Source organism: Meles meles, chromosome 19 (assembly GCF_922984935.1).
Source record: "Meles meles chromosome 19, mMelMel3.1 paternal haplotype, whole genome shotgun sequence".
Lineage (NCBI taxonomy): Eukaryota > Metazoa > Chordata > Mammalia > Carnivora > Mustelidae > Meles > Meles meles.
In genome coordinates, this window is record NC_060084.1 from 47,442,761 (window position 1) to 47,503,708 (window position 60,948).

A 60,948-nucleotide genomic window follows, 5' to 3' on the forward strand; every position below is an offset into this window, starting at 1 on the left:
AAAGTGTTGTATTGTATATGTGAAAGTTGCTAAGAGAGCAAATTCCTTTTTTTTTTTTTTTTTTAGTTTTATTTAAGTAACTAATCTCTACACCCAATGTGGGGCTCGAATTCACAACCCTGACCTCAAGAGTCACACACTCTTCTGAGCACACCAGGCACCCCTTTTTTCTTTTTTTAATTGAAGCATAATTAACACAGAGTGTTATGTGAGTTTCAGGTATATAATATAGTGATTCGACACATCTATACACACTCTGTGCTCATGGACACAAGTGAGCTCCTCTGACCCATCTCCTATTTCACCCACCCCCCACCCACCTCCCCTCTGGAAACCACCAGTTTGTTCTTTATATGTAAGAGTCTGGTTTTTTGTTTGTCAAAGACAGTAAATTTTTTTAAAGATTTATTTATTCATTTATTTTACACAGAGAGAGAGAGAGAGAGAAAGGGAGGGAAAATGCATGAACTCCAGGGAAGGGGGAGGGGCGGGGGTGAACAAGAGCAGCAGACTCCATGCCAAGCACAGAGCCCTACATGGGGCCAATGCAACAACCCTGAGAACACGACCTGAGCTGAAATCAAAACTCGATGCTTAACCAACTGAGCCACCCAGGTGCCCCACAGAAAGAATAAATCTTAAGTGTTCTCACCACACATACAGACAATCGTTAACTATGTGGGGTGACAGATGTGTTAATGAGCTTGAATGTGGTACATTTCACAATGCACACATGTCTCAAATCATCATTTTGTGCACCTTAAGTTCATACAAGTTTTAGTCATCAATTATACCTAAATAATTCTGGGAAAACTAGCCAGGTAGCTGTTGGACCAAAAACGGGTCTTTAGTACCGCATGGAATAGGAGTGAAAATTCGTGCACCAGCACATGTCTACACCAGCACCATTCCAAGAGAAACAGAATGCGAGCCACGTGTCCTTCTAAATCTTCTGGTAACCATGTTAGAAAAAGCAAAGAAACAGCTGAGATTAATCACATTTTAACACAACACATCCAATATATTATTGTAGAATGGGGTCCACACAGACATTACTAACGAGGTATTTTACATTCTTCTACTTTTCCTGCTAAGTCTTCAAACGCAGCGCTTCTCCATTGGGACCAGCCACATTTTGAGTGCCCGGTAGCCCCACGTGGCTTTAGCACCGCAGATCTGGACAAACTAGCCAATTACTGTGCCTTCACAAGAGCCCGGCAAAGCAGGTACTGCTTCTGTTTTATAGATAAAGAAACTGAGGCACAGGAAAATGAAGGGACTTTCCCCAAGTCACCAACTGGGGGAGAAGCCGGGCTGTGGACCCAGGCAATGGCGCCCCATGCATGCAGAGCCTATGTGGGCTCCTATACAGGCCCCATATGAGGCCGGGGGAGTGAGCATATGTGGGGGCCCCTCCTACGCTCACCGGAGGTTTCCGCAGAAGATGAGGATGATTCTGGAGAATCCCGAAGAAACCCGCACTGGTTCCAGGCAGGCGGATGTGGGTGAGCATGAAAAAGCATGGGAAAGGAATGGGTCATGGCCTCTCACTTGCCACAGACTGCCAAGGCTTTAGGAAGATCCCCTGTGCATCTGGCTGCAGGCCACGGGCCAAGAAGCCATGGACTCTGGTGGGCTGCAGTAGAGAGCTGGGGTGAGTCCCTGGGAAGGCCCAGACCCAGGAGGGCTGGGGTGGCAAGGCCTCTCTTCAGTGGCCCATCTGGTGTCCAGCTCTACACTGAGAACCCCAGTATCTTGCGTAATGACCCTCCCTTTCCAAATGGAGAAACCGAGGCTCAGAGAACCCGTGACTTGTCCAAGATCACACGGAAAGAACGGAAAGGATGGATCAGGGAGGACAAAAAAGTCCCCCCTTGCCCCCATCCCATGGCCACCCAATTTCCTTTCCAGAGGTACGGGTACTGACCGCCTTGCAGTACTTCCTCAACTATTTTAGGCTATACAAGCATTCACACCGGTAATCATTTTTTTAAAAGATTTTATTTATTTATTTAAGAGAGAGAGGGGGAGAATCTGAAGCACACTACTCCACGCTGAGTCCAGAGCCTGATGCAGGGCTCGATCCTACAACCTTGAGATCAGGACCTAAGCCGAAATCCAGCGTCGGCCATGCCACGGACAGAGCCACCCAGGGTCTCTCTGCATGTATATATTTTAACACAGAAGTGGAACAGTGTTCTGAATCTTACTTTTACTTTTCCCTTAACAATATTATCTTCGTGACTCTCCAGATTAACACATATGGATGTGCCTCGTTTTTGTTTTTGTTTTAAATGCCCAGAGACATTAAACTCTCTGAATGCAGCATAATGAGCTTAACCAGGCTCCTCTTCGGGAACGTCTGGGTTATTCCTCGTTTTCTGCCATTACAAACATGCCTGGAATTAGTATCGCGTGGGCAGACCTCCTGCCAACCACAGGAGGCCAGGCCTGTAGGGTAAGTTCCCTGGAGGAAAACGGCCGAGTCAAAGTGATGTGCGTTTGTCGCTCTGAAAAACATTTCCACGCTGCGCTCCAAGTTCCCACCTCCGCTCCCGGTTGACCGCCCATCCCTCCAAAGGGCTCCCGGCTCTCTCCATGTTGTTTAAAGGTTTTGCAGGGAGACGGTCTTCACGTAGTAGTTATGTAATTACAATTAAATAAGGCCTTCGTTAAAAACACAAACCTGGGGAGGAGAGAAACCAGCAGGGCCAGTTTAGGCCCTGCCGGATGGTGTCCCCTGTCACACCCGCCAGGTCCCCAGTGAGACCTGTGTGCTGCTGAAATCCATCTCTCAAGCATAAACATGGGCCTCAAAGGCCTTGGGGGAAAAGGCAGGGATGAGCTGAGGTCATTTTGCCTCTGTTGCTTTTCATCGGAACTGAACTCTCCTGCTCTCCGCTTTCTCCTTCCTTCTCCTCCCTCTTCTCTCTCAAACTTCTGTTTCCCTGAGCACCGGTGCTGAGCACGTCTCTAACTAATGCCCAGTTCAGTGATGGAATCCTGAAGTTATGCAGAATCTGGCATTTTTCTTTTATTTTTTTTAAAAAAGTTTTTATTTATTTATTTTTGTGAGAGAGTGAGAGAGAGAGTAGGGGAAGGGGCAGAGGCAGAAGCAGGCTCCCCACTGAACAGGGAGCCCCACACAGGGCTTGATCCCAGGACCCTGGCATCATGACCGGAGCCAAAGGCAGATGCTTAACTGACTGAGCCTCCCAGGTACCCCAAATCTGGCATTTTTCATAAGAAAAGAGGAAAGGGAGAGCAGAGCTATGAGTTTAGAACTAGAAACTGGAAAAGCAAAACAATATTCTATTTTAAATACATTCTTCTGGGCCACCTGGGTGGACAGAAAAAGACCCACATCACCTCTGTGACGCTCCTGCCAAAGACGCCTGGTCAGACGCGGATTCTAAGAAGATACCAGACATGTGCATGTTTATGGATGTCCACCCCCAAACCGGCCTGTCATTTCTGCAAGAGTCATGAAGTTCAAGGAAAGAATGAAGAATGTTTCCAGACTAAAGGAGGACACGGAGACATGCAAGGTCACGCAATGCAAGAATCCAGGCTGGAACCTTTACTGGGACTATACAGAAGCCATAACTGGGAGAGCCGGCGACAACTGGATGGAGTGTAAGGACTGGGGGCAGTAACTGATCGATGCTAATACTACTCATCTGGGAGGCTCTACAGGAAGAGGACCTTGTTCATGGAAACACACACGGAATATCCACAGGTGACCGGCACGCTACTGGCAACTCACTCTCGGACCGTTTTGGAAAGAGAATTTCTTTGTACCATACTCACAACTTCTCTGTAATCTTGAGATGCCGCCAGTTAAAAAAAAATATTCAGGCAGTGCTTTTAAAAACTTGTTTGCACACACGGCAGGTTGGGGGGCGGTGAGAAACACATCTGACATCAAGACCAGCGTGAAACCCATTTGCAAAACAGAAATGAAAATGTCACCGAACGAAACATAACTTTGCTTCAAAAGGGAAGAGCAAATATGGGTTTATAAATTGTTACTATAACACAGGAAAATAACTTCCAAGAGCAGCAGTAAAGACCCAAGCCTGAGAAACACTGCAGGAGACTCAGTGGATTCCATGACCTACAATTTTTGTCCAGTCCTTTGGCAAGGACGTTATGATAAGGACAAACACATGCCGAGATTGTAGCACGCCCTGGGTGCCACAGATACTGCTTAATCCTTGCAATCATCTTATGAGGAAGGTCATCTTAATTCCCAACTTAAAGTCGATGCATCTGAGGCTGGAAAGGTGACATAACCTGACCGAGGCCACCCAGCTAGGAATGGGTGGAGGTGGCATGGAGTTTTAGCCTGATTGTCACGACACCCTGGGGAAGGGACATCGTTATCCCCCACTTGACAGATTGGGTAACGAACTTCAGAGAAACTAAAGGGCCGGCCCACGGCCATGCTGATTTTGGAAAACCCCAGACGGGTTCCCAAGAACAGTCCGGCACAGTCGGGGAGACTTCCTGTCAATGCTGAATCCTGAATTAGGAACCTTGGGCTGTCCATGGAGAGCTTTGCTACCCAATGTGGTAGCCACTAGCCATATATGGCTGTTTAATTCAAATTCATTAAAATTACAACTCTGTGATGTCTCATACTTTTTTTTTTTTTTAAGTGAACTCTACACTCAACATGTGGTTTGAACTCACAACCCCGAGATCAAGAGTCACGTGCTCTACCAGACCGAGCCAGGCGGGTGCCCCTCACCATTTTCAGCACATGCTCATGGCTACCACATTGGCCATCACAGACTACAGGACATCTCCATCATCATCACCGGAAGTTCTATTAGGGCAGAAACTAGAGATTGCTTTGCAAGGCTCAACCATCAATCGACCAACCGACCAACCTTCCTTCCTTCCTTCCAAGGACTCAATGATCGACCTTCCTTCCTTCCCTCTCTCCCTCCGTCTCTTTTTTTTATTTATTTATTTGAGAGAGAGAGCACAAGCAGGGGGAGCAGCAGAGGGAGATGGAGAGGGAAAGCAGACTCCCCACTGAGCAGGGACCTGGATTGGGGACTTGATACCAGGACCATGGGATCATGACGCGAGCCAAAGGCAGACACCCGAACAACTGAACCACCCAGGTGCCCCAGTTATTCTTTCTAAAGGGGGAACTGGAATAATCCAGATAGTCTTTAATTAAATGACAAATGCATGAGCACCTCCTATCAGACTGTTGGTTAACAAGCACATTTCACTGTGTTTTCTCTGAAGTGGTACAGCCCGATTTTTCACATAAACCAGTAAGTCACGAAAAATAGCCCACTGGCCCCAAACCCCAAGTGGGTTTCAGTCCATGGTCATGACACCTGATGGTACGGGGACAATCTACCTTGTAGATTTCTAATCCACTGGGTGGAAACCCCAGATCTTGCTTTGGTATTTGGCATTCTCAAAGAAAGACACGTGGGAGAAAACAGGAAGCAAACAAAACGTCTGCCAATAATAGCAGCTACTGATAAGTGAACACTCTTCCTGGTGAGGGCGGTCTGCGGACCTCATCTTCATCATTCTCACGCTCTCCCGGGTAAGCACTCATGATTTCGCCCATTTCTACAAATAAGCCACAGCAGCTCACAGAATCGAAGTCCCAGACCAGATCCACACAGGCCAGAACCACGGGAGTATGAACGTGGATATCGAGCTGCATGGGCAGCTTCTTCCGGGAACGGATTTACTGCGTGTAAAGCCAGCCAGGAGGGATGCGGACTCCAGCCTCCCAGCAGTCCTGACTCGGCCCCACTGCCAAGCTCATCCAGACAACTGTCAGAGCTAATAGGGTCACAGGACACGAACTACTGAATCCCAGCTAGGGACAGACAGGTCAGAGGCAGAGTGGAGACAAGGACAGAGGACAGGCTTGAAGAGGAGGAACGGAAGAGAGGTTTAAAAAGATTACAGAGTGAGGGGTGGGAGTGTCCAGGGGGCTGAACTTCTCCGCGGCTGTGGCTGTATTCTCCAAGCGGGGGCCAGGGCTCTCTGCCACCGCCGCCACCACAGAGACTGAAATCAGAGGTTTCTGATTTCTTTTCTAGCTGCCCCCCTGGAGTGCAGTGCAGCAATAAGAGAAATTTTGATTTCCACACCATCCACCCAGCACCCCCATGTAGCCACCTAACATCTGAGCGCTTGAAAGGCGACTGAGGAACAGAATTTTAAATTTTAATTCATTTTAATGAACTCAGACTGAAATGTATATGCAACCCACGGTTAGCAGCTACCATACTGAACACCACCGTACTACACGGTGAGCTACAGAAGGTGAGGGCAGGGCCTCCCCAGCTGTGTCCCCCAACTTCCAATAGGGGAACTAGCTGTTCTGGGGCCCCCTCAGGGGTCAAGCTCCCTGGGTCCAAATCCTGGCTGTGGGAGACCTTGAGGAAGTGGCATAATCTTGTTTGTACCTCAGTGTTCGCCTCTGTAAAATGGAGCATCACGAAGTGGGCCTGGAAAAGTGTTGGAAGTTATCGAATCTACGTGCAGAACAAATGAATGTGCATTGCGTGATCTTTCCAACTTGTCTGCTTGAGATTTTTTTTTAATAATAAATGTTGGAGGGGCACCTGGGTGTCTCAGTGGATTAAGCCTCTGCCTTCAGCTCAGGTCATTGTCTCAGGGTCCTGGGATCGAGCCCCGCATCGGGCTCTCTGCTCAGCGGGGAGCCTGCTTCCTCCTCTCTCTCTCTCTGCCTGCCTCTCGGCCTACTTGTAATCTCTGTCTGTCAAATAAATAAATAAATTCTTTTTAAAAATAAAAATAAAACAATAATAATAATAATAAACATTGGAAAAGCAAATGTTTATCCTACTCCATAAGACGGCTCTGAGCGTTCCGTGGGGCCCGTAAAGAACTTATCTCAGGGCCCAGCACCTGGAAACAATGGAGACCGTCAGACATGAGCACGCATTTATCTGGCAAACATCTCCTCTCTGTCACGTGCCAGAGACATAAAGACAGAAGAAACAGTAACACAGAGTGAGCACCTTCTACATGCCAGGTACTGCCCTAACCATCTACATGTATTAACTCATTTTAATCCCCACAACCCTCTGAGGCGGGCACGTTACTATTATTTACTTTAGGATGGTATTATTGTTGCCTCTTGTTTTTTTTATTTTTTAAATGTTTGACATTCCTTTGTTTGACACTAACTTTCTCTTCTATGAGCAGAGTATATTTGTCGAAATCGGGCAATTAACATTGGACATAAGTTATTGAATTTGTGAGCTTTCTTGAGATTTTTTTTTCCCCAGTTGCTTAAATCATGTCTCTTGTAGCAAAAGAAAATTCTGGCTCATGCATGCATTCTGTGGTCAGGCCTCTTTATTCCCCTCTCATGTGGAACAAGGTCTCTGTCATCCTTTGTCTCCTGACATGGGTGTTTCTGAGGAGCAGAGGTCAGCTGCTTTGTGGACGGTTGCTCAGTTTGGGTGTGTCTGACGGCCCCCTCGGTTAGATTCAGAACATGGTGCCCAGTACCACGGAAACAACACTGTGTCCTTTCTCGGACATTGGACATCATATCAGGAGGCCCACGATGTGTGTCTGTCCCATTACTAGTGATGTTAACTAACCCTGATCACACAGTTAACTGGTGCTTCCAGGTTGTCTGTCTGTCCATCCTTCCTTCCTTCCTCTCTCTCTTCTTTTTTTCCTTCCTTTCCTTTCTTTCTTTTAAAGGACTTTATTTTTGGGCACCTGGGCGGCTCAGTTGGTTAAGCAACTGCCTTCGGCTCAGGTCATGATCCCGGAGTCCTGGGATGGAGACCCACATCGGGCTCCCAGCTCCATGGGGAGTCTGCTTCTCCCTCTGACCTTCTCCCTTCTCATGCTCTCTCTCACTGTCTCTCTCTCAAATAAATAAATTTTTAAAAAATAAATAAAATAAGTAAATAAAGGACTTTATTTTTAAGTAATCTCTATGCCCCACATGGGGCTTGAACTCAGTATCCTGAGATCCAGAGTCATATGCTGCTTGGACTGAGCTAGCCTGAGATCCAGAGTCATATGCTGCTTGGACTGAGCTAGCCAAGCACAGGGGTAGGGAGAGTGGGGAGTCTCTTTATGTTAATATTATAACAATATTAAAATATTATAAATATTCAATATAAATATTAAAATATTAATCATATAAAATAATTTTATCTTAATATTCCTTCCTATGAAATGAAGTAGCTGATGGGGAGATCATTTGTGACCATGTAAATAGCTTACTCCTTAAACTTAAGCCCACTAGTTTCAGCATCTACGAAGTTTTTTCCAACACCACCAAGCAATTTCTCATTTCTGACAACGCAATGTCCTTGATTCAGGCGCTTCCCACCAAGTGTGGAGGTTCCCACAACCCCCTCCTTGCCGGAGTGGCTCACAGGACTCAGAAATATTTTACTTACTACATCACTGGTTTATTGTAAAAAGATATAACTCAGAACAGCCAGATGGAAGAGACACATAGGGCGAGGTATGGGGGAGCCTCCATGCTCTCCGAGTGTAACTAGCCCCCAATCTCCCGGAGATCACCGACTGGGTAGGTCTTCAAACCCCATCCTTTCAGGTTTTTACGGAGGATCTCACTGCATAGGTAAGACTGATTGGATCCCCTGCCCCTCTCCCTTCCCACGCGCTCAGACTTGGTGGGAATGTAAGTTCCAACCCTCTAATCACCTGACCGGTTCCCCAGGCAACCAGTCCCCACCCCTCGGCCCTTTCCAAAAGTCGCCTCCTTACCATAAAATCAGGTGTGATGGAAAGGGGTTTGTTATGAATATGAAGACACTTTGATTGCTCTTATCATTCAGGAAATTTCACAGGTTTTAGGAGCTCTGTGCCAGAAACCCGGCCAAAGACCACATATATATTTCTTATCATAAATCAAACTATCACAGTATCTATTAATTGGCTCATGCCTGAATCATTTATTCTCATGAAGGTTCCCAAATGGTGACGTTCTGATTCCGCCATGCCCTCCATGGTCACGAGTTGACCTGCGACTGCAAGAAAGAGTCTTCACGGGGCACCTGGGTGGCTCAGTGGGTTAAAGCCTCTGCCTTCGGCTCAGGTCATGATCCTGGGGTCCTGGGGGCTCTCTGCTCAGCGGGGAGCCTGCTTCCACCCCCACCCTCCTATGCCTGCCTCTCCACCTACTTGTGATCTCTGTCAAATAAATAAAATCTTAAAAAAAAAAGAAAGAGCTTTCACTTATTTACTTATTTATTGACTTACACCCTTTTTTAAAAAAAAGATTTTATTTATTTATTTTGAGAGAGAGAGCGCATGCGAGCAGGGGGGCAGGGTGGGGAAGCAGAGGGAGAGGGAGAAGCAGACTGCGCTGAGCACGGATCTGGACACGGGGCTCGATCTCACAACCCTGAGATCATGACTTGAGCTGAAATCAACAGTCCGACACATAACCAACTGAGCCACCCAGGTGCCCCAACTTACTCACACCCTTAATATCTCTATATAGTCATGGATTCCTGCTTATTCAATGGGTTATGATCCTTTACTATCATTTAGCTCGGTGCTCAACTTGCCCCAGATTTGGTCACAGACAGCCCCTTTCAGATGTGTCCTTTTTACACAGCCCCACCATTCCTGGACTATTTTCTTACTTTGTAGGTCACGTCTGTTTTAAAGATGAAGAAACTGAGGCACAGAGGACTGGAATAACTTGCCACCTCAGACTGATGGTGCCACAGGACCAAGATTTGAAGGTCAGCGCTGTGGATCCAGAAACTAAGCTCTTACCAACTCAACCACAGTGCGTCTTCACCGGGGCCCAACCCATCATTTCTTGTTCACGGCTGGATCCCCACCACTCAGCATGATGCTTGACCCATAGAACTCGTTAAATAAAAATTATGAAGGGGTGAGTCTGCTTGTCTCCCTTGCCCTCTGCCCCTCCCCTGCCCACGTGCATGCACTCTCTTTCTCTCTCAAGTAAGTAATTCTTTTCAAAAAATGTATGAAATGAGGGCACCTGGGTGGCTCAATGGGCTAAGCCTCTGCCTTTGGCTCAGGTCATGATACCAGGGTCCTGGAATTGAGTCCCCCATAGGACTCTCTGCTCGGCAGGGGGCCTGCTTCCCCCCCTCTCTCTGCCTGCCTCTCTGGCTACTTGTGATCTCTATCTGTCAAATAAATAAATAAGATCTTTTTAAAAAATGTATGAAATGAATAACTGAATGAATGAATGACCCATCTGTCATATCCCTCAGGTCCTAATTTCCCTCCTTTCTGACCCTAAATCCATTCTGAATAGAGTCTCTCTTGCATGCACGCTTGAGGCCCCAGCTTTGTCCTATTGACAAGGCAATCTGGCAACATCCCCCCTTTCCACCTGCTCACTGCCTAAACCTGTGCAAGTAACCAAAGCTGGAGAAAAATCACACAACCCTGCTGGAAAGTCTTTTTTTAAATTTATGACTTATAACCTCCAGTGGGCCCTTGATTCTGCCTAGAAGTCAGCCTACACAGTCAAGTCCATTCCCTTGTCTGTGCTCTGATTTCACACCTTCTCAGCTCCCCACAAAGCAACTCCTGTTATCCCCTAACATCAAACAAGTGGGGAACAACTCAACATGACTAGTCTTCAGGGATGATGCACTCCAAGATGCACCACGAGATACTACAACCCATCTACAGATGGGCTAACTTTTAGAAGACCTCTGGATGACACCAGAGGCAGACGAGAATGTGGAATGACAGGAATTCTTCATTAGCAGGACTGCGACAGTGCAACCCGTTTTGAAGAGGGTCTGGTAGTTTCTTCCGAAGCTAACCACACACCCATCCTCTGACACAGCGGTTCTCCTGCTGAGAGTTGGCACACGAGCCATGAAAGCTTATGTCCATAAAAGCAAGTGGACAAGAATATTCATAGCGGACTTTACCCATAATAGCCCCGAGCTGGAAACAGCACAGGTGTCCGTCAGTAAAAGAATAAACAACCAACCACGATATTCCACATTCTGCGGAGTGAAAGAAGACTTACACAAATGAGGAAATGCTGTATATTTCTGCTTATGCAAATTTCTTTTAAGATTTTATTTGTTTATTTGACAGACAGAGATCACAAATAGGCAGAGAGGAAGGCAGAGAGGAAGAAACAGGCTCCCTGCTCCCTGCTGAGCAGAAAGCCAGATTCGGGCTCCATCCCAGGACCCTGGGATCATGTCCTGAGCCGAAGGCAGAGGTTTTAACCCACTGAGCCACCCAGGCGCCCCATCTGCTTATGCAAATTTCTAAAGATTTAGATGTTGAGTACTTGAAACGTAGCTAGTGTGAGCTGAAATGTGATATAAGCATAAAATACACAAGGGATTCCAGAGATGAGAACAAAACCCCCATAAAATAGCTCATTAATAATGGTTTTACATAGATTACTTTTTAAATGATAATGTTTGTATATATGAAGTTAAAATACATTATTAAAATTAACCACACCCATGGGACGCCTGGCTGGCATGCAACTTTTGTTTTTTTCCTGAAGATTTAATTTATTTGAGAGAGAAAGCATGCACAAAAGAGCACAAGCAGGGGGAGAAGCAGAGGGAGAAGTAGAAGCAGGCTCCTGACTGAGCAGGGAGCCCAATGTGGGGCTCGATCCCAGGACCCCAGGGCCCCCCTGAGCTGAAGGCAGATGCTTAACCGACTGAGGCACCCAGGCACCCCAGAGCGTGCAACTCTTGATCTGAGATTCAGGCCCTATATTGGACATGGAACCTACTTTATAAAAAAAAAAAAAACATTTTGGGGAGGCGCCTGGGTGGCTCAGTGGGTTAAAGCCTCTGCCTTCGGCTCAGGTCATGATCTTGGGGTCCTAGGATCGAGCCCCGCATCGGGCTCTCTGATGGGCGGGGAGCCTGCTTCCTCTCTCTTTGCCGGCTTCTCTGCCTACTTGTTATCTCTGTCTGTCAAATAAATAAATAAAGTCTTTAAAAACATTTTTTTAACTTTATAAATAAGACTAAAGCAAAACCCCCTCATGTTTCTAACATCTTACTGGAGCACTGTCTAACTGCTAGAACCACTCAAGTTTTATCTGATTCCCAGGGGGAATGTAGCTTTGTATATCCTGCTATTTATTATTGATTGGAGGCCCGATTCTATAAGGTTTAGATTTAACTTTGCAAATGATAAGAAGGTTGATAAACTGCAAATGATTCTTCTCTGGGAAGATACAAATGATTTCAGATGTGCATGGTTTCTTCCCAGTAGACAACAGAACCCCAACAACACTGGACCTGACGACATCAGGGGTGCCGGAGGGGCTCTGGAGAGGCCAGTACTCCTGCTGACCTCAACTCAGCCTAAACGAAGAGCAGTGGAGTTTTAAAAAGATGGGGCGAGGTAAAGATCTTAGGTCATCTGTGTTTACTAATTGGCTTTCCCCAAATGAAAAGAAAACTTGCTTGCATCTCCGTGATAGGAGGCCGTTTAACAACTTGGAAGAAGGTGCCCGCAGCCGTGAGGCTGGCATCCTGCTGGGGAACCTGGGAGGCAGGGGTGAGAGGTCCTTTGATATGTACATTTCCAAGAGCTGGCTCCCAGGTCCTAGAGAGAGGCATTTTCTGGGCTCTAAAACTAGCAGGAGGCTTTTAAGGACAGTTATATACATCTCAAAGGACCAGAGAAAGAATTTATAATGACAAGTTTTCCAAAGTGAATGCTCTAAGAAAAGCGAGGTCTGGGGCTTCTGTGGTTAGGCCATCTGAATTCTGGAAGGGCCCAGGGTGAGAGGGAGGTCAGGGGTTCAAAAGCAGAGAGAAGTCTATCCCAAGCTTAGTTAAGCTGAGGGAAAAGTTACGGCCATCTTGGTCACGCTCTGTAAAGGCAGTCCGCTGGGGCTCAAATCTGGGTTCCCGTGCTTATTAGCTGGGTGACCTGGGGCAAGTTTCCCAAGTTTCTCTGGTTTCTTCATCTTATAAAATGCAGATGATTAATACTTACCTCATAGGATGGTTGTATAAATTAAGTACATTAATCCAGGTACAGTACACAAAACAGAACCCGATACACGGATTACTTGCTGTGGATAAACTACTTTACCGTTCTGAGCCTCAGTTTCCCCAATCATCCCATCTGAGAACGTATATGGAAAATTAAATGAGACTCCGGCTGCAAACACCCTCAGTACAGGCCTGGTACGTGGTAAGACTTTTAAAAGTGATTAACACAGGGTGCCTGGGTGGCTCAGTTGGTTGAGCGTTTGCCTTTGGCTCAGGTCAGATCCCAGAGTCATGGGATGGAGCCCCGCATTGGGCTCCCAGCTCTGTGGGGAGCCTGCTTCTCCCTCTTGTGTTCTCCCTGCTTATACACACTCACTCTCTCTCTCTGCCAAATAAATAAAACCTTTAAAAATAATAACTAGCATTCACAGATTAACCTAGGCCTGTAATGGTAATCAGACCATTAAAAAGAAAAAAGCAGCAGGACACCTGGGTGGCTCAGTGGATTAAGCCTCTGCCTTCGGCTCAGGTCATCATCTCAGGGTCCTGGGATCGAGCCCCGCATCAGGCTCTCTGCTTGGCAGGGAGCCTGCTTCCGCCTCCCTCTCTCTCACTCTCTCTGCCTGCCTCTCTGCCTACTTGTGATCTTTCTCTGTCAAATAAATAAAGAAAATCTTAAAAAAAAAAAAAAAGCAGCAGCCGCCAAACAGATGACAAGGTGAGTGGGAGCTGGGGATGGTGTACAAGCCATGAAACAAAGCCCCCCTCTGCTCCCAAATGTTGCTAAGAGCCCCATTCACCCTCATCACCACTTAGTGGTTTCATGGGGCAGCCCCCTCACCAGTGGGATTGCCCACAAGCTGGCTAAACCCCAGGAGATGAAAGCAGTTCAAACCTCAACTTCCCCCAGGGCTGTGGTTCTAGATCTCAGCTTCTCTGTTAAAGTCTTGGCATTCCCGCCCTAGCTCAGCTATGAGGTTACACTGAGAGGTTAGCGTAAGAAATGAGTCCTTCAAAACACTATACAAAGGAACCAAACTTTTATTGAGACCTTTCTGTGCCAGAAGCTGATCACACAGAGGCATAAGGCACGGTCCCTGCCCTTGAGGAGCTCACAGTCTAGTAAGGAAGTCAGATGGCCAAACGATTGCCACAGAGAAGGGGGGCAGGGGCAGCAGCCAAGCAGAGGAAGGCATGAATACTCCGCCCCACCCCCCATATTCCAGATTGGCTATAAGAAGGCAAAGAGGAAGCTTATCATTGTTTCTCCCATTTTCCCTATGACAGCCCTGACTTTTCTCAGTCCGAGGCACCATGAGGACAGGAAAGAGATGAGGGAGATGCATTTGCTGCCTTCAAAAAGCTGCAACACCCTGGCAGGATATAGACAACGGTAACTTGATTTCCCAAAGCCGCAAACCAGTGCAGCAGAAGCTGGGGAGAGTGGGGAGGATTGGAAGAACGGGGGCTGGGCCAGCCCAGTCCAGTCCGGGAAAGGGAAGTAGTGGGAAGAGAGGGCGCCCAGGGCCAGGGAATAGGGCAAGATGGTTTCTAGATAGAAAAACTCAGAGTAAGTTGCCAGCAGCCACAGCCAACAGAGGGGCCACCAGCCCAATGAAAGGAGTCACAGAGCCTTTACTATAGGCCGCATCTTTTGTATTACTTCGGTCCTGGTGGCCAGGAGCGCCTCCAGCCAAGCTAGATTCCTCTTTCCAGGAGGTCTCTGGATGTACTTCATGTGGAGAAGTCTGGCTGGCTGGGGCTGAGGTGGGTTTGCTGGTAGAGATGAGTGTGGTTGGGGCTGGGGTAGAAGTAGTGACGGAGGTGGTTGGGGCCAGAGTGGTGGGCTTAGGAGCGGGCAGCAGAACAAGGGGTGGGATTCGAGGAGAGAAAAAGGTCTTGTTGTGGAGGTCCGAGTTACAGCGGGAGCCCTGGCAGCAGGAGCCACTGAGTGTGAACCCTGGGCCTGTCACCACATCCCGGGTGCAGAACTCGTCCTGGACACAGCCCCGAACAGGCAAGGATACAGTCACATTCGCTGCAGGAGGGAGACAGTGGTGGGTCGGTGGTGGGAGGGTTGCAGAGCCAGAAGGATATTTTGGGGCAAGACAAGGGCAAGAACCCCTAAAACGGGGGACAGAACGGCTCTGCATCCATTAATCCAAAGTCTCAACTCAGGCCCTACTTCCAGAAACTCTGTCCCACTGTCTCTGGCACATGGTGAACCCCGTTTCCCGCTTTTGAGAGGAAAAGTGCATAGGATGAACTACAAGTACCACAATACCTTGGGAGAAAAGCTAGGAAAGTATGGACCCGGATACACCTCTCATAAAACCAAAGAAGCCAACAAACTTTCCCTACATCCCTCTCTTCATTTTTTTCCGACTCTCTCCCTTCCACCCCCACCCCTGCCAAAATCAGTCTTAAGAGTTCAGAACAATATCTCCCATAATGCACCTGGCAGAAGACGCGTTCCCTCAGGGTTCCCTGAGGCAGAGGCCAGGAGGATGAACTACCTCTCTTCTAAGTGGTTAGGTGGGACGCCCTAACCTAAACCCAGGCGTCTTAAGGAGCCAGAGCTAGAGTCCCTGCAATCTAGAAGCTTGGAGGCTTATATTTCCCACAGCGCATTGTCCCATTCTGCACCTGGCAGGCCTCTACGGAGATGTAAAGACTCTAGGACAAAAGCATCCGTACCCCCACACGTCGGGGATAGAGCTGCATTTCTCCTGCCGCTCTAGGCTAAGGCGAGAACTTGGGCCTACAGTTTCCAGAACGTGCTGGAGGTGGGGGAACTCTCTGGGGAAAGGGCTACCCACAGCCCGTGAGGCCTCAGAGAGGCTACCACAACTCCCGCTGACCCCGTGCTCCCCACTCGCTCACCTGCCGTCAGGGTGACGTTACCGTCGAAGCAGCCCTTGTAGACGCGGTCGCTGGCGTTGTAGCAGCTCACGACGGGCGGCGCCGTACCCCGGCACGCCTCGCGGCTCAGCCCCACGCAGCTGTAGCACTCGGCACCGTTGGGCTGGTACGCACTCTCATTGCCTGCGAGGGGAGCCGGTTGGAGAGAAGGGGTCCAGAAGGCTCCGGAAGCCCAGCTCAGCCCGAGGGTCCCTGCAGCCTAGGTCTCCAACCCTAGCCCCGCCCAGGGCGTGGCACGTCCCCACCTGTCGCCCCTCTCCTCCCGCATGCCCCACCCCTAGCGTCCCACCCTACGCGGCCTCCAGCGACGAAGCCCCGCCTGCCGCCGCGTGACCCCGCCCCCAGCACGTGCCGAGTTCTCCCGCCTCCAGGTTGGGGTCACCCTAGTGGCTCCGCCGCGGTGTGGCTCCGCCCCCGAGCCTAGGGCCCCGCCCCCACCGACCTGCGGGGTTCAGCGCTCGAGACGTGAGGTTGAGTTTGGTGTTGCAGCGGTCCTGGGAGCACTGCTGCAGCTGGATGAAGGCCAGAAGCCCGTGAAGGTCCAGGCCGCGGTCATTCTTGCCCGGGAGTCCCGAACCGCAGCCCCGCACTGCCACCGAGAACTGCCCGTGGACTGAGGAGAGGGGAGGGGGCGGGGCCAGGGGCGGGGTCAGGGGCGGGGCCTCGAGTGGACCCCACCACCACCACCACCACCACGAGAAAAGAGCCGAGACAGGGTCGAAGGGCCGGGGCCTCAGAAAGCCGATCGCAGGGGAAAGAACGACAGACGGAGGGGCAGGTCCTCAAAGAGCTGAGTCCGGAGGGAACAGACAGGCGGACGGACAAAACCGAGGGGGAAGGGCCAAGAGTGCAGTAGGACGGGGCGGGCGATAGAGGGACGGAACCGCACAAAGAATCCTGAGAAGGAACTGGGAGACTGACAGAAAGGGCACAGGAGCAGAGACAAGTGGGGCCTCCCAGGAGCTGTAGCCTCAGATGGGGGCGGGGGATTCCTCTCGGGGATGGGTTAGTGGGGGGCAGCCTCAGTCTAGGGAACCTAGGAGACCTGGAGAGGGGTCTGCATCGTCACGGGCCTACCGGGATAGAGGATTCTGGCAGGGACAGGGTGAGTAGGGAAGTCTCGGGGAGGGGGGGGCAAGCGGAAATGGATAGGGTGTGCCCTCGAAGGGGACTGATCCCAAATCCGGGCTCTCCCAGCTCACCCCACTCAGGTAGCACCTGTCAGCCCTGCGCCCTAACGGCGTCATTGTGTTGAAGGGCTCCAGCCAGGCTGAAAGGGATGCATGGAGGGCGTTGAATGGATGCGGACAAATTCAGAAGGGGAGGGACAAAAGGAGGCGGGGCCTGGCTTGGGGAGCTGGAAGGGGTACGAATGGACCAGAGGGCCCCACTCACTGGTCTCCACCGCCCCCACGGCCTCTGTGCAGACGTCCACGCCCGGCGCGCACTTCACTGTCTTGGTCTTCTGCGGAGAGCATCCGTCATCTGCTTTCTGCACGCAGCTGTAGCACTCCAGGGCCTGCGCTCCTGGGGATGCCGGGCCGAGTAGAACTACTGAAGTCTCCTCCCAGAAAGGAGAAATAGTCCTTCCCATGCCCTCTGTCCCGGGGACGGGACAATGCTGTTGCCCACCGTTTTCCAGGACAGGAGTGAGGAAAACCTCCCCACCAATCTGGTGCCCCTCTCCTTCAAAGTCCCCTATGCCTGCAGTGGGAACATCCTTCCCACAGCCCCTTATGCTCCAAATGGGGGATCCCTGCTATGGATGGGAGGGACACCTTCCCACAGTTCTCCGTTCATGGTAGCAGAACTCTCCCACAGTACAGGCGGCTCAGCGAGGGATCCCTTTCCACTGCCCCTTCTGCCCAGGGCAGGGGGTCTTTCCCACAGCCCCCATCTGCTCAGGATGGAAGAACTTCCCCCCAGGCAGGAATCCTCCCCATAGTCCCTCTGCCCAAAGTAGGGGATCTCTCCTACAACCCCTTCTGCTCAGGATGGAAGATTGTCCCCACAGCGCTCCCTGTAGGAGAAAGCTCCTTCCTAGGGCCCCTACTGTACCCCCTCCGTCCCCTCCAGCAGACCCACCTCCTCCAAGAAGGAGCATCAACAGGACCAGCCAGCCTGTAGTCCGGATCACTGCCTGGGCGCCTGCTTTCCTGGCAGGGTCCATGGCTCCGTCCTGCTCCCTCAGCGTTCCCCCTGGGTGTGCCGCCTCCCAACCGGGGCCCTCTTACCTGAGCCCGGGATGAGTAACCTCCCCCCAGGCAACCCTGGCCTTGCCCAACCAGGCCAAATCCGCGTCCGCAGTGGGGCGGGGCGCCCGCCCCTGGGTGCGTCACCCACAGCTGCTGAAGAGGGAAAGGGCGGGAGTCAAGGTTCCCTGACAGTTCCCAGGAGAAAGTCTGTGTTTGGGGGGGTGACGGGAGAGGGGAAAGCACTGAAGCTCAGAATGGGGAAAGGGTCTACTCGACACGCAGAGCTCCAGAAATACGTAATGAGTACTTAACCGCGGGCAAGCTTTGGTTTGGGCGACTATTGGAGGTTAAGACCGAACCTGTGCCTGTCCTCATGGAGCTCACTGTCTGACGGGGGATACAGATATTAAGTAATCACACAAACTGTTATATGCAACTGGAACAATGAAGGGAGAAGTGTAGGGAGCTCCGAGGAGGTATGGAGTCTAGGGGTGGGGGCTGGTTGGTTAGTGAAGCTTGTCGGAATGTGTCGTTTAAGCTGTGGTTCAAAGGTGGGGGGGGGGGGGTGGAGAGCTCCCTTACAAAGCAGAGGGAACTCAGAGGACAAAGAAGAGGAAGGTAGACACTGAGGCCAAAAAGCCAGGCAGGGGCTAGAAAAGCCACATCATTACAGGCCCTATGAAGAGACTTCAGTGAATTCTGAGAAGAGTGGATAAATGTTAAGAGGGTCTCAATCTCCCGGGACAGGGAGAGGATACAATCAGACTTACTTTTTAATATGATCAAAACCTGGAAACGAATGCAAATATCCATCAAGAAGGGAACGGAAAAAGAACGAGTGAGTCACTGGCCCCATTGGATATCACCCAGCAGTGAGAAAACAAGCCCACCACTGGTGTCTGCAGCCCCATGGATGAATCTCGAAAACTTTATGTAGAGCTCGAGAAGCCTTACACAAATAAAACATAGTGTGTAACTCCGCTGACATGAAGTTCTAGAACAGAACAGGGATTCCATCGTCCCAAAGGAGCAATGGTGATGAGCCCCACTCTCTTCCTCCAGGCAGTAGTTACACGTGTGTGCAAATCTGTAAAGAATTACCCAGCTGGGGACACCTGGGCCTGGGCGGCTCTGTCGGTTAAGCAGCTGCCTTTGGCTCAGATCATGATCCCACGGTCCTGGGATCAAGTCCCACATCTGGCTCCTTGCTCAACAGGAAGCCTGCTTCTCCCCCTGCTTGTGCTCATGCATGCTCGCTCTCTCTCTCTGATAAATAAATAAATAAAACCTTAAAAAAAAAGAATTACCCAGCTGTATACTTATATACTAAATGTACATTATACTTTAAAAAAAAAAAAGGAAAGAGAGAGAGAGTAAAAAAAAGAAAAGATGTCACTGTGTCCTCTGTGCAAGGAGCGAGAAAGCCAGGAGACCAGTGAGGGAGCTGGGCAGTCTTCCAGGTAAAGAAGAAAAGCAGCCCCTGACATCAGAGAGTTGGTGAGGCACCCACACTGAGGCCATGGGGTTCTGTTACACACCAACACCAACACAGAACACCCGCCCTCAGAGCCACACTGCGATGTGCTGGAGGGGGACACACCAAGGACCACTGCAGGACCACATCTGAATTCAGAAGCAAGAACATCATGCAAACCGCAAAATGACTAAGCATCCCCATATCCAGGCTCATATAAGTGACTGCCTATGTTACGTTATGCCATGTTATATTATAGTATTTATACAGACTATGTTTATTATATAACATTTATATTATTATACTATATTATTTCATTATGTAAGTTACATCTCTAACGTTCCTCTGTTTCTCCTGGTTCATAGATAAGGTTTATCTATGCCGGGGAAAAAAGAGTGGCTGTGTTCATAAAGATATTATCTACTCCCCAGACCCCGTTGGGCACCCCGATTCCCAATAATGAGTAGCACCTCAGTCATATAGGTGACGTCACCTGGCATCATGCTGAGACTCCCAGAGAGAAAGTGAATGACTACTTGTGAAGTCATCCGGCACTGGCCCCTGCCTTCCAGCCTTCCAGCCTTGAAATCCCAGCCCCACTTAGGGTTTTCTGTGTGACCCCGAGGAAGTTTCTTCACCTCTCTGAGCCTCTGAGAGATCTGTTTTATAATAAAGGAAGGAGTGGCAAAGCATCAACTCTGAAATCGGACAGACTGAAATTTTAATCCTGCCTTTGCCCTCCTCTTGCTGTGTGACCTCAAGCAAGTGGGACTCCCTCTCTGAACTTCAGCTGCCTCCTTTGCCACAAGGACCCGAAAACCCCTACCTCCTGAGGGATGGAGGGAGGCAGGGTAATAATACTGTAACTATTGTGTGTTGACGAGCAGAGGCCCTGCAGGCCCCAGCTGCGTGGGAGAGTTTCAGGGAGGAACCCCAACTAGCAAGACCAGAAGAACTAGGATCTTGGGAGGGAGTGGTACCCAGGGTGGGGAGTCTCCTCTTGCTCAGGCCTGCCTGGATCCTGGGTGCTGACCCCCACCTGGCCCAGGCGCAGATAGCAGAGGGAGGGTTGAATGTGGGTCCTCTCCTTACACCTGCTCTGGGATTCTTCCCTGCTCCTATTCCCAGAGGCCATGGCAAAGTGGTTTAGAACCTGGCTCCCCAGATAGGTGAACAGAGAGGTCAGTATGGAGGCAGTCCCTGGCTCTGGAGGTCACGTCAGGGCCTCAGACAACCTTGGGGGCATATCCAGTATGGTTTCCTGTCCTCTGGGCCAAGGGAGGCCCTGAGCCCAGTGACATTCCCAGTCTATCTTTAGACCCACTCCTTCTGGGGACATACAATCTGGGATGTGTCAGGGAAGGGGTGGGGTTAGGGGCAGGACCGGCTACGTAATCTGTGGGGCTCAGTGCAAAGTATAAATATGGGGACCAGGTTCAAAAGGAAGGAAAGAGTGCCATTAGAGGTATTAATTTTGAAATGCATTTTTTCTTTCTTCTGCCGTCTTTCTCCACCCCTCCTGGTGTTCAAGGTCATATTCCCAAAGGCAAACCCCTTGGACACTTGAGAGCACAGACCTTCACAGGTATCTGCAGACCTGGTCCCACAGCCAGAGCAACTGGGTTGCTGGGCACCCCTTCTGGGGGACAGCGGTCCACTGCTGTGCACCAACTCAGATGCCATGAGGCTCAAATGCATGCCCTGCTCTTCCCAGCTGCCCCCAGGCCTGCTGAAGTTGGAAGTGACAATGGTCATGGGGCAGAGGCAGAGAGGGAAAGGCAGGCAGAGCCTGTCCTGGGGACGTGGGAGAGGGCGGGTTGTGGAGCCACTTGTGAGTCAAGGCTCTGATCCCTTCAGCAAGGGCTTGCCAGCCCTTCAGACCGCACCTACAAAATCCAAATTCCGAAAGAAAATGAAGAATTTTCCAGATGGCAACCACAGAGCATCACACCTGACAGGGCTCTTGGCACAGAGACCTGTCAACTACACTGATCACATGTCTGAGAGGCTGGCCCCCATGAGCACTCCGTTAGCAGAAGGGTCTGGGTCATGAGTTGACCCAAGAATCCAGATGTCTGGCAACTGGAGGTGGAGGCCAAGGGACACAAGGGTCCCCCCAGGGCCTGGGGATTGAAGTGTTTATATGCCCAGGACTCAGGAGACCACCACATCTGGATCCATAAGAAATCCTGCAATGGGATACCCATGCCCTAAGCAAACAGGAACCAGAGGGACTGAGTGCCTAGTTCCAGAGAGGTCTTTCCAGTGGCTGAAGACCTATCTCTACACAGTGAGGGCCTAGGGTGATCAGGGCGGTCTTGAGCAATCCCGGGGGACAGTGGAAGCCCAGACTACGCACCTGATGCAGCCTGGGGATCAAGGAGAGCTTCCCAAAGGAGGGGACACCTTGAGTAAGACAGAAAGAATGAAGAGACCTTTGTCCGCTTTGTTTTCTGCTGTCCTCCATCCTCAGCAGCTCTTTCTCATCAGTTTTTTTCGGCCAGCAGAAGTTCCTTCAACACCTGATTTGCACTTTGCCCTTTGCTGTGTGCCAAGGACTCAATAGTGACTTGAACAGCCCGAATCCCTGCCTCCTGGGGCTCCCATCCAGCACAGGAGACACACTCATCGACAGTGATGACCCAGAGCTGTCAAGGCTGTGATGCGGGAGGCACAGGCTGGATCATGGAGGATCAGGGCTGGCTGGCACAAGAAGCCCAGGGGAAGTACCTGACTCAGCCAGGAGAATCAGGGAGGGCTTCCTGGAGAAGGAAACATCTGAGCAATGACCTAAATGATGAGTAGTAGCATGGAGTGAGGAAAGGTGTCCAAGCAAAGGGAACAGTATGTACAAAGACCAAGAGTGAAAGGAAAGCATTTTTTTCCACTTTCATGGACTGAAATGTGCCCTATGGTGCTGCTGAGGACATGGCAGTAACCAGGACACCACTGACTTTGACCTCATGGGACTCCCAGTCCATATGGGACACAGATCCATTACCAGTGATCACCTAGGGTGTTTAAGGATGGAACAGGGAAGCTCAAAATGGGGTGCCTGACCCAGTTGTGAGGGGCAGGAAGGGCTTCCTGAAGGAGGGGACATCTCAAGTCTGAGAAACGAGGAGCTAGCCACTTAAGGGCAGGGCAGAGAGAACAATTATGTGCCAAGGCCCAGGGACAGGAGCTTAGAAGTTTAGAAACTGCCAATAGCCCAGTCAAGTCAAAAAAGGGTGGAAGCAGGGGGGCCCACAAACTAAAAAAACAAAATTGCCAAAGATTAAAGACACATGCCTCTCCCCAACCCCCAGCCCCTGGGCCTTGACCTTAATGTTGAAGGCCTCCATTCCTAAAGAGAGGAGAACAGGCTGTGGGACGTTAGGCTCACAGAGATACCTAGAACTAGGATGTCCTGCCTAGATCAGGGCGAAGGGGCCAGGGACGCCAGTTCGAGAAATACACTGCATCAACGACTGTCTTTCTCCGTGTTTAATTCGGGATCACAGGAGCACCAATAAATAGTTCCTTCCCGCCCCTGCAATCTTCCTCCTGCCCGGGACAGGGCCCCAAGGGCTGGCTTCCCGTCGCGGGAAGGCACCTGCAGCCCAAAACCCCGTGGCTCAGGCCTGCCGAGCCGCCGCCGACCTGCAGGATTCCCAAAGTTCCAAAGGGGCGGGCCCAGGCCTTCCGCTGCAGGCAGGCGGTGCCTAGGGCGGGGCAGCAGAGGCGGAGCCTCACCGGGACTTCCCCCAAGGGGGCGGGCCCCTCAAGGGGCGTGATTCTCATCAGCAGCGGTCACAATGACGTCCATCCAAATGCGCATGGCCTCCGGGCTGGGCGCCACCATGTAGAATAGGCGTTCGTAGGTTTTCACGCAGAACGTCAGGCGAGGGTTGGGACTCTGGGTTAACCAACGGAATGAAGGTGGTTAAGAGAATAAATGGGTTCGAATCCCAGCCTTGCTACTGACGTGCTGTGCGGCATTGGACAAGTTACTTGGACTCTGCATCAACTTCCCCATCTGTCTTCCTAAATAATGCTACCTCCCTCATTGGGTTATGAAGTTGCAATGAATTAACATTTGGGGGCTTAGGATTTGAGGAGCAGGAGGAATTCAGAAGGAAGCCTTGTGTCCCCTTTCTAGCTTACCTCCTATATTAGAAATATAAGCATTCACCCCCGCCCCCAAATCTAAGTCCCTCTGGTTTGTAACTGGAGAAAGCTAATCTCTACACTCCATTTATTAAGGAGCTATTTGCCAACCCTGAATTGAGTAAATCCCTTACACCCATTCATTACCTTCTGTTAACCTTCTGAGGAAATGGGTTACACTATGCCCATTTTGTAGGCCAGAAAATGAAGACTGGCTAAGGGAAGTCACTTTCCCGCTGTCCCACAGCTGGGATTCCAGCCTAAACTCTAAAAGGCCACAGTCGGTTGCTCCCCAGAGCCTTCTAAATACCGTACCAGTTGCCAACACTTAAATTCCTGGCACCGCACTAGTACAAATTTCGAATTTCTGAGTTCCCTAGGGCAAAAGAATATGAAGTGACACCGTGCGGCCCATTCCCATTTGGCAACTACGGGCAGAGGCTGAGAAACGATCGCCTCTTCTGGATGCTCCCAGGCTGCCTCTGTCCTCACCCTGACGTCTCCATCCATTTATTCCCAGGCTAGCATCAGAGCTTGCCAAATTTTTGCTCTCGATCTTCTGCTCTGAGAAAAGCAACAGAGGCTGAGAGCCAGAGACTGAGCTCTGAATTTGTGGTTGCTGCAGTGAAATGACCTGATGGGCTCCCCCTGGGAGCCCTGGGCTGGATAGAGGATGCTGACAGTGCATGTATCCAGGGACAAGCTAAGGTCTGACTGCAGGAGCTCTGATCAGGAAGGGGGGGCACCAAGCGGGGCTTCACCTTGAAGGCACAGCGTAAGTGGTCATAATAGACTTCCTCGATGGCCTGGAAGTAGATGACGCCTTTGAGCTTGGTCTCTTCCTTGTCTGATGGAGGGATGTGAGGGGGAGACAACCAGTGAGAGGTGTGCATCTGTGCATTGAGACACAGGTTGCTAGACCCAAGTCCAGAGACTGGTGTTGGGGTGAGGGGATGGTGGCAGAGTCTGGAGGCACCTAAGATACCCTGGTTGGGAGCTGAATGAATGTTGAGGTTGGAAAGGAGACTGGAGAGCCTGGGGAGTGGGGTCTGGGGAGCTGGAATCCTAGGTCCCTGAGTGCCTCCATCCTGGAGAAGAGACTCAGAAGAGGTTCAGAATTACTGACTCCCTCCGAGAGGAAAGGTGAGGGGTCTGGACTCCTGCATGTTGAGGGTGGGGGGAGGGCAAGGACCATGCTGGTCCAGATTCTCAGTATCTCAGGAAAAACGGGGTTTGGGGAGCCAGAACTGTATGTACAAAAGTGTTGGATTCTGTGTTGCTAACAGGGCTGGGGATCCAGACTCATGGGCGTAAGCAAGAAGGGGACACGGACCAGGTGTCTCAGGTGTCTTATGGGGAAGGCTTCTGAAGTGGCCACTTCCAAGGTCCTGGGGGCCCAAGGTCCCAGGCGGCCAGGCCAGGCTTACCCGCGTAGTAGGCCAGACGGCGGGCCTGGCGGTCGAAGCAGAACCACCGCTTCTTCCAGGTCTTTATGCGGCCGCCCATCTTCACCAGGGATCCGCGGCAGCAGCCTCCCGACACCCTTAGGTGCGGGCAGCTTTCAGGATTGTGGCCCCAGCGTTCCAGGTGCTGCCGAAGATCCAAGACTCGAGGGCCCCGGGGACGAGGTGGAGGCGTGGGCGGGGCCTGGGGAGGGAAGAGAAGGGGGCAGCTGACATCAAACGGTCAGGGAGGGGGTGGTCCACCAGCCAGCCCTGGCTCCCTCTTCCCTGCTCCCCTGTAAGGCTGGCTACAGCTTTAACCAACTGTATCAACAATGCCCATCATGACAATGAGTCTGGAGCTACAGCCAGTGACTAGGACACCCTGCCGCAGGCTTACTAGCAGCAACAACTTGACTCCCCATGATTGCCCCTGGGAGCGGGCTACTGGGAGCCCCATTTTACAGATGAGCAAACTGAGGTACAAGAAGATAAAATGATCCACTGGAGGTCACCCAGAGCTTCTAGAGGGTAGAGCTGAAACAGAAGCCCAGGTCCTCCTGCCCCCTGAGCTCACCCCCAAAACACAGAAGGTGTGGCAGAGAAGTGAGGGAACACAGGGGGACCCTCATATACTGCGAAACAGGGACTGAGTAAGTGATCCGTACAAGCGAGCAGTTTCCACTACTGTTGTTGTTCTGGTTGTGATTAAATCAGTTGTTACTTCCTGGGCTGGGCACTTTATAGGTATAATCCCTCTGCCCTCTCAAACTCTCTTAAACAACAACAATAAAATGGAGCAGGGAGGTAAGTACATCATTACCCCCATTTTATCGATGTCTAAACCAAGACTCAGAGAGGTTAGGTCACTAGGCCCAAGTCACACAGCTAGAGCTGATGGAGCCAGGACTCGCCAGGCAGAGTGGTCATCTCAGGGGCCAGAAAGGGAAGAACCAAGGCAATGACAGTGTCTGGTGTGTTCAAGGCCCAGCCTGATGGCACCTGTTCTTCCCAAAGGATCCCTGCGAAGAAGGGTAATGATCCCCACTCCCCGCCCCCCGCCCGGTCACACGGAGGCTCAGAGCAGTGTGCCTCAGACTTGAGCAGGCAGGCAGACCCCGCAGGGATTTTGTTAAAAATGCAGCCTCCGGTTCAGTCAGGGGTGGGGGTGAGGTTCTGCGGGTCCAACAAGCTCCTGGGCTACCAACGCTGCTGTCCACAGACCTCACCTCAGATATCAAGGGCCAAGGAAATGAGCTGAGGAAACAGAGGCAAGGCCAGAGCAAGGAGGGATGAAAAACAGAGATGAGACTCACTGGATGGCGATGGAAATGGGCAGAGCCATGTAGAGGGGAGATGCATAGGAGGGGAAGGAGCAGTTAGCAGTTAAAAGGTTAACTACTGGGGCCTGGAATCTTCTATGGGTCCTGTGGCCAAATCCAGACAGTTACACTAACAATCAGCAGTGTGTATGAAAGGTCCCACTCCCTTTCGGGCACTGTGTGTGCCAAGTGACCACAGTGATCGCCTCGTTTCCTCTCCCAAAAAACAAAAAAACAAAAAAACCAGCTGTGTGTCCCATTTGCCAGATGATACAACTGGGGTTTCTAGAGAGGAAGTGAGTCACCAAGGTCACCCAGGTAGGATGTGGGCAGAAAGGGGGCTCCCATCCAGAAGGGCTGATGGGCTTCTGACTCTCAATGCCACTGCTGCCCACTGAGTCACCCCCACGGAACCCCTTCCCCTCTTGGAGCCTCAGTTTCCCCACGCTGAAATTCGGGGGCTATCACAGTACTCGCCTCACAGGACTGTTTCAAGGAGGAGCTGGAGGTCAGGCTCTCCAGTCACGGGACTGCGCTTCTACGAGGGAATCCCAGAGATCAAGAAGGCAGCTTAGAGTGAAGGGGCGGGGCATAGAGAGACACGACAATGCACAGAGCAGGGAGCTGTTTAAATAAATGATGATGCTTCATTTTTAATGAGGTAGAGCTTATGCCTGGCAGCCTGGAAGTCTCCACTGCCCTGCCTGCTTTATTTTACTCCCCGACTCTTATCAGCACCTGACAGGCTACTTAAAATTTCACATACTGAAGCTGCTTTTTCTGCCCATCTGCCTCTAAACGCCAGCTTCCCCCAGGGCAGGAATTGGATTTGGGTCACTGCTGTGACCCTGGGGCTTCCACCAGCAGGCACTCAATAAATATAAAGGAAATATTAAAAATAATAATAACAAGGAAAGGACAGATGGTTGAGAAAACAAAAAGCAGACTGGGAACAATGTGCTGGCTTAGGGGAAAAATAAATTCAGAAAACAGGGTTTGATCAATGTATGTGGAAAAGTGTTAAAAAAGCCTGGAGGGGGGCACCTGGGTGGCTCAGTCGGTTAAGTGTCTGCCTTCCGCTTGGATCATGATCTCAGGGTCCCCAGGATGGAGCTCAGCGTTGGGCTCCAGCTTCCCCACCCCCACTGGGCTCCCTGCTCAGCGGGGAACCTGCTTCTCCCTCTCCCTCTGCACCCCCCCACCCCGCTTCATGCTCCTTGTCTCACATGCTCTCTCTCTGTCTCAAATAAATAGATAAAATCTGAAAAGAAAAAAAAGATTCAAAGGCTTCTCTCAACAAGAAGAAACACTTGTGACTCCTGAGGTAGAAGGGGGAGATCCTCACTTCCCCAAATTCAATAACATTTGTTGTAACAAAAATGCATTCATGCTATTAGCACGGGTAAAAATAAAATTTTAATAAGGAGCAGTCAGCTAAATCCAGAATGTGCAAAACACTGCAGGATAATGACTCAATTTTTTCCCCACAAATAAATGGCATGTTTTTTAAAAGTAGGGAGGGAGGACTCTTCATGTCAGAGATGTGGGAGACATTTTAAATGCATTGTGTTTACTTTCTTTGGATCCAGATTCAAATAAACAACCATACAAGGACGTTTCAGAGACAACTAGGGAGATGTGAATGTGGGTCACACCTTAGGATGTAGTAATTATCTCCTACGGTACGGCAATGGCATTTTTGTTACACTAAAAAGAAAACTTGCCTATTTGAGATACACAGTGAGGTATGGAGGAAATGATACAATATCTGAAATTTGCTTTAAAATATTTAAAATGCAGGGTGGGAAGTAAGTGAGCGATCAGTAAAACAAAGTTGGCGAGTAAGACAAGATTCAAGACTGATAATCACCGGGGAGCCTGGCTGACCCAGCTGATAGAGTGTGTGACTCTGCGACTCTTGGTCTTGGGGTCATGAGCTTGAGTCCCATGATGGATATAGAGATTATAAAAAATAAATAAAAATCTTGGGGCGCCTGGGTGGCTCAGTGGGTTAAAGCCTCTGCCTTCGGCTCAGGTCATGATCTCAGGGTCCTGGGATCGAGCCCCGCATTGGGCTCTCAGCTCAGCGGGGAGCCTGCTTCCCTTCCTCTCTCTCTGCCTGCCTCTCTGCCTACTTGTGATCTCTGTCTGTCAGATAAATAAATAAAATCTTTTTTAAAAATAAGTTAAAAAAATCTTAAAAAAAGAAAAAGTCATAATCGTCGAAGCTGCATGGTGGATACATGGTTCCCGATCTACTCTACTTCTACACATGCTTGAATATTTGTATAAGAAAGGTTTTTAACAGAGTCAAACGAAATTCTAAATGTTTTAAGTGATTTTGAAAACCCCAGCATATCGCTGCCCTTGTTCTACAGTAACTGCTGATGTTGTCACCCATTTATAGAAGAGGAAACTGAGGCACAGAGAAGTAAAGCATGTTACCCGAGGGCATGCCATGGATACAGATAACCATAATGGGAACAGAAACCAGGCCTTCTTAGTTCCCCTCCTGTTGCCAATCCCCAGATACTTTTCCTCTGGAGGAGAGGAGAGGCTGAGAGAAGAAAGAGCAGGGGCTGGGAGGTGGGGCTGAGGGCAGGGTGGACTGACCATGATGGCAGGTACATCAGGGCCTGAGGAAACTTCCTTGTTTCTTCTCATCCCTTCCTGTGGATTGAGGATGGAGGAGTCAATGAGGATGCTAACCAACAAGAAGTATGGGGGGAAACACACTGGGTTCCTGGGTCTGAGGGAGGAGGGGGCTGGGGGCCTGGACTCCTGGGTCTGAGGGAGGAGGGGCTGGAGGCCTGGACTCCTGGGTCTGAGGGAGGAGGGGCTGGGGGCCTGGACTCCTGGGTCTGAGGGAGGAGGGGATGGGGACCCTCACTCCTGGATCTGAGGGAGGAGGGGGCTGGGGGTCTGGACTCCTGGGTCTGAGGGAGGAGGGGGCTGGGGGCCTGGGTTCCTGGGTCTGAGGGAAGAGGGGGCTGGGGGCCCTCACTCCTGGGTCTGAGGGAGGAGTGGACTGGGGGCCTGGACTCTTGGGTCTGAAGGAAGAGAGGACAGGAGTAGGATCTCCTGACCCTAAGGAGGAGGGCCTGCGGTCTCACCCGGGCCTTGAGCAGTCGCTCCCTCTCTGCCACAGCCTGCTGCAGGAGCCGCTCCATGCGGGCGATGTCTGGGTGGAGTGCCCCACAGCTGGCAGGAGGGAACAGAGACCGGGGCAAGTTACAGTGGCCCAGCCTCTTCCCGTCTCCCCACCTTCTCCCTCCCTGATGTCTCACCTGTTCCCAGGGCCACAGTTCAGCAGCTGATACAGCGGGTGTCTTCCAGAGTCTCCTGACGCTGCTGGGAGTGCCGAGGCCTCCAGGGGTCCTGGGAAAGAAGGACTGGGGCTAGGGGGCCAGGATTCTCCCTTGTCCAAGCCCCCCCACCTCCACCCACAGGTGTCTGGATTCCTCCAGCCTTGCTGCAGGCAGTGCGGTGATAGGGGAGGAGGTCCGTGGGATTGGGAGGGACCCTCACCTGTATAATGGAGGGACAGAGGTCGGGGGGATCCCCTCTGGCTCGCTCGCTCTCCCCTCTTCCGGGGCAGGCTTCCAGTCCTCTGGAGGCCGATGGAGCCCTGACAACACACAAGGCCCATGCATTCAGGAGCAGGGGCTCAGTCTTGACCGTCAGTCGGAGGGCTGCCAAGGGAAACCAGTAGCTCCTCGGCTCTGGTCAGAAAGCTACTGCAAACGTGATGCTGGGGGAAAGCAGCTAGTCACAGAGGACCGCACAGGGCAATGTGCAGAGTGGGTAGATCTAGAGAGAGGAAGCGGGAGAGGGGTTGCCCGGGCATGGGGGGAGGAGAGGTATTGAGGGGGGAGAGCTGGACGATGCAGGGTGTCTTCTGGGCGTGATGAAATGCTCTGAATGTACAAAAACCCACTGAACCGTACACTTCAAATGGGTGAACTGTAGTGCAGGTGAATTACATCTCGACAAAAGTGTAAAAATTTTTTTAAAAGCCTATCACGTTGGCGTGGCCGTGGGAAACCCACATGCTCTTTCACAGCGCTGGGTGGGGGGCGGTTCCTACGGGAATAACATTTCTAGAGGCCACTTGGCTCTTTTTATTTTTAAAATGGCAAATGCCTGGGACACCTGGTGGCTCAGTGGGTTAAGCAGTTAAGCCTTTGGCTCAGGTCATGATCCCAGCGCCTGGGATCGAGCCCTGCATTGGGCTCTCTGCTCAGCGGGGAGCCTGCTTCCCCCACTCTGTCTGCCTGCCTCTCTGCCTACTTGTGCACTCTCTCTCTCTCTCTCTGACAAATAAATAAATAAAATCTTTAAAAATAAAATAAAATAAAATGGCAAATGCCTAAATGTTTGAGCCCCAACTCCACTTCTAGGACAATAACCTACGGACAACACTCGTCCACGGGAGTGGAGTTGGACTTGAGTTGGAGGTGATTCCCTGCCACAGCTGGGGAACAACCTAAGTGGTCATCAGAAGGAGGCGAAGTGTACAAACCAGCTGTCATCCATGCCCTGGGAAAGTCTGCGGCGTGTAAAAGGAGGAGAATGCTCTTTCTAGCCAGACGGGGAATATTCTCCAAGACACAAGCAAGCGCAGAGCAGCCTAAAGACTATACTAGCTCTGCATAAAAAGATGACCAATAGGGGTGCCTGGGTGGCTCAGTCGGTTAAGCGTCTGTCTTCAACTCAGATCATGATCCTGGGGTCCTGGGATCGAGTCCAGGATTGGGCTTTCTGCTCAGTGGGAGCCTGCTTCTCCCTCTCCCACTCCCCCAGCTTGTGTTCCGTCTCTTGCTGTCTCTGTCAAATAAATAAATCTTTTTTTTTTTTAACGATTTTAGTTATTTATTTGACAGAGATCACAAGCAGGCAGCGAGGCAGGCAGAGAGAGAGGAGGAAGCAGGCTCCCTGCTGAGCAGAGAGCCTGATGCGGGGCTCGATCGCAGGACCCTGAGATCATGACCTGAGCCGAAGGCAGAGGCTTAACCCACTGAGCCACCCAGGTGCCCCAAATAAATCTTTTTTTAAAAAATGATCAACGTATATTCACGACAGACTGTATAAACACTGAGTAGTTCTGGGAAGACTCGAGAAACTGGAAATCTGGGGCTGCCCATAGGCCGTGAATGCAATGGATGGAGACGATGAGGGAAGAGCCATCTCTCCAAATATCTTGCCATACCCTCCTCCAACTTTGAACCACAGGAATGTTGGCTTTTAAGAAAATAAATAAATAAACATGACAACCAAATGTAGCCTGTGCTCCCAGGGCCCCCAAAACGGGGGCTTTGTTTTGTTTTTGCTAGAAAAAACAATAGGGGGACAGCTGACAAAATATGAGTAAGATCTGGTTATCTCAATAATATTATCTCAATGTTAGTTTCCTGAATTTGATCACTGCAGTGTGGTTATGTAAGAGAGTGGCCTTGACCTTGGGTAATAAATGTAGAAGTATTTAGGGGTAAGGGGAAATCACGCTTTGAGAAGAACAATAAAGTGTGTGTGTGTGTTTACAGAGAGAGAGAACAATAAAGCAAATGTCCAGTGTGGTTAAATGTCAATTACAGAATCTGAAAGCCAAGTATGCAGGTATTCTTTCTACTGTTTCTGCAGTTTTTCTGTAAGTCTTATATTATTTTAAAGTAAAAAGTTACCAAAAGATGAAAATTTGAGAGTAATTTGTAATTTATAATAATACTCTTATTTGAGGGTAATAAAGAAATAAAACAGAATTAAAAAAAACTCTGCATGGGTAAACGAAGAATAGAAATGGGGCGTCTGGCTGGCTCAGCGGGAAGAGCACACAGCTCTTGATCTTGGGGTTGTCAGTTCGAGTCCCATGCTGGGTGTGAAGATTACTTAAAAAATAAAAAAAGAAGAAAAAAAATTTAAAAAGGAATAATAAAAATAAAAATAACACCTTGCATAATGTGAGCACCAATAAGGATACTCACTGCTATAGATCACAACTCAAATATATTTAATTCCTGAGCTAATGACAGAAAAGGAAAAAATCAAATTGGTTACCTTGGGAAGAGTGCAACCCAAGCAACTGTTTATTTTGAAGACAGGTGAACAAAGTGAAACCAGCAAGCATGTGTCCTGCGTTTTCCTGGGTAACCAAATAGCAAAGGAAGGCAAGTCTTTCTCTACCAAAGTATTTCAATGAATAGATGAGGAAGAATAAGGGAATTTTATTTATTTATTTAAGAGAGAGTGCATGCATGCAAGCAGGATGGAGGGCAGAGGGAGAAGCAGACTCCCCGCTGAGCTGGGAACCAGACGTGGAGCTCGATCCCAGGACCTCCCGGGATCATGACTTGAACCAAAGGCAGATGCTTAACCGAATGAGCCATGCAGGCACCCCAAGGAGGAATTAACAGACTGGAATTTTACCACTTGAGACCGCTCCCAGACCAACAGATGAAGGCACCCATGCCAGAGAAACAGAAACAGAGAAACAGGTGCACAGCCCCCAGCAAGACTTGCAAAATGCTGACCCTGCCTCTGCTCAGGCCCCGCAGCCAACTTCCTGGGAAATAGAAGAGATGTGACCATGACCATGAGGTGACCATGACCCCCACGATGCTGTCAGCAAACCCTGCCTGGGAAACTCTATAGGACGGCTATCTGGTTTCTTCACCAAATAAATTGCAAGGGGGACCAAAAAAGGAAGCAGAGGGGAAGTCTATAGAGACTTAAAATATGCAGCCACAAAAAAATAAAAAACAAAGATAAGAGTAAACTATGGTGTTTAGGGACAGACACTGAATTGACTGAACTTTAAAGAAATGTGAGGAGGAGATGCTAGAATGTCAGGCCAGTGGTCCTCCTCTGGGAGGCGGGTGGGGTTATCATTCAGGGGCCTGTGGAGTGTTTCCAGAGTGGCTGCCAGTGTTGCCTCCTGACACAGCTGGCAGCTCCAGAATGTTCCCATGTAATAATTAAGCTGGGCGGATGTTCCACGTGATTTTCTGCACCCGTGTTATCTTTAAAAAAAAAAAGCTGGACAAAAGAGTAACAGCCAGGATTTTTCAAGTGCTCCTGTCGTGCCTCACAGTGTACCTGGCACCCTGCAGAGCCACAGAAGCTTCTAGAAGCCTGGGGAGTCAGAAAAGTTTTGCTCCCCTCTACAGGGAGGACACCAAGTCCCGAGCCCCTGGGCCCCTTCAGGCTTTCCTTGCTTCAACTGCTATTCCCAGCACTTCCTAGCTGAGACCTGAGATGCCTGGTAGAGGAAACAGGTGGAGGGTGGGGGGCAGGGGGACCCAAGCCCCGTCTGTACAGCGCTTATGTTGTAGGAACTGAGTAAACCATCATACAAATAACTGTATCATCAGAAACAGCTGTGAGCAAAGAGAATAAGGTGTCGTAAGAGAGGATCGGCTTCCGACTGAAAGACCGGGGACGGCCTTCTGGACACTGACCCCAAGGTCCAAAGAATGAGAATGGGCCAGGGAAGACTGAGGGCAACAGTGTCCTAGGTAGAAGGATCAGCAAATACAAAGGGCCTCAGGCAGGAGCAAGTACGGAAAGTTGGCAGGTCAGGGCTCCTGCAGCTAAAGCAGAGAGTATGTAGGGGACAGTGGTGAGAGGTGGGCAAGGGCCGGATCATGCAGGGACCTCAGCTCGCTGAGGTGAGGAGGCTCAGGGGACCACTAACAGCGTTAGGTGGGAGAGGACTGAAGCAGGAGGGGTAGAGATCACTCCGGCTGTTGTGCAGGGAAGAGACTGCTGGGAGACGAAGAGTAAGGTGGAGGCATTCAGTGAAAAGGCTGATCTAGGGTCACAGAATCAGAGATGAGAGGGGCAGTGGGTAGCAGAAGGGCGCTAGTAATTATAATAATACCAATAACTATAATGATAATCAGAGCGAGAGCAGCACATTCTCTAAACCCCTCCCATGTGCCACGCACGGTGCTAAGCTCCATAGCCATCAACCAGTGCCTGCCGTTATTACACCCATCAAGCAGCTAAGTACACTGAGGCACAGAGACGCGACCCGCTTGTCTCCTGAAAGGCACCGGTCATGGAAAACAGGCAGATGTGGCTCAGGTCTAGCTCTGCCACTTCCTGGAGCTGTGACTTTGCCAATTCCTGTCTTCTCCGGCTTGAGATCCAGCCCCCGCAGTGGGTAACTAGTCCTGCCACCCTTCATGGCGGACCCAGAGATTATGAGTGACCTGGTGTAAAGCAGAGAGGAGTGTCCGGAACGGCCCCCAGGTGGCACCCAGGTGCCAGGTGGGTACGGGATCCCTAGCCGCGGGCACAAGGTCCGCTCGAGCCAAGAACTCTGGTAACAACTCCATAGGAATGAACGCGGCTTCCCGGCAAGTACCTACGGAGGAGGCAACTTACTTCTAAGGGTCATATTTACCGTAAGTCATGCTGCCTGGCAACACGGCTGACCCTCCACCTTTTTCTGGCTGCCAGGGCAACCAGCTGGAAAGTGAATTTCCCAGACAGGAAGCCTGCAAACCCTTTACCCACTTAATAACGGGACCTACTTTGGGGGGTTCTTCCGAGCAAAGAATGAAATATTTTCGTTTTATAGACAGATTTCATGATACGGATCTGAGGTTGAACACGTCACACTGCCAACATATACGGCTGCTTCTCATGCCAAATAATAGCAACTCCATGCTTCAGAGTGATAAAATGGGGTGGGGGGCCTGGGAGGGCTCAGACAGTGAAGCAGCTGCCGTCCACTCAGGTCGTGATCCTGGGGTCCTGGGATCAAGTCTCCTTCGGGCTCCCCGGCCTGCTTCTCCCACTGCCTGCGGCTTCCTGGGCTTGTGATCTCTCCCTCTCTCTCACAAATAAATAAATAAAATCTTAAAAAAAAAAAAAAAAAGAGGGGCGCCTGGGTGGCTCAGTCTGTTGAGCGTCTGCCTTCATCTGGGGTCACAATCTCAGGGTGTTGGGATGGAGCCCCATATCCAGCTCCCTGCTCAGCGGGAAGCCCACTTCTTCTTCTCATCCCCACTCATGGTCTGTCTCACAATCTATGCCTCTCTCTCAAATAAATAAATAAAATCTTTAAAAAAAGAAGACAAAATGGTCTACCTTAAGTTCTCAAAAATCATGATCATTATTAATATTGCCTAACCTTAATAAACAAGAAATAATATATAGTATGTATTACAGTAATATTATACGTAGTATATAATGGCATCAGACAATAGAATAATGTTAATAATAATTCACGTTAACTGATATTATTATTGGGTATATGAGAAAGGACACAGGCACATGCTGGGGTTCATAACAGCGATGCTTAGACTACAAAAACCTTGAATCCCCATCGGCAGAGGGAGGGCTGGGTCAGCGCCCTTGTGTAGACTTCTGTGCCCCCCTGCCGCTGCCCCCAGCCCCAGGGGAGCCTGGAGAGGTCTGATACTGACACCAGTGCCTGGGTTCCAATCCCAGCCCCGCTGAATTCCAGCTACTTAAATACCTTCACCTCTCCGCCTCTGTTTCCTTACCTATGAAATGGACACAAGGACTCAGCCAGCAGTATGGGTGCAAAGACCAAATGAGCGAATCCGAGTGAGGCACTTGAAACAGTGCCTGGCAGGCTCTAAGGACTCACCAAATGTCAGCTGTCACTTCTCTTCCTGTTTATAGCCTTATCATGAGAGCCATTAAACATGAGAGGCAGCTCTAAATGGATCAACAGAAAACCATCTCCGCGACAGAGTGTTAATTGGGAAATCAAGGCCAATGAAGAGCTTGTATACGCATTTTTGAAAAAAAAGTTTGCATCAGAGCTACCAATTTCGGGGCACCTGGGTGGCTCAGTGGGTTAAGCATCTGTCTTTAGCTCAGGTCATGATCCCAGGGTCCCGGGATCAAGCCCCACGTTGCAGGTGGGGCGGGGGCAGTGATGGGTTGTGGGGGACCCTGCTGAGCAGGGAGCCTGTTTCTCCCTCCACTCCTCCCCGCTCCTGTTCTCTCTCCATCTCTCACTCTCTCTTTCAAATAAATAAATAAGATCTTAAAAAAAAAAAAAAAAAAAACAGTAGAAAAGAAAAAGAAACAAGCAGCCATGCTGGGGACGGGGGCTATGGGCCAGCAGGGTGCACACAGAGGGGGCCTTCTTATCAACAGGCCCTGCATGGCTGCTTTTACAAGTTACTGCTGGGCGCACCCAGTCCCATTCTGCCAGGGGAGCCGCGGTGTGTTAGGCAGGAGAGAGAAAATCAGTAAGTAAAGCTTCAGCCTAATAAAAATCAAAATACCCCGAGTTCATCCTTCCCTCTGCACCAGGTCCCCACAGCGGAGAAAACCACAAGGAAAGTTCTGGAGGCAAGAGTAACAGTAAGACAGTGGTGTGGGGAGCCCAGGCAGCCCGGCAGTACCTGCAGGGAGCTGCGAACGGAGAAGAGGCAGGAGGAAGTGGCGGAGGCTGTGTGGGCGGTGGGGTCCTGCAGCACCAGCAGCTGGCGGTCTGTCTTCTGGGTGAACAGGAGCTTTAGGAGAGGGGCTGAAGGTTAGTGGGAGCTGGAAGGATCACAGAGGGCCCACCAGTTCCCAGAAGCTCTGGCCCTGGCCTCAGTGTCAGCCCATTTCTCAGATGGAAAAACAAAGGCTTCAGGTCACAAGAGGGCTGGACTGTGGTCTTAGCGGAGCGAGGACTGTGGAGTAGGAGGGGCTGGAGGCCTGAACTCTTGGGTCCCAAAGGTGAAAGGGTTTAGGGCCTGAGAATTGTGAGGAAGGGAAAAGGGGTCTGTGGGCCTGGACTCCTGAGGGAGGAGGGAGGAGGAAGAGGTTGGGGGATGGACTCCTGGGTCTGAGGGCGGAGGGGCTGACGGGTGCCTGAAATCCCCATACCTTAGTGAGGGCCTGGCTGGACTCAGCGAAGTCCCCACCCGGAGTTCCCTGGAGGCAGTTAAGCTCGAGCAGTCGGCTCCGTTCCTGAGGGAGAGCAAGTTATCACGGGCTAGCACACCGCAGACTCTGAATGCGCTGGCCGGCAGCCTTCCCCAGAGGAGCCGGAGCCGGGAGACATCCTGGGGTGCAGAGTGCCAGTGGGATGCCCCAGAGGGACGTGAGGACAGTCGGACAGGTCTCCCAGGAGAACTCACCTGCGTCAGGGCCTGAAGGGCCTCCTCCTTCTTCCGGCTCAGCCCCCGGCTCTCAGCTGCCATCTGCTCCCCCAGTGACTTGAGCTGCTCCTCTAAGACCTGGATCCGGCGCTGCAGGGCACAGCCCAGGGCCCTGGTCATCAGCTGCCCCGGGGTTCCCAGCTGGCTCCCACAGAGCCTGGGGTCTGCTGCACCCCAGAAGAGGGACCCCAGGACCTGGATGCCCAGGAAGTGGTGGGGAGTTAAGTTCCTTCATGTCCTCTTCCCTTTTGGGGTCCAGAAGGGACATGGGGTGGTTTGTGGAGGGGGGGGATGGAGGATCTGATGCATAGACAGATGGGGAGAGACAGAAGCCCAGAGAGAGCTGTGGAGAACAGATGGAGAAAGGGACAGAGAGACAAACCAGAATAGTTACAAAAAAGAAAAACCAAGACAGTCCCCCCAAGAGGAAGATACGAGAAAGGAGACAAGGCGCAGACAGAAGGGAAAAGAGAGAGTGACAGGGAGAAGATCCAGAAATGGAGGTGGGGGAAGGAGCCCCACACTGGAACTGGGTAGGTTTGGATCCCAGCTCCACCCTCTATAAACTGAGTCACACTGGAAAAGGTTACTTGAGCACCTTGACCTTCAGTTTCTTCATTTATAAACTGGGGGGGAAAAAAGTCAGAATGGCCTCCCCAGGTTCTTGTAAAGATTTGATGAGTAAGGACTCATGAAGCATTTAGGACCATGACTGGCCCATAGTAATTGCTCAATAAACATCAATCATTGTTGTTACTCTTGTGACGATGGTGAGGCAGGTAGGGAAGGATGACAGAGGAAGGGCCAGACGTGGAATGGAGGAGTCAGAGGGCAGCGGTGAGGGATGGAAGGAAAGAGAGGGAGGGCAAGCCCCGTCCGACTCACTCTGTGCTGCGCCACACTGGCCTGGAGTTCCCGGACCTTGGGGTCCAGTGCCCGGGCCCCAGGGCTGTCCCGGTCCTCGTCCTCCCTCCGGCTCTCCTGCTCCAGCTGCTGGAACTCTAGGTCCTCATAGGCACGCTGGGCCACATCCAGCTGTTCCCTCATCTGCAGGTGGGAAGGCAAAAACTGGAGGCCTGCACCCCTAGGGCCCACGGGGGTAAGAGGGCTGGGGCAAGGAGCGAAGAGGAGCCTGAGGACTTAGACTCCCAAGTCCTGGCGGTTATAAGGCCTGAACGCCTACGTGAGGGAACAGGGTCCTGCGGAAAGAGTGGCCTGGATGCCAGGTCCCTAAGGGAACCTAGAGGAGCCTCACCTCCTGTACTCCTTGCAGGAGCCGCTCACGCTGCTCCTCTGGCTGGGAGTCCAGCTGTCCCTGGGCCTCCTGGAGTCTCTGGCGAAGACCCTCCACTCGATCCCGCTCCTGGCTCAGCCGCCTCTGCTCCTGAAACAGCACCCAGGCTCTCAGCCTTCCCAGTCCAGCTCAGTCCCAACACAGGAGGAGAAAACAGAGGCCCGCGTGGGCCAGGCTAGCTGGATCTCAGAACCCACCTGGATGCTGGCCCCAAGAGTGCAGGAACCTGTCAAGCTCACTCTGTTTTGTTTTGTTTTATTTTTAAGATTTTATTTATTTATTATATATAGAGAGAGAGCGTGTGAGCATGGGTGACCATGAACAGGGGGAGTGGCAGAGGGAGAGGGAGAAGCAGGCTCCCCACTGAGCATGGAGCCCAATGTGGGGCTCCATCCCAGGACCCTGGGATCATCACCTGAGCTGAAGGCAGATGCTCAACCGTCTGAGCCTCCCAGGTGCCCCTGTCTAGTTCACTCTTGTCCCAGTGGGGACCATCAGGGCAGTGAAACACAGAGACTATGGGAATCAAGAGTGGAGAGCACCTTCCTGGATGTGAGGGTTTTAAAATCAGCCTCAAAAATCAGGAACTTTTAGACCTGGGGAGACAGAGGGAGCTGGAAGGACATTCTGGACTGCGGGAACAGGGCTGCCCAAATGCACAGTACTTGAAAAGCACAGGAAGTTTTGGGGGTAAACTCTGGTCACAGGATAGAGGTGAGGAGCACAGAGCGGGGTGACAGTGGAAAGGCAGGCTTGGCGCAGCATGTCTGGCTTGGCCAACCAAGCTGAGGAGCCCTTATCCCAGAGCAATGGAAGGACTAGAGAGAGGTTCAGGGAGCAGAAGGAATGTGTTGACTGACCACAGACTTGGGGGAGAGAGGGAGGGAGGTGTGCAGAGCAAGGCGCCTGTTTTTAAAAACACCAACCCTCTATCATTATCACACCTTAAGAATAAACAGGTTCTTTTTTTTTTTTTAAGATTTTATTTATTTACTTGACAGACAGAGATCAGAAGTAGGCAGAGAGGCAGGCAGAGAAAGAGGAACGGAAGCAGGCTCCCTGCCAAGCAGAAAGCCCGATGCGGGGCTCGATCCCAGGACCCTGGGATCATGACCTGAGCCGAAGGCAGAGGCTTTAACCCACTGAGCCACCCAGGCGCCCCAAGAATAAACAGGTTCTTAAAGAATTTACACACAACATGTCTGGGATCAGCTTTTAAAACAGCGTTAGGGAAGCAAACTGGGGGATATGAAATAAGAACGGAAGATTAATTTCAGCAGAAGCCAGTGAGCACACCGCAGGGCCACCAGTCTTTTTGTCGGTTTTACATTTTTCCACGAGATGACCTTTAAAGAGCAAAAAGGGAGGGCCAAAGGAAGAGACCCCAGAATCATGGTCCGGGAGGGAGGAGGAAAACGAGAAGCATCTGCCCACCTCCTACTCCCCCAGCCGAACGATCCTCATTTGGGGAATGAGGATGACCCTGGGCCTCAGGTCCCAGGAGCACCACCAGGAGTATCGGTCCCAAAAGGAAGGAAACTGATGGTGAAGATCCCGCGGGAGAAACTGACCTGTTCCCGCTGCTCCGGGCTACCCTGCTCGGTGTCCCCCTGCTGTCCAAGCAGTTCTCGGAGCTGCTCCTCCTCGCGCCGGGCAGCCACCCGCTCCCCAGCCAGCTCGCCCCGCAGAAGGGCTACTTCCACCTCCATCTGTGGGGAGAACGTACGGGCTGGGGCCTAGAGGTCTGGGTCCGAGGAAGGAGGGCGCTGGGGACTGACACCTGGGTCCAAGTGGGGTGCCTGGGAGTCTGGGCTCTTAGATTCCCAAGGAGAGGGCTGGAGGCCTAAGAGTGGGATCCCGCTGGAAGAAAGGCCCCGGAGCCCGACCTGGAGGGCTCCCCTTGAGCTGGGGCCAGACTGCCCACGAGGTCCGCAGCCTCACCTCGATCCTCAGCTCCTTCCTCTGGCGCTGTAGCTCCTTCACTCGCTGCTCCATCAGGGCCACGCGGGTCAGTGCCTCCAGCTGCTGCTCTCGAAGCCGCCGTGCAGCCCCTCGCACACTCTCCCCAGGCTGAGGGGATGAGGGGGGCGTGGCTGGGGTCTGCGCCGGGGGCGGAGCCTCCCCCTGAGGTTGGAGGAGGCGTGGTCAAGAGGAGAGGCCCCGCCCCTGCAATCACCCGGCAAGTCCGCTCCCCACCGCATTCCTGGGTCTGAGGGTCTGAATAGCCCCAAACAGTCGCCACCTCCGTTGACTGAAGTGGGTGCAGGTGTGGGAGCCCCCCGGCCCGGGAGGAGGCCCAGGGGCTCGCAGTCGGGGAAGGGGGGTATGCAGCCGACTCAAGGAAGGTCCCTTTTTCGCTACCCAGTTCCCATTCTCTTGGCATCGCGTCCTGGTAGACCTGGATCTCTCTCCCTCTCTCCCCGGGTCGTTCTGAGTCTTTCCCCTGTTTCTCTGGGTTTTGTCTCTCCGACTCAGTGCCTGTCTCTATCTCTGAATCGCTGGGTGTCGCTCCCTTAAAGAGTATTTCCTTTCTGAGCATCTCTGTCCTTTGTTTCTGGGTTTGTCTGTCTCTACCCCATCTCTCTGAGGCTCTGTCTCTGGTCTTTCTGTGTCTCTGTCTCTTTGGGGTCCTTGTCTCTTGGCCTCCCTGTGTCCAGGTCTCTATCTGGTCTCTACCTATCCCTCTGTGTCTCTGTCACCCGCTAGCGCCTATCTGTCTCTCTGGGCCCCCCCGTGACCCCCTCCTTCGCCCTCCAGGTCCCTCACCGCGTCGCGGCTGCTCTCCGTGCCGCTGCCTTCCTCCACTTCTTCCTCTTCCTCAGCCTGCTGCTCAGCTCCTCGGCCGCTCGGAAGCTCCTTCACTGCCTGGGGCTCCTCCGGGGCCTCAGGCGCCTCCGGCTCGTGTGGGTCCTCGGGGTGCATCTGGGGCTGCACAGCCCCTTGGGGCGGGACCTCCGCGTCGTTCTCCGGGGCCGGAGGCGGCCGGCACCCCCAGTCCCCGCCGCTCGGCGTCCCCATGGCCGTCTGGTGCTCCAGCGGAGTGGGCGGGCCCGAGTTCCGGGGGCGTGGCCTGACAGCGCGGGGCTGTGGCCCAGGAGGCTCCCGACCGCTCCGGCGCTTGGAAAGAGCTCCAGGAGGCGGGGCCTGAGAGATCAAAGACTGGAACTGAGCGCTCAGGGGGCGTGGCCTGGAGTTTCTAGGGGCGGGGTTCGATGGCTCCCCAGCCGTCACACCCCCGAGGGCCGGACACGAATTTGAGTTGGGGTCTTAGCACCCCCTACTGGCCTCTCCCTCCTACCCAAGTGTCGAGCCTTGTACCCTCCCAGCAACTCCGCACAATCCCTTGGAGCACCCTGGAGCGACCCCATCTCCTTCTCCCTCCGGGACTCCGGAGTCCGGGATTCCGCACCCTCCTTTCCCGAGCCTGGTAGACTTGGCTCCGACACCACTGTAGGGGGTAGCAGCGTCCATGCCCTCTCACTCAGATCCAGGAGTCGAGGCTCCTAACTTTCCCTCCCTGAACAAACCAAAAGTCTGCGTCCTTTGCTCCTCCCAGCGGCTAGATTCCCAAACTCCGGCCTCCCTGCACCCTCGGGAGCCCAGGAGGCGGTCTCCAGCTCCCTCCTCCCCCTCAGCCCCGGCCCCCTCACCGGCTCAGGCTTCCGCGCGCTTCCCTCTGCGCTCTGGGAGCTGCCTTTTCTGTCTGCGGACAGGTGGCTGAGGAAGAGGGAGGAGAGAAAAGCTGCTCTGTCCCCCTCCCCAGCAGCCCGGAAGTGGAGGGGGGGACAACAGGTCCAACAGCTCCCGAGGGAGGAGGGAGACCAGTTTGCCCCGCCCGGGGCCGCGGCATCCGGCCATCCCGGCCCCACCCTCGGAAAAGCCGGTATCTCGACCCCCTACTCTGCCTCCAGCACCCCCCCCCACCCGCCCTGTTCCTGCCCCCTGGAGGGCTAGGCGTTTTCGTCACCTATGTATAAGTGCCTCCCTAATGCCCAGACCCCGGGAATCCTGAAGGAAGCGGGTAATGGAGATAGGGGCCTCTCCCCCTCTAATAAGCCCTTTAGAAGGGCTCCGACCGGTTTGGGGAGCTGTGCAAGGGAAGGGGGTGCCCCGAGCTGAGTCAGAGACCCGCCCAGAGAAAGGGGAAGTGTGATCCCCCCTACTCCACTCTGCTATGGGGTGGAGGGCAGAGGTTAAAGGTCTCAGCCAGACCCTTTCCTCTCCGGGCAAAAACAGGAAAATAACTGAGAAAGGCACGTGAGAAAGGATCATTGGATGTGGGGAGCTGTGCTAAACACTTGAAACACGTTCCTTTCATCCTTACAGTAGCCTGATGAGAAAGGGATTACCATCTCCATTTTATAGTTGGGGAAACTGAGGCCGGGGGGAATAAATGTGCCCAGAAGTCTAGACATGTTGTTAATCCCAAGACTGGATTTGTTCTCTGGAAAGTCCATGTTCTTAACCATGGGCCACATTGTGGCCCTGTTGTTGCAGGGAAGTGCCTGGAAGATCATTCCAAATGATAGTGACAATAATGGTCACCACTGATAGGGCACCTGCCACGCAGGCAGTGTGCCAGGCACCTCATACAGGCAGACTCACTGGATCATCACAACACCCTATTATTAGTATTATTTCCATTGCACAGATGAGGAAACTGAGGCGTGGAGAAGTGAAGTACCTTATCCTGGGTCTTATGAGTGCGAGTGGCTCCAACTCAAGATGGTGTTCTAATCCAAGGGGGCGAGAAACCCTGCCCAGGATAGGTTTGTCTCTGATCTTGTGAGTTTAGGAAAAAATCTCCTCCTTCCCAACAGCCTGCTTCACCCCCACTCTCTCCTCCCTGCACTCTTCAGCCCAGACACCTCAGACCAGAAAACCAACGGCACTCTCCCCTCAAATAGACAGAAATACAATTCAGAACAAAAAAATAATAATTTTTATTTATTTATTTGAGAAGCTCAGGGGCTGGTGAGGGAGGGGAAGGAGAGAGGCCTGGCGATGGCACCTCTCTCTGGACCCCGCCTAGTGCATTCTTAAGGGAAATGAGCACCTGACAAAACCAGGTCAGGAAGGGGGGGTCTGGATCCCACAGCGCATGTTAGCTGGAACAGCAAAGTCTGAAAGGAAAAAGTCAGGGTTGAAACTAAGGGGCCCCAGCAGACCCCCTCATGCCCCACTGGGGACCCAGAAATCCAAGGAGCCCTTCTTTGGAAAATTATAATTCTGGCCCTGAGCCCCCTTCTCCCTCAGACCCAGGAGTCTGGCCCCCAGCTGCTCACCTATCTGCTGAGGCTTGGGCAAGTTCAAGTTGTCCATGACCTTGACAAACTCCTCACAGCTGAGTGTGAGCCGCGGGTTCAAAGTCCGCTCTTCCTCCACGGTGGACACGGTGAGCCCTAGTGGCCAAGGGAGGCGAGGAACGTCAACCTGGCAAGTGCCTGGGGCCTCCTTTGACTACATTTCCCAGGAGGCTTAGGGTGCATCTGGAGCCTGGGACTCACAGGCTCTTCCCAGAGTCACAGAGACCACGCTCTCCTCGATTAGCACTATGGGAAATGTAGTTTCCCACATTCCCTAAGCTCTACAAGTTAGTCCCAGGAAAATGCATGCCCTTTGGAATTCTAGGACTCTTGTTTCTGCATGAACACTCAGCACACCTAAACACTTGTTCTTTTTGGCCAGAGAAATTTCTGGGAATTGTAGTCTCCATGCCCCACAAGGACTACAGCAGTTTGGTACCCCCTCTCAAATGGACAGTTATGTAAGTCCCACACCTCCTCCAGGAAGCCCTCACCACGGTAATCATGAGCAGGATAGATCAGACAGTCTCCTGGAAGCGTGAAGATCTTTTTGTGGACTGAGTGGTACAAGGTCTTAGCACAGCCTGGGGAGGGAAGACTCAGAGGTGAGTAAATTAACAGGAGAGAAGGTTTCTAGCCCCTTCCCTCAAGAAAGGGTGGGAGGATAAAATCACAGTAGCTAAACCTTCTTCCTCATTTTCTGCCAGTACCGCTTTGTCTAGGCACAGAAAGAGAGGTAAGGGCATTCTAGACAGAAGGAACAGCATATGTGAAGAATTGAGAACTGGTGAGAAATTCACGATGGTAGTAAGTAACATCAGGATGAGATCCAGAAGCACCAAGGAGTTGTGCCCTCAGCCAGGGGATGTCAAAAAAGGGTTCGGGTAGGGAGGCTAGACTAGAAGGTAAGAAACTAAAGACACGAGCCCAAGGAGGAAAACAGGACCATGGTTCCAACAACAGAGCTCTGAGTCCTAAACTGGGTCAGGGGCAAATCTTTTTGGACCCTCCTTCCAGCTTTCATTTCAAATCCTTCAATTGCATAACTGTGTCGGGAGTAGATAAATGGAGGACTAAAAGCCTTGGAGAGAAAAAGACAGAGACCACGATGGAAAGATAAGGCGAGAGGAAGAGGAAGCAAGAGGCAGCCTGGGCATCTGGTCACACACTGCCAGCTCAGGGCTGTTCTGTCTTTTCTCTGATCTTGTCTTGCCCTCCGCTTGCAAGGCAGCAAAATCCTCCCAATCTAGTGTCAACCCCACATTCACCCACATGCACACAGGACAGCTAAACCCTGAAATTTAAAACTGAGCTCCTGGGACACCTGGGTGACTCAGTTGTTAAGCGGCTGCCTTTGGCTCAGGTCACGATCTCAGGGTCCTGGGATCAAGCCCCACATCGGGTTCCTTGCTCAGCGGGGAGCCTGCTCCTCACTCTCCCACTCCCCCAGCTTGAGTTTCCTCTCTTGCTGTGTCTCTCCCTGTCAAATCAACAAAAATAGAATCTTTAAAACTGAGCTCCCTTCCCACAGTGAAACTCCTGAATCTAACTGTCCCCTCGCAGCCAAATCCCTGAATCAAACTCCACACCCTTCCCTGCCGCACCTCCAGCACCTAAACTCCTTATGAAGTTTAAAAGTATGGCCACAGTGGGGGACACCTGGGGGGCTCAGTTGGCTAAGCATCTGCCTTCGGCTCAGGTCATGATCCCAATGTTCCGGGATTGAGTCCCGCGTCAGGCTCCCAGCTCAATGGGGAGTCTGCTTCTCTCTCTCTCCCTCTCATGTCCCCTATTCCCACTCATTCTCCCTCTCTCAAATAAATACAAATCTTTAATAAAAAAATTAGTGCTTCTGTCTGCTTCTCTGTGTCTCTCTGATCATTCCCTTTGGGAGAACCCAGCTGCCGTGTCATAAAGACAAATTACCCCCAGGGGGAGGTCTCTGTGGCGAGGAACTGAGGCCTCCGGCCAACAGACCGAGCCAGATTGCCAGCCGTGTGAGTGAGGCACCTTGGCAGCAGGCCCCCCCACCCCAGTCAAGCCTTTGGATGACTACAGCCCAGACGCTAAGCCAGGACCACCCAGCGAAGCTGCTCCCAGAGTCTCAACTCTTAGAAACTACATGAGATAATGTCAATCAATGTCAATCACTGCTTAAGTCATTAAGGTCTGGGGTCACTGGTTTCACAGCGACAGATAATGATACACCCTTGCATCTAACTGTCCCTCAACAAGCAAACTGCTGAATCTCCCTCCCATCTGCAAATCAGGAATCTAATTTTCCCTCACTGTAGCAGCTAAACTTCTTCAATCTAATCCTGACCCCCAAAATTCTAACACTCATTCATTCATTCTTGCAACAGGTACTTCAAGTCCTGGCATGCACCGAACCGTACTAAGATCTCAGGCTAGGGAAAGGGGCCTGTGACCTTGCTGGAAATCCGTCCGTCCACACCCTCGGATGAGCAGGGCATCTCCAGTGAAGGCCATGCTGTGGTCATTCAGAACAAAGGTGACACAGCCCGGGGTGTGGCCAGGACTTGCTCGGGTCTCCAAGGCCTAGTGGGGAAGGAAAATACAGTTACCAATAAGCCAAGGGCTCTGGCCCCATGATGAAACTGGCCCCAGAAGCCCCCATCCCACCCTAAGATCACATCTAGCTAGCATGGGGGGGGTTGTTAAAGAATTAAGTTTGGGGCGCCTGGGTGGCTCAGTGGGTTAGGCATCTGCATTTGGCTCGGGTGGTGATTCCGGGGTCCTGGGAGTGAGTCCTGTCTTGGGCTCCCTGCTCAGGGAGAGGGGGGAGCATCTACTTCTCCCTCTGCCCTCTCCCCCTGCTTGTGCTCACTCGCTCTCTCTCTGTCAAATAAATATAATTGAAATTAAAAAAAAAAAAAACAAATTAAGTTAGATTCCCAGACTTAAACCTCATACCAGGGTAAACTCCCAATGAATTAAACACTTAAAGCAAGAAAACCAGGGGCGCCTGGGTGGCTCAGTTGGTTAAGCCTCTGCCTTCAGCTCAGGTCATGATCTCAGGGTCCTGGGATCAAGCCCCACATCAGGCTCTCTGCTCAGCCCGCCTGCCTCTCTGCCTACTTATGATCTCTGTCTGTCCAATAAATAAATTAAATCTTTTTTTAAAAAGCAAGAAAACCATAAAACTGTGACAACAACAAAAATACAAACAAATATATACAATCTTTATCTAGTTAGGGAAAAAGATTCAAATGTGATCCCAAGGTCATAAATCATTACAAAAAAAGATTGATGGTTTGACTTTAAATAAATCTGAAGTCTCTGAGTGGCAACAACACTATAAACAAAAGTGAAATGGAACCAACAAGGTGACAAAATATATTTACGACATATATGCACCACACAGTGGTCAGTAGACTTCATATACAAATAGAATCTTCAAATCAATAAGAAAAAGATAAGCACACTAATATAAATAGGGAATACCCACATTCATTTAAAAATATGTTATTGAAATGAAATTTAATGATGTCGTACACAAATATTTAATGACACGAAAAAACATTTAATATCTGGTAAGGGCTAAAAGCAGACTACAAAGTAACTTGTGCAGTGTCAATTTTTAAAAAAGGTTCCTTGTTCACTCAAGACATACTTTTTTTCTTTAGGCTTTTCCTACATTACCCCTCTCTTTTTTTTTTTTTTTTTTAAACAGAAAGCACGTCATTTTATAATTAAAAATAAAATACAAGATTCAGGATAAACTAAAGATCTAAAATTTTAAAAACCAAAAGATTTCTAAAAGGAAATATATAAGAGTATATGTAATCTTATATAAGGAGATGTGTGTGTGTGTTTATATATATATATAAAATCTTGAGGTAGGAAAGGTTTTTCTAAGCATATTAAATTCAGAGCACATAAGGAAAAACAGTGACAAGAATGACCACATAGTTTAATTTCATTATAGAAAAGAACAAGATAAGAGTTAAAAGCCAAAAAACTCAGAGACAGTATTAGCAACATGTATAAGAAAGTATTATAAAGTATGAATAGCCATCATATATAAAGAGCTCCTAAGCATCAATAAGAACTTCCAAAAGAAAAATGTGCAAAAAGAAAAGAAAAAAAAACAAAACAAAACAGGCAATTCATAGAAGAGGAAATAAATAGTCAAAAAAAAATCTGAACCAATGTTAGATCCCCCTTTTAGGGAGAAAGGGAGAGAGATTTAAATTCAAAAACCCTTATTTTTTGCCTACCAGACTGACAACTGTCAGAGTTGCTCAGCCCTCATGTTTCCTGGGATATGGGTATGACTCAGTGTAGCTGTTTTAGAGGGCAAGTTTGCAATGTCTACCAACACCTCAAATGTGGACTCTGACCCTGCAAATCTTCTGCTAAGACTCTGCTGTTAAGAACTTCGAACACAGGGGCACCTGGGTGGCTCAGTTGTTAGGCATCTGCCTTCAGCTCGGGTCATGATCCAGGGGTCCTGGGATCAAGCCCCGCATCGGGTTCTCTGCTGGGTGGGAAGCATGCTTCTCCTTCTCCCACTCTCCCTGCTTGTGTTCCCTCTCTCACTGTGTTTCTCTCTGTCAAATAAATAAATAATCTCTTAAAAAAAAAAAAAAGAACTTCGGACACATGGGCAAAAATGCCCACCCAGGAAAACCTCATTATGTAAATCCCCACACTCAGTTCAGGGAAGCAATTGTCAGAAAGAAAAAAAAAATGTTACCTTCATGATCTAAAAACTACTTATAAGACTAGTTCCCACTCACACAGCATTCCCCCCACCAGTTAGCATCCTGATCCAGGTCAGTCATCTGCTGAATACTGAAGGACACCAGGTACAGATCCTGTGTCCACACCTGGCATCCGTCCCACCCGTCCCCACTCATGGGTCCCTGGTTTGGTTCAGGGCATCAGTGTGCCCAGCCAATCACTTCCTTTCCCTCTGTGGTAGCCTGGGTGGCTTTGGACGTGGTTCTCAGACCAAGATCTCAGTAGGTCTCCTAAAAATGTCTGGGAAAACTTTTCCCTTCCTGATAAAAAATGCTTGGCACCTCCCCTTCCCACTTTATCTGGTTCTGGACAAAGGTGTGATGGCCGCAGCTGCAGCAACCACCTTGCAACCATGAAAAAGAATTCCCCAAATGGGGCTCCTGGGTGACTCAGTCGGTGAAGCATCTGACTGTCTTCTTCCAGAACCTCTGTTATGGGAGAAAACTGAACTCCCAAATATTTAAGCCACCATATGAGTTTTTTAATTACTTTCAGCCAAACACCTTCCTAACTCATATATCCAAGGATGTATGTGTAATGCAAAACAAATGCAAAGAAAATGATCTTGCAAAATGTTGTGGGAAAAATCATAACCCTCCCGCCTAAAATTAACATAACCTTTTGGTGGTCGAGGAATGATCCCTCACTTTTTATTTTGTCTGTTTCCATACTCTCTGATTTTTTAAAAATTTTATTTATTTATTTGACAGATTACAAGCAGGCAGAGAGGCAGGCAGAAAGAGGTCGGGGGAAGCAGGCTCCCCGCTGAGCAGAGAGCCCGATACGGGGCTCGATTCCAGGACTCTGGGATCATGACCTGAGCCTAAGGCAGAGGCTTTCATCCACTAAGCCACTCAGGCACCCTGATTTTTTTTTTTTTTTTTAAACAAAAAGCATGGATGTCCTTTGAACCAAATATCGTGGATGGATGTTCAGGGGTAATGTTGAAAACAGTTAATCACCAAAAACAAAAACAAAAACGAACAAGCAACCAGCTGATCACAGTTGTAGCAATGAGTACTGACAGATCAGGACACCAGCTATGAACAACCAACACAGTTAGACAGTATACATGGAATATATGGCACAATTAAAGCCTATATGTGGTGTACGTAATTGTGTATGTGTATAAATTGGACAAAATTTTATTTTATTTTATTTTTTTTTTAAAGATTATTTATTTATTTATTTGACAGAGAGAGAGATCACAAGCAGGCAGAGAGGCAGGCAGAGAGAGAGTGAGAGGGAAGCAGGCTCCCCGCAGAGCGGAGAGCCCGATGCGGGACTCGATCCCAGGACCCTGAGATCATGACCTGAGCCGAAGGCAGCGGCCTAAACCACTGAGCCACCCAGGCGCCCCTGGACAAAATTTTAATATCAATTGAACAAGAACCTGCTTGCCACATGGACTGAGACTCCCGAGGCCCTGAGTCTGTCTAGCAAGTGGCTTTGCCGATGATCAGCATCCCTGTTTATTTGACCTTTCCTTTCTCTGGAATATCTAGCATCTATCCCCTGCTCCATACCTCCCACAGTCCCACCCATCTTGGGCCTCATCCTCTCCTCCTTGGACCAAACACCTGCCTCTGTCCTGGCCTACCAGCCTCCATCCTTCTCCCACATGACCCTGAGGAGGGTTTCTACCGCCCAGATTCAGACCTGCTCCTCTCTGGTCACAACCCTTCCTTGGCTCCCACTGTCCCCCAGACAGAGTCCTGGCTTCTCAGCCTGACTTCTGAAAATGCCCCTGTTCCAGTGCCTGCCCGCCTGTCCAGCCCAATGTCCAGTAACACACCCAGCTACTCTGAAACCCAGGGGTGCTTCCAGAAAGCACCAGGTTTGTGCCCACGCAATTCTCTCTGCTAGGTACACCCTTCCCTCTCCCATCGGTCAGGTCTGCTCATTCCCCAGAGCCCTCACATTGACTGACCCCCTTCTCCTGTGCCAGGCTCTCTCCTAAGTGCTCAACATGACTGAACTCATCCAGTCCACACACATCCTTATGAGGCAGACACCATTCCTGTTCCCATTCTACAGATGAGGAAACCAAGGCACAGAATAAGAATGAGCAAAGCATAACTAAATGTGGAAATATGGATGGATGTCACAGATAAGACAAAAAAAAAAAAAAAGGATGCTGTACGCAGAAGAGCAGAGAGGTTGTGGAATGGAACAGAATGGAGTGGTGTGGGATGGGATGTGGGAGGAAGTGGGAAATCAAAGCGTGCCTGGTACACAGTACAGGGAAGTGGTATTTCATATGCGGAGGTTTCAGTCATCAATCCGGATGTAAAACAGCTATGTCTTGAAGAGGGCACATGGACTAGGAGTTACGAACAGCATCTGGTGCCAGGTGACATGGGTTCTAAATTTGGCTCTGCTATTTATTACTAGCTGTGTGGCCTTGGACAAGTCACTTCACCTCTCTGTTTCTGAGCTTCACTGCTCATTTGTAAAATGGGGATAATAATTGTCCCCACTTCATAGGGTTATTATAAATATTAAGTCCTGGGGCACATAGGTGGCTCGGCTGGTTAAGTGTCTGCCTTGGGCTCAGGTCATGATCCCAGGGTCCCGGGATCGAGCCCTGCATGGGGCTGTCTGCTCAGCAGGGAGCCTGCTTCTCCCTCTTCCTCTGCCCCTCCCCTCTGCTTGCGCACACTCTCTCTCTCATAAATAAAAGCTTTAACAAAAAAATATTGTTATTTTGAGTATGTTAAGCACTTAGAAAAATGTCCAGGACACAATAATCACAATATAATCAAAGTAACATAGTAATAAGTTTAAACAAACTTTTTAAAAGATTTTATTTATTTGACAGAGAGAGAGAGCTCATAAGCAGGGGGAGCGGTAAGAGGGAGAAGCAGACTCCCCGCAGAGCAGGAAACCTGATGTGGGACTCCATCCCAGGGCCCCGGGATCATGACCTGAGCCAAAGGCAGATGCTTAACGGACCGAGTCACCCAGGCACCTCATTAAGGTTCTAAATTTTGTAAAACCACTGATCTAGTGGAACCACAAGGCCTCCTGGGTTCAAATCCTGACCTGGCGGGGCACCTGGGTGGCTCAGTCAGTTAAGTGTCTGACTCTTGGTTTCAGCTCAGGTCATGATGTCATGAGGACGGCGGGATTGAGCCCCGTGTTGGGCTCCATGTGGAGTCCGCTTGGGACTTTCTCTCCCTCTCCCTCTGCCTTCCCCACCCCCAGTCTGCCTCTCACTCTCAAATAAATAAATAAATCTTTTGGAAAAAAAAAAAAATCCCAACTTGGCCACTTTCTCAGTGGAATTTGTGGGCAAGTCACTTTTCTTCTCTATGCATCCTTCTTTGTCAAATGAGAAAAATATTTCTCATCTATGCGGTTATGAAGGTTTAATGAGATCTGTTTGTCAGAGAAGATGCAACGGAGGCCCAAGGGCCAGACTCAGCCAGAGAAAGGTTTTGTTTGGCCCACTCAGAAGTTATGAGAAGTCTGAATTTGTAGTCTGTCCTTAAAAAGTGGAAGACTTCTCAAAAATGTACATTTGAAGCTTCTATTTTAAAAAAGGGGGCTTGGCAGTAGACAGACCACATTCTTTTTTTTTTATAAAGCTTATTTATTTAAGTATCCCTATACCCAATTTGGGCCTCAAACCACGACCCATGCTCTTTCAACTGAGCCAGCCAGGCTCCCCGACAGACTGCATTCCTAAACATGAATAATCAACTTGAATTGTGCAGTGGGTGTCCTCTATGAATGGAACATGCATCCTAAGGTTTACCACAGGCCCCACCACTCCCTGCTGCCTGCAGCGGTATTTGATTATGAAAATCCTTCTAGACAAACACTGATAAAGAACACTTACAGAGCTCAGCACAATGCCTGGCAAGAAGCAAACCCTCAAAGCTTGTAAACTATTGTTAAATTATCGTCATTATTATTAACCAATTCAAAATACATACAATCTACTTCGGTTGATGGCAAAGAGAAGAGGAGGTTGAATGACACCATGAAGAAACAACCAGACACACCCAGAAGTGGGACGTTCTCCAAGACAATAGACTAGAAACTTCAGAAGTCAATGTCATGGTGTGAAAAGGGGCTGTTCTAGATTTAGAGACCCAACAGACCCTATAGCCGAATGGCATGCATGAAGCTTGACTGGGTCCTGGTTCTTAAAAACTGCCATAAAAACGATTCCTGGGCACCTGGGGCAATTCGAACTTAAGCTGGATTTAAGAATTATTTCAGAATTATCATAGACTTTCTGTGATGAAGACTTTGTAAAAGGACTGTCTCTCCAAGTGCAGATGAGGGAACCCTGAGGGTCTGCAAGGTGAAAACTATTTTCATGATAGTAGGAAGAGCTCTTCTGCCCTTCCTACTCTTATTCCCCAGTAGAGGGAAATTTTCCAGAAGCTCCATGACTGGTGATGATGTCATTGTTCTGCCAGCAGATGGAGTGCTTGGATATTCTTGCGTTTTCAAAACAGAGTCTCAGTTTTAATTTCTAATGCAGTAAAATTTTTCGGCATCTCTGAATAGGTAAGTCTTACTTACTTAGTTTTACTGACCTGTAACAGACATACAACTAATAAGTAAATATTGAGAGCGAACCCACATAAATAAAAGCTTTGAGGGCCATCCTGTAACTTTTAAGACAGCCAGGAGCTCTGATACTAAAAGGTTTGAGTTTGAGAACCTCTGATACAGAACAGCCTTACTCTCCAGAGAAGTCGTTAGGGTTGACCTTTCTGTATGCAAGCTTTCGAATGGTAAGAAGAAAACAGTATATCCACACATAGAGAAATAAGGCAAAGGTAGCAAAAATGTCAGCAACTGGGGCGCCTGGGTGGCTGAGTTAGTTAAGTGTCTGCCTTTGGCTCAGGTCATGATTCTGGGGTCCTGGGGTTGAGAGGATGGAGCCCCTGCTCAGCGGGGAGCTTGCTTCCCCCTCTCCCTCAGACCCTGCTCATGCTCTCTCTCTCTCTCATAAATAAAATCTTTTAAAAAACATCAGCAACTGGTGAACTTTAAGTAAAGGGTATGAGAGTGTTCACGGTACTATTATTTCAATTTGCTATAGATATTAGAATATTAATAAAATGTTGTGGGGGGAGCGCCTTCTATCTGGACCGCATGGACCCTCCACCCATCCCGAAACTGGTTGAATCGTCTTTTCAACCACAGAATAGTTTTTAGGGATTCTGTGGAGCCTAACCTCATATTCTTCCAACAAATTCCTTCTTCCCTTCCATGGTGCTTCAAATACGTGCACCAGCTCAGCAGCTGTCCTTTCACCACTTGCGGGGTGGGGGTCAACACCTTCTCCAACTACTTCGCATCAGCTCTGGGCAACTCCAAAGCGATCCGCACAGCAGGTCCCACGGCCCACACTGCCCCCTGGTGGCAAGCAGAGTCTAGACATCTATTCCAGCAGGTCCCAAGTTCATTGCTCCGCTCCATTATTCAAAAGCACTTAATCTTGGAGTAACCAGCCACCGTATCTATGCACTTCTAAACTCAGAGTGTCTTTTTCCATTGCGGCTAAATAGTCTGAACCTATATTAGCTAAACCTTCTTTTCTTTCATGAAAGAAAATGACAGTTGTTCTAACGTTTAAGGGACAGTGCACTGATGTCTCTAACTTGAAGATGCATCAAAAGATAAGACAGGTGACGGATGGATGCTGTCAAATCTTTTCAACTTTTCTGTAGGCTTGTCATTCTTTGTAAAATGTTGCAAGAGGGGACATCTGTTCCACAATTCAAATAATTAGTTCCAGGGGCGCCTGGGCGGCTCTGTCCGTTAAGCAACAGACCCTTGCTTTCTGCTCAGGTCATTATCTCAGGAATTTGCTTGTCTCTCTCTCCTAATGCCCCTCCCCCTGCTCGTTCTCCCTCTCTCTCTCTAATAAATAAATTAATAAATAAATCTTTTAAAAAAATAATTAGTTCCTGGGACACCTGGGAGGTTCAGGTTACGCATCTGCCTTCAGCTCAGGTCATGGCCCCAGGATCGAGCCCTGCATGACTCCTTGTTCAGCAGGGAGCCTGCTTCTCCCTCTCTCTCTGCACGCCTTGCTTATGCTCTCTCTCTCTAACGAATTAATTACTTAAAAAATAATAATTACTTCCAAATGGAAGGAAGTAGTGAAATTCTCACCCAGACCACATGAGCATCACCTATAAGCTTTTGTTTTACTTTATTTAAGATTTTATTTATTTTTAAGTCATCTTTACACCAAAGGTGAGGCTCAAACTTACAGCTTCAAGTTCAAAGTCTCATGCTCCACTGACTGACCTAGTCAGGCACCGACCTGCAAGCTTTTAAAAGAGACTCATCCCGTGTCTGCCCCAAACAATGAAATCAGAATCCCTAAAGTGGGATCTGGGGGCTCCATATCTGGCAGCGCTCTAAATTAACATACTTAATAGGCAAGACTAACTTTCTGAATCTGCCACCCCTCGTTGGAGCTCAAATGTTCAAATCTCATTGCTCAATAAAACAGAAAATTCATTGAATGATAAAATCATCCAAATCTAGCCCACTGTGAGTATAAAATATAACCAGTTCAAAAAGTGGCAAGTTTGGGACACTTGGGTGACTCAGTCATTGAGCATCTGCCTTCTGCTCAGGTCAGGATCCCAGGGTCCCGGGTTGGAGTCCTGCATTAGGCTCCCTGCTCTGCAGGAAGCCTGTTTCTCCCTCTCCCACTCCCCCTAATTGTGTTCCTTCTCTCATTGTGTGTCTCTCTGTCAAATAAAGAAATAAAATCTTAAAAAAAAAAAAAAGTGGCAAGCTCTACTAAAGTTAATCATAGGTCAGTCCTCTGACCCAGGAAATCTGTTCCTTGGAATTGAGAGCAATGTCCACCAAAAGATTTGCATAACAGCCTTCACAGCAGCCTTGTTCTTAATAGCCCCAAACCAGAATCAGCCATCAAAGGGAAAATGGGTAAATTATCATAAATTCACACAATAAAATGCTCTACATCAAGGGTTGGGGAACCATGGCTGGTACATGAAATTTGACCTGTCGTCTGCTTTTGTGTGGTCGGAGGGCCACGAGTAGTTTTTTTTTATGCTTTTTCATGGCTGAAAAAAAAAATCAAAATGAGAATGGTATTTTAAAACACATGAGAATTCTTGCAGAGGCCAGAAATCTTGTTCTGCTAGAGCACAAGCCATTCTTATTCATTTCTGCATTGTCTCTGACTGCTTTCACGCCAACAGGGACCATATATGGCCCGCAAAAGCGAAAGTATTTACTGTCTGGTCCTTTACAGAAGGGGTTAGCCAATTCCTGGGATAGAGCAACAGAAGGAAAGACTGCAACCATACACAACGTGAGAAGGAGTGAAAGAAGCCAGAACACCAAAGAGCCCACATGGTACGAGTCCTGTTTCTGAGGTCCAGAACACATGGAATTAATCTAGGATTAAATAAATCGGAAGAGGGGCCCCTGGCTGGCTCAGTTAGAGAGCATGTGACTCTTGGTCTTGGGTTTAAGCCACACGCGGGGGACTGGGGATGGGACCTACTTTTAAAAAAAGAGTAAGAAAGAAATTTGCTAAGATTGCAAATCTTCAAAGTCCTTATCATAAGAAAAAATAAAAATTTAAAAATGAATAAATAAGGCGGCAGCTGGTTTCTTGATGGGGGGGGTGTTGTCAATAGCCAGGAAGAGGGACAAGGAGGCCTTCTGGGGTGATGAGTTTGTTCTGTATCTGGATCTTGGCAGTGGATATGCAAGGGTAAACATATGTAAAAATTTAACAAGCTGCACATACAATAGGCACACTTTCTACTGTATGACATGCATGTTACAAGTCAAAATTTTTTTAAAGTGGAGGGAAGAAAATGAGGGAGAAGTGTGACCATCTCTAAAGGTTTATAAAGAACTCAGATGAAAACCACACCAAACACCAAATACTCATGAAGACAGATGCTAACAAGTGTTGGCAAGGATGTGGAGAAACTGGGACTTTCTTTTTTTTTTTTTTCTTTTTTAAAAGATTTTATTTATTTACTTGACAGAGATCACAAGCAGGCAGAGAGGCAGGCAGAAGCAGTCTCCCTGCTGAGCAGAGAGCCTGATGCAGGGCTTGATCCCAGGACCCCGGGACCATGACCTGAGCCGAAGGCAGAGGTTTTAACCCACTGAGTCACCCAGGCACCCCTCTTTTTGTTTTTCTTTTTTCTTTTTTTTTTTTTTAAGACTTATTTATTTATTTGAGAGAGAGGGGTGGGGAGGGGCAGAGGGACAGAGAATGCTGAAACATACTCCCCATGGAGCCCGATGGGGAGCCTAAATCAAGAGTCCGCTGCTTAACTGACTGAGCCACTCAGGTACCTGGAAACTAGGTCTTTCATATGGTGCCTGTGGGAATATAAAATGGTGTGACCACTCTGGATATTAGTCGGTCAGTTCCTTCAACTATTTTTTTTTTAAGATTTTATGTATTTATTTGAGAGAGAGAAAGAGAGAGCGTGAGCAGGAGGATGGGCAGAGGAAGATGCAGACCCCACGCTGAGCAGGGAGCCTCATGTGGGGCTTGATCCCTGAGCCCAAGGCAGACATTAACCGACTGAGCCACCCAGGGACCACCCCCACTCATTTTTTTAAGTAGGCTCCACACCACCATGAGCTTGAACTCATGACCCTGCGATCAAGACCAGAGCTGAAATCAAGAGTTGGACGCTGAACCAACTGAGCCACCCAGGCTCCCGAGGTCCTCGAACTATTAAACAGAGTTATTATTTTGATCCAGCAATTCCATCCTATAGAAACATCCAAGAGAAATGAAAACAGCCACACAAAAACTTGTGCATGAATATTTATAGCAGCATTATGCATAATAGTAAAAAAAAAAAAAGGAAGCAACAGAAATGTCTATCGGCTGGTGATGAAAGAATGAACGAACGAGGCGAATTCACACAATGAAGAGTTACTCAGCCATAGGAAGGCATGAAACACACCCGTTACAAGGATGACCCTTGAACAGTTATGACAGAAGCCAGTCACAGAAGACGACACAATATATGATTCCGTTTCTATGAAACACCCAGAATTGGTGTTTCCTGGAGAGATAGAAAGTGGATTTGTGGTTGTCGGGGCAAGAGGGAGGGGGCCGGGGTGACAGCTAAGGAGCGTGGGGTTTCTTCTGGAAGTGGCGAAGCTATTCTACAGTTAACTGTGGTGATGGGTGGACTCAGCTCTGAATATACTAAGTCGCTGAATTGTACACTTCAAATGGATGAACTGGATGGTTTGTGAATATCAGTTAAGTCGCTTGAAAAAACCAGACACGGAAGCTAAATCTGCCACAGCGAAACCCTTCGACATTCATTCAAAACATCGCTCATCCAATCTCACAAAGGGCTCATCTTGACATGAAACCCCAACCACTGTTCACTCTTCTAAGCCTGCTCAGCTCAAGGAATGCTTGCTAGCCCCTGACACTCACAGACAGTGTACATAAAGTTACAAGGCACTTTTTCACCTGCTTCCAGAAAAGAGTTTCCAGAAATAAAGAGGCTGCCCCCCACGGGAGCTCCACCCTCTGATCCCCCCCCCAACACACACACACACAGCTCTCATCTCTAAATGCTCAGACTCAGATAAACTGTCCGCGTTTAGCAAAATCCTCTAATCTGGAGGTCAAGTCCCCCCTCTGTCACTTGCCCATTCTGTCCCCAAAGTCAGCCTGACTCTCTCTGTAGCTTTAGCAAGTCTGATGGGAGAAAAGCCTGGTCAGCTATTTCTTCTCCCTCTGAAGGAACTCCCCCCAGAGCCCTCTCCACTCCCATCTATTGCTCTGGGTTGAAATCCTGGCGGGAAACCTGCTGACCTTGGCCTGTGACAAAGATGGGAGAGAAGGTAGGAAACTTCGGACCCTTCCTGTGTGAAGCAACAGCTCCACCAAGGGTGAGGCAAGCAGGCACAGAAGGGTGAACATTTAAGGAGGCGCTGGCTGGAAGGTGCCTACCCTGCCCTTGCGTGACCATGACTGTGAGAGTAAGCGCCTCCTTAAAATGTTGCACCCTGGGTGCCTTGCTCACATCACCCTAGTCCTGGCCCTGGGCAACAGGATGCTCCTTCCTCTAATAGCAGCCTGAGCTGGGATCTCTCTCTCAGCCCCGGCCTCAGAATTCTAGCCCTCAATCAACTTTTATAGAGATGCCAAGCCAAAGGAGCTGCCCCAAGGCTGTAGGAAACTCCACAAATACTGTTGACTTAAGGGGCTTGGCCGGAGACACACCTGCCCAGAGCCTCTAGCCCCAGTGCCCCACCTGGGTTTATGGCGCCCTCCTCCCAGAGACACTCAGGAATCAGGAGCCTGGATCAGAGTTCCCTCCTACCCAGGGGCTCAGGAGCCCAAGCCCTCAGCCCCCTCTTCCCTTGAGGCCAAGAAGTCCAGGCCACCACCCTTTCCACACCCAGCATGCAACTCACGAAGCGCCCGAAGTGGATGGAGTCTCCATCCTCAATGTGCAAGTCAGCCTGGGCTCCACTAAGGCGGGAGATGACAGACTGGCAGCCGGGGAGTAGGGACCGGAGCAGCCCTGAGCCTGTAATGTGGTCCGCGTGGCAGTGGGTATTCACTGGGAGAGAGAGGAGGACCTGGTCCAGGAAGGCTCAGAGAGGACGAAGGACTCCCAGCCCCCAGCCCCCTCCTCCCTCAGACCCAGGGCTTTGGCCTCCAGACTGACCAGCATACAGCAGCCGAAGCCCCAGTTCCTTGACCAGCTGGGCATCCCGAGGCGCCGTCTCCAGAACCGGGTCGATCAGAACGGCCTCATGGGACTCTCTGTCACCCAGCAGGTACGTGTAGGTGCAGCTCTTGGGCTCAAACATCTGGGAAGGGGGAGTGGGACAGGTGAGAGCGAAGAATGAGACTCCCACACACGGCGGACCCAAGAGTCCGAGCCTCGACCCGATTCTTTTCCTAAGATCTAGGAACACAAAACCCAGCCCCTTCTTTCCACTCGGTGTCCGGAGTCTGTTCCATCTGAAACAATGAGTTCCAACTTCCAAATACCCCCCAAATCAGGCTCACCACTAACCTCTCCCGTAAAGGACTCGGGAGTCTGCCCGAAGCCCACGGGATCCCCCAACTCTCGGCTTTAAAGGACGCCGGAGTCCCGCCCCTGCCACCGTGCAGCGCCCCGTGGTCCGGCTGCGGGCCCAGCCTCCTCGCACCTGCCGTAGGAGAATGGGGACTCCAGAGCCGCTGCGCTGGCTAAGCCGCCGCCCGGCGACCCTCAGTGTGGCCCCCGCCATCGCGCCCGCGGCCCGGTGGGGAGTGAGCGGACGCTGGGCGCTGGCGGAAGCCGGGTGCCCCCTAACTGACCTGGGAAGGGAGGGGCGGGGCGGGGCGGGGGCGGGGCGAGGGCGGGGCCCGCCTTAAAGGGGCCACGGGCTCTGGGGCTCAGGGCTGTCTGGGTGAGAATACAGAGACCAAGTAGACAGCGAGACCGGGAGAAGCGACTAACAGGGAGACACTCAAAAGGCTCAAAAGGCGAAGGGAGAGACGCTGGGAGCGCCACAGACAGGGAGAGAAATAAAAACCCAGCAAGAGGCCCCAATACACTTGATAGCGGGACTCCTAATGTATTCTTAGTGGTTTTTATCAGGAGAGAGACCCAGAGAGCCCCTCAGAGATAAAGGAGATGCTGAGAGACTTGAGAGAGACTTGGACTCTGAGATACCAAGAAGAGAGACCTGGAAAGACTTTCAGAGATTCATGGAGAGATATAGAGTTGGAATGGGTTGTCCATCAAAGAAATATGGTCAGAAAGATACATTTGGAAATTCTAGACGATTATGAAAGATAGGAAGAGATGTTGGGACATTAGAGCAAGGAGAAATGAGCAGAAAGAGGGAGAGAATCAGAGAGGACAGAAACAGGCAGAAGGAAAGTTCAAAGTCAAGGAGAGAATATTGCTCATTGATTTCT

The 60,948-nt window shown here is 50.3% G+C and overlaps 3 protein-coding genes across 4 annotated transcripts; all 3 read right to left on the minus strand.

The window, feature by feature from the left end:
- Positions 1-14,120: 14,120 nt before the first annotated feature.
- On the minus strand, positions 14,121-18,133 carry LYPD3 (LY6/PLAUR domain containing 3). The gene is made up of 5 exons (XM_045988989.1): positions 18,009-18,133; positions 17,319-17,450; positions 16,366-16,536; positions 15,885-16,046; positions 14,121-15,039 (listed from the first exon to the last, which is right to left on the minus strand). Exons 1-5 carry the CDS (start codon positions 18,091-18,093, stop codon positions 14,567-14,569), a joined length of 1,023 nt encoding a protein of 340 aa, XP_045844945.1. The 5' UTR covers positions 18,094-18,133; the 3' UTR covers positions 14,121-14,566.
- A 4,936-nt stretch (positions 18,134-23,069) lies between these two features.
- PHLDB3 (pleckstrin homology like domain family B member 3) lies at positions 23,070-42,699 on the minus strand. The gene is made up of 16 exons (XM_045989478.1): positions 42,585-42,699; positions 41,701-42,078; positions 40,876-41,058; positions 40,506-40,643; positions 38,896-39,024; positions 38,526-38,687; positions 37,620-37,730; positions 37,366-37,449; positions 36,894-37,004; positions 30,034-30,133; positions 29,793-29,883; positions 29,619-29,706; positions 29,119-29,175; positions 25,169-25,388; positions 24,503-24,588; positions 23,070-23,490 (listed from the first exon to the last, which is right to left on the minus strand). Exons 2-16 carry the CDS (start codon positions 41,950-41,952, stop codon positions 23,356-23,358), a joined length of 1,947 nt encoding a protein of 648 aa, XP_045845434.1. The 5' UTR covers positions 41,953-42,078; positions 42,585-42,699; the 3' UTR covers positions 23,070-23,355.
- A 1,154-nt stretch (positions 42,700-43,853) lies between these two features.
- ETHE1 (ETHE1 persulfide dioxygenase) lies at positions 43,854-60,351 on the minus strand. Of its 2 annotated transcripts, XM_045989008.1 has the most exons (7): positions 60,192-60,351; positions 59,702-59,846; positions 59,445-59,593; positions 46,670-46,799; positions 44,735-44,824; positions 44,220-44,336; positions 43,854-44,057 (listed from the first exon to the last, which is right to left on the minus strand). In XM_045989008.1, the coding sequence occupies exons 1-7, from the start codon at positions 60,270-60,272 to the stop codon at positions 44,005-44,007; spliced, it is 765 nt and encodes a 254-aa protein (XP_045844964.1). In that variant the 5' UTR covers positions 60,273-60,351; the 3' UTR covers positions 43,854-44,004. The 2 variants fall into 2 exon arrangements, with proteins under 2 accessions (XP_045844964.1, XP_045844966.1); XM_045989010.1 differs by lacking the exon at positions 44,735-44,824.
- Between the last annotated feature and the right edge of the window lie 597 nt (positions 60,352-60,948).

Excerpts from the sequence above, each read along its gene's own strand:
- LYPD3 (XM_045988989.1), bottom strand. The coding sequence starts at position 18,093 with ATGGACCCTGCCAGGAAAGCAGGCGCCCAGGCAGTGATCCGGACTACA. Across the intron at positions 16,537-17,318 it reads CGTGGGGGCGGTGGAGACCA|TCCACGGGCAGTTCTCGGTG; the intron begins GTGAGTGGGGCC and ends CCCTCTCCTCAG. Across the intron at positions 15,040-15,884 it reads TAACGTCACCCTGACGGCAG|CGAATGTGACTGTATCCTTG; the intron begins GTGAGCGAGTGG and ends TCCCTCCTGCAG.
- PHLDB3 (XM_045989478.1), bottom strand. The coding sequence starts at position 41,952 with ATGGGGACGCCGAGCGGCGGGGACTGGGGGTGCCGGCCGCCTCCGGCC. Across the intron at positions 37,005-37,365 it reads CCAGCCAGGCCCTCACTAAG|CTCCTGTTCACCCAGAAGAC; the intron begins GTATGGGGATTT and ends CCTCTCCTAAAG. Across the intron at positions 25,389-29,118 it reads CTGATGTACCTGCCATCATG|GCCCCGCCCACGCCTCCACC; the intron begins GTCAGTCCACCC and ends TTCCCTCCCCAG.
- ETHE1 (XM_045989008.1), bottom strand. The coding sequence starts at position 60,272 with ATGGCGGGGGCCACACTGAGGGTCGCCGGGCGGCGGCTTAGCCAGCGC. Across the intron at positions 59,847-60,191 it reads TCCCCATTCTCCTACGGCAG|ATGTTTGAGCCCAAGAGCTG; the intron begins GTGCGAGGAGGC and ends CCCCCTTCCCAG. Across the intron at positions 44,337-44,734 it reads TCCTGCTCATGATTACCGTG|GGCTCACCGTGTCCACCGTG; the intron begins GTGAGGGCTTCC and ends CTTGGCCACTAG.